The following is a 62,403-nucleotide window of genomic DNA, read 5'->3' as shown; positions in this document are numbered from 1 at the left end:
AACTATGTGGACTGTAAATACCTTCAAATACAGGATGGCACATTGGCTTTTCGTAAAAGCCACTCTTACTACTGGCAGGTGCAGGGTTGTTGATCACTGGCCTGCAATGGTGTGACTTTGTGATTTGTGCTCAGGAAGACATGCTGGTGCAGCGTATCCAGGTTGACCCGGAGGTAAAAGCAGTCATCAGAGAGAGGGGGGGACCAGTTTTACTTTAAAGTATACATGCAGAAGTACTTGTCTGTCTCCAAGAGATCTTACTAATCGATGCAGGATAATTCATGTGGGGGCCTTTGTATGAAGAAAAATGAAATTACCTGCAATAAACTTTTGTTATTGTGAGAAGCAGTGAGAGTAAATAACATTTCATGCCTTTCAGCTGAATTTGGAAAATGTATTGGCTTATTTCACTATTGTATTGTTATATTACATAACATATTCACCTGTTATTTGTGTAATTAATTATTTCATGCTTTGTTTAATTTTAAAGGCTTTGGGTCTTCATAACATACAGGGTGACCATACAGAACTACACATTAGCCACAGCATATGCATCACAAGTGTTTAAAGTAATTACACCACACACAGGTGCCATTTATTTAAAGGAGAATTCCGGCCAATTTTTACGTTAATCTTGATCGCTATAGCTACGCGAGTACTTTCGATAGAAAAAAACCCGACCCGATTCAGTGCAGGTAACACTGAGAAGCTGCAGCTACGTACTACAAGCGTCCCCTGAGCTAAAACGGCAGTGCTCGGGGCAAGTTTTAGAGTGCCTTTGTGCCTCTTAACAGACACAAAATGCAATTAATATGTCTGTGCCACAAGAACAGTCCCCTTACGTGTCAACAAGATGTGTTTTCAACTCAGACATTGTTTAAATTCACCTACCCTGGTCCCTGTCTCGATCCTGCCAGTAGCTAGCTTGCCCTGCTAGCTGATAGCCGTTAGCTGCTAGCTGCCGTTTGGTGAGTGTATTCAGACAGGCTTCTGTGATAATCATCCCACAAACAATCCACGGAGCGGTGGTGGTGTGTCCTCCAGAGGACAGGTCATGTAATGTCTTGAAGTGTATTCCCCCCTAAAAAAAAACAATAGTGCGGTAGTAGCTGTTAGCTGCTAGCTGCCCTCCGGTGAGTGTGTACAGCCAGATAGCTGTTAGCCGTTAGCTGCTAGCTGCCGTCCGGAGAGTGTATTCAGCCAGGCATCTGTGATAATCATCCCAATAAAAATCCACGGAGCGCCCGGTGGGTTGGTGGATATCCTGCATAGGACAGATCATGCCTTTGCAGCGAAAGGTTTAGATTATTTCCCCCTCAAAATAGGTAATTGAGCACTGTAGTGGTTATGACCATATCAGTGACTATGTAACTACATGGAAACGGGATAAACGATGTCTGTGGCTTGCACAGTAATAGCGTTACTGAAGCCTAGCTGTTGCATCGCGCGGTCTCCTGGGAATTCAGTTGTAGCAGAAAAAGGTAAACAGTAATTTGCAGATTGGAGCGTAGTGTGTGTGAAGAGTGAAAAGCGGAGTTGTTTATAACGGAAGAAGCTTGGAGTATGAAGAATATAGCAGATATGCAACACACGGAAGAGCCTTTTGCGTTTGATGGTCATCCTTATTTATTCGAACCAGAGTATACAGACGAAGAATTAGCCTCAAGAGTTGGAAAGAACGAGACTGACAGACAGAGGGGAAACAGGCAGATGAACTTGCTGCTCCAAGCACAAGCTAAAGGTAGCCTTCAGTAACTGGGGGACATAGCCACACCACCGGGCGCTCCGTGGATTTTTATTGGGATGATTATCACAGATGCCTGGCTGAATACACTCACCGGACGGCAGCTAGCTGCTAACGGCTAACAGCTATCTGGCTGTACACACTCACCGGAGGGCAGCTAGCAGCTAACAGCTACTACAGCACTATTGTTTTTTTTAGGGGGGAATACACTTCAAGACGTGACATGACCTGTCCTCTGGAGGACATAGCCACACCACCACCGCTCCGTGGATTGTTATTGGGATGATTATCACAGAAGCCTGTCGGAATACACTCACCAAACGGCAGCTAACGGCTATCAGCTAGCAGGGCAAGCTAGCTACTGGCAGGATCGAGACAGGGACCAGGGTAGGTGAATTTAAACAATGTCTGAGTTGAAAACGCATCTTGTTGACACGTAAGGGCCCTGTTCATGTGGCACAGACATATTAATTGCATATTGTGTCTGTTAAGAGGCACAAAGGAACTCTAAAACTTGCCCCGAGCACTGCCGTTTTAGCTCAGGGGACGCTTGTAGTACGTAGCTGCAGCTTCTCCGTGTTACCTGCACTGATTTGGGTCGGGGTTTTTTCTATCAAAAGTACTCGCGTAGCTATAGCGATAAAGATTAACGTAAAAATTGGCCGGAATTCTCCTTTAATGTTGTCTATATCTTGAAATGTGATTCAGATTTTTCAAGCAAGGCATAACGATGTCGCGCAGGTCTACACGGCGCTATATCTACTTATCATACACCAGCAGCACAACACACAGCATCACCTGCAACAACTCGTTAGTAAAGTTTCTTTTTTTGGTGTCAGTCCGAGCAGAGAGACAGCAACAGAGACCACACGTACATCACTAGTAACAAGCAAAGAGAGGCACCACCGTGTGGCACTACTAAGCATTGCAGTTATAACTCTGACAAGGAGCTTTAGTTTATTCCTGAAAGAGGAGCGTTTTGAGCGAGATACAGATTGTAAAAAGTGGGAGATATACTGTTCATTTTTGCAATTCCCATACTACAATTAGACTCAGTATATGTCCCACTCCCAACACATAGTGTAATGTCGGGGTACCGGGGCTACTGTGGGCCGTAGCCAACGCCAAAAACGCCAATTAAAATGTCAACTCTAGCAGAACTGTGTCCACACTTTTTACTTTTTGGCTAACGTTCTATAAAATATGTGTTTAAATACGAATATAATACATAAATACCATGACCAAATTGAGTGGTTGTTGTTCAGATTTAATATATAAGTTGGCTACTTTTGTTTCTAAAACATGGCAAAGAAGACAAGAAGGTTTATTTGTTTAAGTGATGTTGCTATTTTGGTATCTGGTCCTTTTGTCATAGGTAATAGTGTCTTGTAAGTCCGTTTGGGTGGCCTGGGCAGTGGGCATGACACAATAATACAATTATTAATTGATTCATAAATAAATATCGTAATGTTCTCACGCGGAAGCTACAGGGACCACCAACGAGGAATCTACAGCGGTTGCAAAAACCGAACTATACATGCGTTTTTTTAGTGGATACCTCTAAAAAAAACACTAAGATTTTGAGAAAACAAGCCCTTTTCACAGAAATGTAAACATAAACATGCTAAATGGACTCAAGTTGATTTCCTGTTGCAGTTTATGTGACTGGCATCAATTGACAGGAAGTTAACAAGGGGCCATGCAGGCTGTTGCTCTCTTAATGCCATAGGTTAATACGTTTATATACTGTCTATGGTTAATACCTATGGTTAATACATCCATGGGCTGTTGCCTTGCAATGGAATTCCATTGAAAAGGTCTGCGGTAGGTGGCGGTAAAGGTGCGCCCGGGGTGCAATTTGAATTTACTAATAAACAGAAGAAGAGTTATTTCCGGTCGGTGTGCATAACGGCTGTGCGCGATTTATGATTATCCGAAAGTAGAGCCATAATAGTGATAGTAGTCTTTCTCTATCACTCTGCGTAAAGTGATAGAGACTACTAAAGTAGTAAGAGGCGCCTCACAAGTGAGCATACAAGTGAGTACTTAAAGTAACGTTACGAAGTGTAGCTACATGTGAGCGTACTCGCGGACAGAGTTATAACCGCGGCGCTTAGTACTGCCTCCCTCGTTTGTTACCATGGTGATGTACTAGTGTGCAGCCAGTGCTGCTGCGGACTTTTCTCCTCGGACCTTTGACATATATAAAAGCCTCGGACCGACACACAGAAGAGACTTCCTAAGGATTTGGTGTAACGTTAGGTTATGACAGGTGTATGATAAGTAGATATATAGCGCCGTGGAGACCTGGCATTGTATGGTCTAGCTACATTGTAGAACAAAGTATCAGCTACGTTATCGTTAGCTAATAGCTAATCGGTTATCTCGGAGCTCCGGCTAACTGTTAGCTAGCTAGCTCTCTCCACCTGCAGCACCAGACGCGTTACGTGTGCACGAGCTGACTGGGCGCATTCACTGCACAAACAGTTAAGAACTCAGGAGGTGAAATGGCGCAGAAAGGACTTGAGCTGGACCGAGAAACTTTCTCTTGTTCCATCTGTCTGGATCTACTGAAGGATCCAGTGACTACTCCCTGCGGACACAGCTACTGCATGAGCTGTATTAAAAGCCACTGGGATGTAGAGGATCTTAAGAAAACCCACAGCTGTCCTCAGTGCAGACAGCGCTTCACACCGAGGCCTGTCCTGCTGAAAAACACCATGTTGGCAGTTTTAGTGGAGGAGCTGAAGAAGACTGGACTCCAAGCTGCTCCTGCTGATCACTGCTATGCTGGAGCTGGAGACGTGGCCTGTGATATCTGCTCTGGGAGAAAACTGAAAGCACACAAGTCCTGTCTGATCTGTCTGGTCTCTTACTGCGAGAAACACCTCCAGCCTCATTATGATGTCGCTCCATTAAAGAAACACAAGCTGGTGGAGCCGTCCAAGAATCTCCAGGTGAACGTCTGCTCTCGTCACGATGAGGTGATGAAGATGTTCTGCCGTACTGATCGGCAGCTTATCTGTTATCTCTGCTCTGTGGAGGAACATAAAGGCCACGACACAGTCTCAGCTGCAGCAGAGAGAGCTGAGAGGCAGAGAGAGCTCGAGGGGAGTCGACAAAACATCCAGCAGAGAATCCAGGACAGAGAGAAAGATGTGAAGCTGCTTCAACAGCAGGCGGAGGCCATCAGTCTCTCTGCTGATAAAGCAGTGGAGGACAGCGAGAAGATCTTCACCGAGCTGATCCGTCTCCTGGAGAAAAGAAGCTCTGATGTGAAGCAGCAGGTCAGATCCCAGCAGAAAAGAGAAGAGAGTCGAGTCAGAGAGCTTCAGGAGAAGCTGGAGCAGGAGATCACTGAGCTGAAGAGGAAAGACGCTGAGCTGAAGAAGCTCTCGCACACAGAGGATCACACCCAGTTTCTACACAACTACCCCTCACTGTCTCCTCTCAGCCAATCAGCATCCAGCATCCATATCTGTCCTCTGAGCTGCTTTGAGGACGTGACAGCAGCCGTGTCCGAAGTCAGAGAAAAACTACAGGACGTCCTGAGAGAGAAGAGGACAAACGTCTCACTGACAGGGACTGAAGTGGACGTGTTGCTGCCACCACCAGAACCAGAACCAGAGCCTAAGACTAGAGCTGGGTTCTTAAAATATTCACGTAAAATCGCACTGGATCCAAACACAGCACACACAATGCTGTTATTATCTGAGGGGAACAGAAAGGCAACATTCATGTACCATCAACAGTCTTATCCTAGTCACCCAGACAGATTCACTGACTGGTCTCAGGTCCTGAGCAGAGAGAGTCTGACTGGACGACGTTACTGGGAGGTGAAGAGGAGAGGAGGAGGAGTTTCTGTAGCAGTCGCATACAAGAACGTCAGCAGAACTGGCGCGTCGAATGAATCTGTATTCGGACGAAATGACAAATCTTGGGCGTTGGATTGTTTCCAGAACGGTTCTACATTTTGGTGCGACAAAGTCCACACTCCCGTCTCGGGTCCTGTGTCCTCCAGAGTAGGAGTGTACCTGGATCACAGTGCAGGTATTCTGTCCTTCTACAGCGTCTCGGACTCCATGACTCTCCTCCACAGAGTCCCGACCACGTTCACTCAGCCGCTCTACGCCGGACTTCGGTTTTATGACTGCTTTCCTTTCTCTTCTCCTGGAGCCACTGCTGAGCTGTGTAAACTGAAATAGACAGAAGTCATTTAAGTGATTGAACAACTTTATTTTATCTCCACGCTTGTTGCCGAGAGCAGATTGTCGTGGCGTTTCTTCACCGCACAGAGATCAGCGGTCCAGCAAACATTACGGGCTGTACTACGAGTATGTCCCGGTTCCTTAAATTGCATCCACGTTATCTTCACTTGCTTCCCTTCCTCCCGTCTTAGCCCGCCCCACCAAGGAAGCATGGGAGAGACGCGAGGAGAGAGGAAAACAAAGTGACGTGTTTTCCTCCTGAAGCGTCACGTGAATACGTCAGCTGTATGGGCGGAGTTGGCAATGGCTTTCAGCTTCTGGGAAGGCTGCTCTTGTATTTCCTCGCTCCTCCATCCTCGGCAGTCCTAAGAGCTTTGAGACGGGAGGGGCCAGAAGGAATTGCAGTTCGAGGAGATATCAAATAAGAGACTCGAGAAGCAGACAGCGTACCTCCAGATGTGCAAATGTTTGAGTTTCACTCTTGCCGGGAGCAGGCGGAGATTAGAAGGGCTGATTTTAAATGAGGAATGAGGAGTAGGGTGTAGGAGTCAGGAGACAGTGTGAGGGCATCTGGTGGACGGATGGGAAATGACAAGTCTGAAGAGTTGCTATGAGAATGCATGTTGTACTGACTGCTACTTATAATGAAGTAAAAGACCTGAGTACTTCTTCCACCACTGCCAGGAACACACTACACACATGTTCTATAGCTAGAAACCCCTGTATGTCACAGATATAGTTTTATCCATGATAATAAACTTAACCATGTGACTAAACCAAAGTTGGGGGGCTTCTACAAAACATGAAGGGAAACTGCTTCAACACAGTCCTCAGTCCTCCCCGTGCAAGATCATGTACAAAGAATGGACATGTGATATAAATAAATAAAATAAATGGTTCTTTGTTGCTGTTAAATTGTCTTTTCCGTGGCCTTATTCCTCTGCGTTCTCTCTCTTCTTCCTAAATGTGGTTAAGCTCTGAGCTCAGGTCAGCTTCGTTGTAGCTCGTCCCTCCCAAGAGACAAACAGGTTCAAGGTAAACTAGCACTGGTCCCAGTTCAGTGACTCTTTGACTCTTTTTCAAATCAAATTGCCCAAAAGTAACACGGCTGCTTCCATGAAACGCTATTCACAAGTAGAATTGACCTATCGGTGTTTTTATTTATTTAATTTTTTTCATTCAATTTGATAGCATTATTCTGACTGAACTTTTTTTTTTTTAACTCAAACATTAAGATATCATTTCATAAAGGCAAAGAAGGTGAATTGAAGGGTTAATTAAAATAACTGAAAAGACATAGTAACGTCTGAAGTCAAACAAGTGAAATATAAAGTAGATTGAGTAATGAACATTTGTACACCCATTCAAATAAGAAGTAGCTCAATCAGGTGTCAAACTGTTATTTTGGGACAGAGCCTAATACTAGTTGTTTCCCCGTTTTCAGTCTTTATGCTAAGCTAAGCTAAGCACCTCCCCGATGTACCTTTGAATCTAACTGGCAGATGCGGGAGTGGTGTCACTCTTCTCATCTGACGCTCTGCAAGAAAGCGAAGATGTGCGTTTGCCAAAATGTCTAACAACTTCTTTAAGCCCTTTTTTTTTTTTTAAACTTATTTTATATATATATAAAAGGCCAACATTTTGGACACACCTTCTCATTCAATGAGTTTCCTTTTATTTTCATGACTATTTACATTGTAGATTCTCACTGAAGGCATCAAAACTATGAATGAACACATATGGAATTATGTAAAAAGTGTGAAATAACTGAAAATGTCTTATATTTTAGATTCTTCAAAGTAGTCACACTTTGCTTTTTTATTAATAAGGGAACAAATTCCACTAATAACCCTGACAAGGCACACCTGTGAAGGTAAAACCATTTCAGGTGACTACCTCATGAAGCTCATTGAGAGAACACCAAGGGTTTGCAGAGTTATCAAAAAAAGCAAAGGGTGGCTACTTTGAGGAATCTAAAATATAAGACATGTTTTCAGTTATTTCACACTTTTTTGTTAAGTACATAATTCCATATGTGTTCATTCATAGTTTTGATGCCTTCAGTGAGAATCTAAAATGTAAATAGTCATGAAAATAAAGAAACACATTGAATGAGAAGGTGTGTCCAAACTTTTGGCCTGTACTGTATATGATAAAGTAAAACACATTTACATTTTGACCTTTCTAACGGTAGCATTGTGTTACGTGTGAAATGTTTTCATGTGAGCCTTTTTCTTAAACATGTTAGGTTTCAGATTATTCCTTTATTGTTTTTAAATGAACTAATGGAATACTTATAATAAAACATTTTGGGGCATAATAGATCTTTGCTGTCGTAGCGTTGAATACATCTTAATGCTGGGGAGTAGAGATTGATCGATCTACCCCCCCACCACCCATCTGCAGACATCTGAGGAGGGAGCAGTTAACCACAGTCCTCATGATGGTCCTCATAAATCCACCGGATTTAAAATTCCAGCGGAAGGAAACAGAACACGCATGCATCCGGCGGTATTTCCTGCAGCGCTGGAGCGATCCCGAAGTGGAACGCGAAGGATATAGACCACCTTTGAAGCAACAGGAGACATTTAACTCTCGTATGCAAATATGTAAGTCACACACAGACAAAGACACCGTCTTAATGAGGCGGGAGCCGCCATTTATTGTTATTGAGGAAGTTAACATGGTTAACTGCATTGAAAGTCATACGATGAACCTCTTAAGCTGTGTGAGAGGTCCCTTCCTGTGTCACAGAGAGAAAGCTGTAGGAATATACATACAGTATATCTTATTGGCAAGTAGATATGTTTTAGTAAGTACATTCTCCTCTACCAGGTACTCATGTACAATATACATGTTAAAAAATATAGTTTGTGTGCGATCACCGTATTTTTTTTATTTATTTTTTTTCCCTTCCTTTTTTTGTTCAGGATGAAAAGGAATCGCATTTAAGTGTTAAAGGTTCTTGAATGGCGGTGGAACTGATGAGCACAGCGGTTTGTTTTTTTATAGCTATCACATACACTTAGGCATATGCATAGAAGGCACGTCTATGCATCTAAAATTGCTTACATGATAATAAATGGAGAGCAGTTTTATCATCAGGGAAGAAAAACAAACGTATCCAAGAACATATAGGCTGATAGGCCACACACACACACACACACACACACACACACACACACACACACACACACACACACACACACACACACACACACACACACACACACACACACACACACACACACACACACACACACACACACACACACACACACACACACACACACACACACACACAGGTTTTGACGATAAAACTGCATACAGTACACCACGCTGCAGGAGATCTGAGTCAGGAGATGGTGTTTACCCGGGAGGAGAGGAATCATTTCAAAGAAACGCTTGCTGTGAAGTCAGGCGTTAGAGAGAGAGTGGGAGGAAGCAGACCCCCCCCCACCCCGAAAAACAAACAAACAAACAAACACTGATTTCATGATTTTTAAATTGTTACAGAAAGAAAGCTGATGAGTCCTGGATCAGTGGTTGTTGACAACTGTCCCTCAAGGCAAAGAGGAGAGCCGCGTAGGTCCTTTTTTTCTCAAATGGAGAGATTTGGAGTCAGCGCTGTTACGGTTCAGTCGCAAGACCGCAGTTCGTCAAGGCGTAGTGATGGGAAGGCGGAGACAAAAAGAAAACACTTAAGCGTTACACTGACCGCACGGCCTATCGGTTAAATTTTCTAAGCACAAACGGTAATTTGGAAAAACAGAAAAATGGGTTCAGATATCCAATTTTTTTATTTTTTTCCGCCTTGACAAATTAAAACATTGGATATTTAAACTGTTTTTCCAATTTTCTGTTTTTATTCAGAGGATCAGAAATTTAGAAAATTACAAAATTGCGTCTGGGCTCCAATTATTCAAAACGGCAATGGTATTCTCTCCCTCTACTTTGCGGAATATGCAGGTCAATTGTTACATGTTCCATGTATCCAATTGTTTAATTTGTCAAGGTGGTTTTTCGAAATGTCCGTTTTTGCTTAGAGAATTGAACTGATAAGCGTTACACGGACCCTGTGCGTGTGCTATGAGCATTGTAGATTCTCACAGAATAATGCAGAAATAAAAAACACTGGACTTCCCTAAATACTGCCGGTGATTGTGACGGTAACGTTAAAAAAGGAGTTTTGACATTTTGAGAAATACACTTGCTTGTTATATGAAAAAGATCAATACCTCGCTCTCGTATCTGTACGCCAAAAATGAAGCTAGGGCTAGCGGGTAATAGCTTAGCTTAGCATAAAGACAGGCAGGGAACCGGGAAACCGCTGGCCTGGCTCTGTCTGAAGGTGGAACAACATTTGGACCTTAACTTCTGATTGACTTGTCATTTTAACACTGTTTTTTTATGTAGATTAAACTGTGGTAATTCTTTTAGCTTTAGAGATGCTGGTATCTTTGGAGAGAGCTAGGCTAGCGGTTTTCACCTGTTAGCTGTCTATGTGCTAAGCTAAGCTAAACAGCTGCTGACTGTAGCTTCCTATTTAGCGTACAGACATCAGAGGAATTAACCTTCTACATGTTACTAGGATTAACTTTAACAGAAAGACAAGATAGAAAGAAAAGTGTATGCATGCGCGTGTGTGTGTGTTTGTGTGTACTACTGAATCCAGCGGACTGTCACAGGGCCAACAATCTATACTTTATAACCACAACGATGAGTATCTATAGTGCCAAAGCTGAGAGATCTGTGAATGCTTCTTTAAACAGTGACTGTTAAAATTAAGTACATGTGGTGCTCAACATAGGCAATGGTACACAAAAGGCATTTCTCTTAAAAAAAAAAAAGCAAGAATGAAAAAAAAAAAGTAATATGCACTTAAAAAAAAACGTTTTTTTGGCAGCCGTGCGTCTGTGGCAATGCCTGCAACAGAGATACTCGACAGACTCCCCTGAAATCTTATTATATGTCCTCACGCTGACGTTAACATAGAAATGCAGGCGTGGAGAAACTCCTCTTTAAAGCCCGCATTACATTAGTTATGAAATCCACCGGGTGAATCAAGGCTCGACTGTAACGGTTATGCTGCTAAATAAAAGTGCAGCAATAAGGGCTTTCGGCTTGAGCTCAGGAATGGTTAACTAACAGACACGGTGTATCCCAAATACAAAAAGCACATTTAACCCATGTGGACGACAACAGTTAATTCACACTCCGAACAGCCTGAAATAAAGTTTCTCTTCGAGGCAGTTCTGGCGCAAAAAGAAATAAAAAGGAATTCATTTTTAGAAATCAGTGGATTAAATATCAACAGTAAATATGGTATTACACTACAATGCCAATAGTTCTTCATTCAGAAACATTAATCTATATAACACAGTGAAAACGAGACAACTATCACTGGAAAATTTGCCCAGACTTTTGTCCACATATAAGGCCTCGTCTCCCAACGCGTCAAAAGGCTGAACGGGCCGAATAGAGACTTCTAATTGGCTGAGAAATGTGGATTAAACCTTTTGTGGTTTTGGCACAGGCCTTTTCAGGAAACTCCTCCCTTCCATCTCCAAACAAACAATCTACATAACCTTCCTTTGGTTATTAAACAAAAAACAAAAAGGTAAAACAGAAAAATAAAGATGAGCAAAGGTTAGCTAGGTTTTTCCCCCTCTGAGGAGAGTGCTCGCTGTTTGCAGCCCTTGTTGGGGTGAGATTTACGAAGGCTTAACCCAAAACTGTTGTTTAGTAGTAGGATTTAGCATGTTAGGCTTCTCAAAAGGCTCTTCGGATGATCATCACAGTGGTTTAGAATTCAACTAGAGGGCAAATGTTCATGTAAGATGAGCGAGAACAGGAGGACCCTGGCGTCAGGGTCTCTCTCACGTTTTTTTGTGTGTTTCCATTGTTCCATGTCATTACGGTCAAGTCTCAGGCGTCATGGTGTGGCTGGCGAAAAAACTGTCAGGTATCAAGATCCTGAAGGAGACAGAAAGAGAAAAACGGGGGTGGTCAATCACACGTTTGATCGCGGTAGCCATATTATATTGATTATTTGGTCAACGATACAATGATCTCTGATACATATGGTGATCACAAAGAAGAGGACTGCATTGGGATTGGGATCCCGCGGGTCCCAACATAAATATCGCCGGAGTGGGCTTTTTTTTTTTTACCAGGCTGCGGCTGAGAGCGGGCGATCCAAAAATAGACGGCGGATCCTGGGATTAAGGTGCGCTGCTCCTGATCAGGGCTGTAACCGACTGTTAGGTCACTAGGTTTCATCAGAAAATCAGCAACACACACGGAGCATCCTGTTAAACACCAGCCAAACGCGTTATTAATAGGGCTGGGCGATACGGAGACAATCAAATATCACGATATTTTTTACCAAATACCTCGATATCAATACCGCGACGATATTGTAGTGTTGACTATATTCACAAAATATTTACAAAAATGAGATTTTTGATAAATAATCATCAGTAATGTGGATATAATGACTAAGTGGGTAAAGGCAAATAATAGAACAGCAACAACAGTCTGATAAGTTCAGAAAATGACATAACTTCACTGTAATGCAGCCTTTAAACCAGTAAAAGACACTTATGCCATGTTACGATATCACAATATCCAAAATCTAAGACCATATCTAGTCTCACATCACAATATATCGATATAATAACGATATATTGCCCAGCTCTATTTATTAACACTCTTCTACTCCCTCTCTCGGACTTCTTTCCGGGGGCACTGTGCCCCGCCCCTTTCTCTTACGGCGACCTGAGGGATCCAATCAGCAGGGACTTTAACATGAAAACGGTTAGAGAGTGCGTTAAAAAAACGGGGAAATGAAAGGAAATAAAATAACCTGATCAAAACAAACCACAGCCAACAACACGTTCTAAAATAAGTGAAATGAATATAATGTCACTTTGCCCTTATATTGCACTAGAATAACTTATTATTACACTTGAATGCAATTATTGCACTACAATGTAATTTCGCTACTTATTACTGACAGATATGCATGTTTATTAATAATAAAAAGTAAAATAACTAGTTTCCCTGCGAGGAGGAGAGAAGACAAAATCAATGGTCAATCTATTGACCATCAGTCTAATGTTTGCCGTGCGGGGGCGGGACTCAACACGCACGCTGCGGCAGCGGGCAACAATGGTCAGAAATCCCAAAAAACTGTCCAGGTCTCTATCACAAAGTCTGCCACGAATCGATTCAGGGGCCTGCGATACATGGACCCATTTAACACAACCACTTACATTTATAAACATTTACAAAAAGCAACTCAAATATGATTAGTCAATTTAAATACTAAGCTCTTCCAGACATTTAAATAAAAAAACTTTCAAAATAAAGCTGCGTCTTAAAGCTCACGATCTGTCTGGATATTTTCACTTTGTATGATTAATAGGGCTGTCAAAATAACGCGTTAATTTTGATTAATTAATCTGAGAAAAAAATAACGCAGATTAATCCATTCCATATTGACGTTTGACCCGGAGCCGTTCTAGCCACCATTCGAGTGTAAAATGAAGGATGGAGACGAGAATGTGCTGCCTGGATCATTGATTGGAACATTTAGCTACTTGTTACTTCTTCCTGCCAACCCTGGCTACCGAAATCTGGTGCCCTGATATGTCTGCTCTTCTCTCTGATGCTCTGAGACGGACGATACAGGCAACACAAACACCGCTGCACGGGACGCTAGCTAGTTAACACTATACTCGACAGCAGCTAACGTTAGCCTACTGCTAGCTAGTAGCTGGATTAAACACTGTTAAAATGCTGACAGCTAACGCTAAACGGTGTAAAGTTTGACTGTGTTTTACTGTAGAAGATTCAACGCCGGTATGTAACAGTCTGCTAGCCTGACCAGCCAGCTGCCACTAGGGTGCGTCTAGATTTCTAGGCTAACAATCTGCAGCTGCCGTCGGAAAAACCACACAGACGGTGTGTTCAATGAAACTGGTAAACTACAGTCTCGTGGTGCATTTGAAGTTATTGTAAATGTCCTTTTCCCATCTGGTGGTTGTTTTTGTCGTTCAACAGCAATTTACTAGTGAAATAAGTTATTATTGTTATAGATTATTATGAAATAATAATTATGTTGGTTAATGTTGCTCGGGAAAGGGAAGTTTGGGGTCCCCTGCTGGAGCTGCTCCCCCCGCGACCCGACACCGGATAAGCGGACGAAGATGGATGGATGGATTATTATGAAATCATTTAATTTTGACCATATGGCCTTAGCAATAAACAAGCCCTTCTTTAATGTCACCGACTGTTGTTTAGTATCCTTCTTTTTTTACTTTCTTAAAAAGTATCGGTTCAGGCACCGTTAATTATGTATGCGATTCATTTCGATTAATTAATCACAGAGTATGTAATTAATTCGATAACATTTTTTAATCGATTGACAGCCCTAATGATTAATATTCGATGGTTGAGAATTTCAACGATAAATCAATCCAGATCGATGCATCGTTACACCGCTAAAAGAGAACATTTGGAAATGTGATATAGGAAGGAAGTGTTGAGTTTACATTGTTTTCTCGAGAAAACGCAGAATAATGAACATTACTACAACAACACAGTCACACCAGACTTGCCAATCTATTGCTTTGAGTTTACCTTTTAAGAGAAATACAGTTTTTGACATTGAGTTCATTCATTTAATCGCTTTCACTTTGCCATTTTATCCAGTTGGAGTTAAGCTGCATACTATAGTTTTTTTTTTTTTTTTTTTTTTTTTTTTTTATAGATTATTTTTGGGCATTCTTCGGCCTTTATTTACAGGACAGCTGAAGACATGAAAAGGGAGAGAGATGAGATGTTTTTTTTGTGAAAACACAAAATCTAACATAGAATCACCATGTGGGGCGGTGATGGTGCAGTGGATATGACCCATGCCTTTGGTGTGGGAGACCCGGGTTTGATTCCCACTGCGATACATCAACCAACCTGTCCCTGAGCAATTTTCACCGGCTGCGGAGTCAATAGGTTTCCATTAAAGTCAATGTGTGTATTTTCACTGACTGCAGAATGTGTGCGTTCCGACTCCGTCCCAGCTCCGGCGATACTCAGAGCTTCTATTTTTGCCACAATTCAGCACACAGCAGACAGTGCGGAACAGGAAGTCGAGCACAGAAGCGAAATAAAACAAGCGGTTAATTTTCTAAATAAAATACACCGTGCTCACAGCGGATCATATTTCCGGTCAGTCATGCATACCTGCAAACTAGTCGCTTTTTGACAAAAAAATCGCCGTTTTGAATGGGAAAATGTCATCCACTTGAATCGTGTAGATCCGAAGAGTTGGGGTGTCACCTTTTAAAATGTGTCACCTTTTTCAGCCCTTCTGAGTTTGCAGGTCATGGCCGCAGCCGTACCGCAACAAATCCGGACCTGGTGGGTACTGAAGGACGGCGAAGCACGGAGCCGACACGCAGTGCAGCCGTTGCGCAGTTGGTGGAATTTCGGGGTTAACCCCCCTAGTTACTTCAGAGGCATGTAACCTCTGAGATATATACCAAGTTTAAGTCGCTTCATATAAAAGCGTCAGCTAAATGACATGTAATGTAATGTAACCATATAGTTAAAAGTTATGGTGAACCAGTTAGCAAACAGGAATGATAGGAGTGTGGTAGATATAAACATTATGCTAAATTTAAACTCCCTAAATGCTTTTTATCAATGTCCAGCCTTTGTTTTTCCCCAGCCAGCTAAATTTTTCCTTGAGAATTTAGTCTCATATGGTTTTTCTGTATGAGCGGTTATATTTCATTTACCCGGAACTGAAAGAGAACTGGGGTCAAAGGTGAATCTCATCTGTAGCTCTTCTGCTGCTGCATCAGGCCCACGTTCTCATACACTCTGGAGCTGTCCTCCCTCATCCTGCCAACACATACACACACATACTTGCATGAGAAACTACCGGCGAGGCTTTCTTGACAAGTGGTTTTTAATGCAACATGAGTTACAACTGCAGCGATGTACTCACTCTGTGCAGGTGGGAGTAGGAATGGGAGTGCAAGGAGGCAGAGGGCTCTGCTCTCCTCCAGTCAGGTCAGACAAAGAGTACTTGATGTTGGTGTACTCGCGCCCTTTAATCTTACTTTTCTGCAGAGTGAAAAAAAAAAAGAAATGTTAAAAACGTGAGCAGGAAAAAAATAAAATGGAAAAAGTGAGGTGTTATCTGCTGCACACCTGTTCCTCCTCTATGCGTCTCTGCAACGTTTCTATGTAGTGCTGTACAGCCATGTAGATGAATCTGTACTGCGCCTCGGTCTGCACCATCCCAGAGCGCTGGGATCGGACCATCTGGATGGTCTTTGGCACATCGATGTCGCAGTCCACCCCTGCAGCATGGAAACAAGAGCTTACATTGAGAACATCTTAAGCATTGGTGACAAAAACAAACCTGGCATTACAAGTCTGTAACATACAGCGGCCTGACTGAGAGCCTGTGAAGAGTATATAACGCTTGTCTCGCTGGTCGTTCCTAAATGCGATTCATCCATGAGTTATGTCAACTTTACACAGACCGATCACTAGATTAGTCAAATTTAACAACTTTAATTTACACATTATTTTTTTAGCGTAGGACAGCGCGATGTTCCCGCCAGATGACTGACAACTTGTTCGGCTCATTCTAACGTTATCTGTAACCAGTGTCGGGTGGAGTTAGCAAGCTGACTTCGTGTCAAAGCGAGCTGACGGAGTATGTCCGGTTCAGCTGAAGCATGCGCAGACGCTCAACCCGATCATACCCCGGTTAAGGTGTATACTTGCGGGGATACCCCGGTTACTGAAGGAGTTCTCCCTTGAGGGATGGGTTAAATGCAGAGAATGAATTTCGCTACATGTACGTGTATGTGACAAATAAAGTACCTTACCTTACCTTATCTACCTCTGTTAACCGGGTTATGAGAACTCCGATTTTAACCGGTGTTTACATGGCGTTTGAGAAATCAGGGTAATGCCTTAATACGAATATAATCGTTGTTTTTTTTAACTGCATGTAAACGCACTGACAGATAACCTCCTGTTGTGTGCTACACGTGTGAAAGGGAAACTCAGGACTATGGGGGAGGGGCCCGATTCGTTGGACATTGTCCAGGCTCAAATGTGAAAACGGCAAGAGTAAACGGAAGTGTCCTAACCCTTGTGTTGTGTTGTGGACATTTGTGTCGCTTTTTCTATGCTATGGCCGCTTTTTAACCCTTTTTTTTAATTCATGGTCAATAAACCTTATTTAAATGACATTATACCTAATTTTTGAGTTTAAAAAAGCTGATATTATGAATTATTTTGACTAATAGTTGATATCAGAGGATGTTGAGTGAATCACAGACTGGTTTCAGGATTCTGTTTTGAAACCATTTAAAAAATGTTTTTCAAATGCTATGAAATTAAATAAATCAACCAAAATTCAGTGGATGTAATCATTAATTTTACCTGCGAAGAACATGGATGTATATGTTTGTCTGGGATCCATACAACGTACATGCATGTACCCATGTTATTTTGGGGCAATTTGGTTGTAAGAAACCCATATTTCTGATATTAAAAGACTTTGAAAACGGGTCAAATTTGACCCGAGGACATCACAAGGGTTAAATATCATCTAAATTTTATCAGGATACAAGAGACTTGATTTGACATGTGTACATTTGCAGGACTTAGGCCTGTAACAATTTTTTTTTTTTTTTTTTTTTTTTTTATTTTTATTTTTTTAAATTGGACTGAAAGAGACAATTATATAGTTAATCGCAATCATTTCTGAGACAATTAATTGTACGGTAAGATTAAGAATTGTTACAGCTCTAGCAGGACTCACCTTTTTCTCTGATCACATCTATCAGGATGTCAATCACTATAAATGTTCCTGTCCGCCCGATCCCTGCACTGAAAAACATGAGAGAACGTCTTTGGGTTAACAGGTTTCCTCCATACGCATTCATGGTGTGTGTTACCGAGGATTCTGGGCTCATTAGTTGAAGTGATGTGTGTACCTGCAGTGTACCGCTATAGGCCCAGCGTCCAGTATGCTCTCCTGCTTCAGGTTGACCTCCTCTAGGAAGTCGAGTACGCCGCCTGGGTCTGTGGGGACTCCGTGGTCCGGCCACGCTCTGAAGTGGTACTGCCAGACTGTACGTTCTGTGTTGCCCTAAAAAAAAAAAAAAAACATGCAAGTGGAGAGGTAATTTCAACAGACAAGATAGATTCAAAACAGTTTAGTTTATTATAATCAATCAGAGGTTTGAGACTGAAACGTTACGATATTTGTTGTTGTGATAAAAAAAACGTTGTCTCGCAATATCAGTACAAGAGTGCAGAATTACGTCGGTACTACTGAGGACCGCGGGTTCGACTCCGCCCCGCGGCCCTTTGCTGCATGTCATTCCCCCCCTCTCTCCTCTTTCATGTCTTCAGCTGTCCTGTCAAAATAAAGGCCTAAAAAAATAAATAATCCTACATTATATTTATTGTTATGTAGCTCTGTGACCTTTCCCCCCTCCCTCAAATTAATACTGTGAAATGTTTGTGGATAAATATTTGTCACATACAGTACAGGCCAAAAGTTTGGACACACCTTCTCATTCAATGCGTTTCCTTTTTATTTTCATGACTATTTACATTGTAGATTCTCACTGAAGGCATCAAAACTATGAATGAACACATATGGAATTATGTACTTAACAAAAAAGTGAGAAATAACTGAAAACGTGTCTTATATTTTAGATTCTTCAAAGTAGCCACCCTTTGCTTTTTTTATTAATAAGGGGAAAACATTCACTAATTAACCCTGACAAAGCACACCTGTGAAGGTAAAACCATTTCAGGTGACTAACTCATGAAGCTCATTGAGAGAACACCAAGGGTTTGCAGAGTTATCAAAAAAAGCAAAGGGTGGCTACTTTGAAGAATCTAAAATATAAGACATGTTTTCAGTTATTTCACACTTTTTTGTTAAGTACATAATTCCATATGTGTTCATTCATAGTTTTGATGCCTTCAGTGAGAATCTACAATGTAAATAGTCATGAAAATAAAGAAAATGCATTGAATGAGAAGGTGTGTCCAAACTTTTGGCCTGTACTGTATATGTATGTATTTTTTTGGGCTGTATTTCAATTTGTTGACTTTGTAGGCACACATAGAGTCCATCTTAGAGTGGATTCATTTAACAAGGTTTAAAGTCTGTTTTCAGTACTACACACATTTCCTAAAACAAGATATTTCGAGGAGCACATGCTGCATCAATGTTAGACTTGGACTGCTCCATAAGAATCGGTTCAGTGCTGCTGGTAAACAGCAGCACGATGACGCCCACTAGTGCCATCTAATGAAACGGCATCTAACGTCTTTCCCTCCCATTTAGGAATTAGGAAAAATCTACCTGAATACATTTCATTTGTTTCTAACGCACAAAACACAACTTACCTGTCCGACTTTGGACAGTTTGAGTTCTCTTAAGATGTAGTCGTGTGCAGACGTCTCTCTGACGTTGCGAACACGCATCGCGCCGTACTCCTTCAGAGCCGACATGTCCGGCCAGTACTTCACACATTTACTCTGTGGAGACACAATAACATTCGCTTTGACGTGTTTTCTCTGATGCTGCTGTCAAATGAGCAGTGGTGGAAGAAGTACTCACATCTGTAACCTAAGTAAAAGTAGCAATACCAAAGTGTAGAAATGCTATATTATATCAAAGGAAAAGATCGGAGTACTTCTTCCACCACTGGGGACTGACACAAAAACCTGATATTGATAAACTGTAGCTGCATTGGAAATATATTGATGCAATCATGTCATTGCTTAGCTAGTATTCAGGAATAACAACAGTACACCATACACAGTAGTGGTGGTTTTTAGAGTGGACTGACATTAAGTCACGGTTCAGTACGTAATCGGTTTTGCTCACCTTTCCTCGCTCCACCTCTTTGGTGGTCATGACGATGACTCGAGAGTTCACCTGAAACACCATCCTCCAGAAGTCACTGATGGTGGTCTGCAGACAGCCCTGAGTGGCGATGTAGCTCTTCTTCGCCTTTGTACTGTTACACTTCGGGTCCAGCTCCGGCTGCGCGCACGCACACACGCGCACACACACACGTGCACACACACACGCGCACACACACAACGAGACACACAGACAGCTGAATACTGAAAATGAACACAAATACAGCACATGCACTCCAAACACGAGCACAAACTGACTGAAACACAAGCAGGCCAAGGGCACAAGAAATGATGTGTGTATGTGTGTGTGTGTGTGTGTGTGTGTGTGTGTATATGTCCCTGAGAATGAAGTGAGTTTACCACGACAGCAGATGCTACCTCGATGAGATTGGCGTTGATGTAGTCAGAGCCCGGTTCATTTGGGTCCCTGTCATTCAGCACCACACGTGTGTGGTCGACTGGAAACAGAAACAAAGAAGGTTGTTTTTAAAAAAAAAAAAAAAAAAAAAAAAAAAAAACTTGGGTGAAAGTGAAAGGTTGTTATAGAATGAAAGAGCAGTCAGGGATTTCTCACAAGGCAGAATGTTCTTGTATCTGTTCTTGTTTTTGTTCTCTGCTCTCTGGCCTTCTTTGCGACTGTAGAGCAGCTTGCACTCTTGCTGCTGCAACGTCTGGATGGGAAAAAAAAAGAAGGGATTTTTAACAGCTGTATACTGCTGACCCTGTATTGATGCGAGAGGATTGCTGGCTTAGGTTAAACCCTTTGCAAAACATAGCACACTCTTTTATTATCTAGTTAGACAGTCAGTAATAACGAAAAAATAACAGAATATACTACTTTTAAGTATTTTTTCGGGGCTAAATTACCCAATTAAAAAGGGTATTGGATCGGTGCATAGACCTGCTTATACTGATATCAGCATTTTAGGTTGTATCAGGTATCGGAAAAATTCTACGGATAAGTTGCTAAATGGTTTGTGTATGCTGTCAATAGTCAATAGATGTTTTTTAGAAAGTCAGAATCGTCCAAGAAATTTGCAATCGGTGCATCTCGACAAAAAATGAGCACAAACTAGGGCAGCATGAAGCAACGACAGGGCTGCACAATAGGTCGTTCTTTTCTATCGTCATGGCAATATCAACTTGCGCAATATACACGTCGCAAAAGACTGCAACACGCGATAGACACTCAGATTTTTTTGTGTAAGTTGAAAGAAAATATCAGCAGAAAACTGCACATTAAAATGTAACTGTCATTCTTTTTTTAGTATTGCATTTTATATTCAGTTCAATGTTTAATTTATTCAATAAAAGAACATTGAAAATTATTTGTTTTGAAATCAGCAAGCAAATTGTTGCATTTCAGCAGAATATTGAAAGCAGTAGAACTGAGTATACTTTAAGCAATATATATATATATATATATATATATATATATATATATATATATATATATATATATATATATATATAAAATGTAATATTATATTGCGATTATACAACGGTTACCAACTAAATGCTTAAGTTAGCCAGTCAACTTAAGCTAAAGTTAGCATTATAGAGATTGTAGGGTTTCCCAAACTGAATAACTACCGCACATATAAACACCAAAGTGTGGTACTATCTTAATCTTGTTAGAACTAAGATATCTGCTGAAAAAAGTAAATTTTCCATCGACCGATATAGCTAGCTCCTTTACGTTCGCGTAAATTTTCAAGATAATGCCTTCGCCGGCACAGCTGATCCAAAACCTTTCCGATGAGATGAATCACTTTATACATACTAGTTGGAGAGCTTGTATAGTTGGAGAGTTTGTTCCACTGTGGTTCCTGAATTACGTTAACATTACATTAATACAAATGTTTTGAAACAGTTTTTTTTTTTTTATTTCAACTCCGTATGTTGACACAAAACTTGCAGAGTGATATTTTAAGTGATGCGCCAGGTGTGCTCAAATGGCTCTGGGCGTGCTGTCATTTGAGCACGTTCTTAATGCCCACTTCACCAATCAGATCTACTTGGTTTATAATATCCGTTTATTTATTAAGCATTATTGTTATTGCGATATTCAACAACTTTATCACATATTTTCCTAATATCGTGCAGCCCTACACAACAACAGAACCACTCACCTCAAATTCTTCCCAGAAGCCCTGTTTGACCTTGTCTGTGGCCTCCGCTAGTTTGCTCAGCTCCCTAACTCGACTTTCAATCTCTGCAGCGTTAATACGAGTAGTGTTCAGGGGCTGGGGAGGAGAGCAGGGGTCAGCGCCAGAAATTACAATCAGGGAAAAAGCGGCCTTAGCTTACAGTGAACACATCTGAAACAGACATTAGAGGTACCTGTTTGAGCTGAAGCACAGTGCCCAGAGTTTCCACCATGGGGTTCTTTTTGTAGTGCTCTACCAAGTCGGTGAGGGAGTCAAACTTCTCCCCTCCGCCCACGTCGTACTTCAGGTCATGCTAAAGAAGGAGCCACAGCCACATCAGTCAATCAATCCTACCTTATTTAAATAGTAAAATCACTATTAAACATGGTCTCAGTGCACTTTACAATTAAAAAAGGAACACAAAAATAACAGAGAACAACAAAACAATTGAACAGCATTAAAGGGGTGCTATGCAGTTTTGTCCTAGCCTCGTGAGACCTCCCTGATCTGGCGAGCTCCAGTTTTCTACTCCCAAATCAGTCTGGCATCTGGAGATAGAGAAAATTTGGAGCCGTTCGCCAAACGACCGACCAATCAGCGTTGGTTATGAGGCGGGTTTAGGTGTGACGCCACGAGAAGCGACTGTTCAGTCTGAACAACGTGGCAGCTTCCACGGATGAGATGAGCGTAGCTATCGCAGCAAGTTTTATCCGAATTAGAAAGTATTCCTTCATTGAAAGAAGAGCAAAAGATGTTTTTGCTCTTCTCCCGACTGTTTTCGGAGAAGAAGTTTTTTCCTGCTCACAGGCGCTAAAGGGGGAAGCGAGACGACCACCATTCAACTCGATAAAGTCGTATAACCATTCCAATGACTCCGAAGCTGTTCAGTTAAGGTAAATTAAGCATAGCTCCCCTTTAAAGCAGTAATAATAAACAATACAAAACCAGCAACATAAGAGAACAAGTGATAAAGTATGGTTTGTGCAGGAACCAGAAAGGATGGTGTGTTATGGGTGGCTATAATATAATGAGTACAGGTGGGTTTTCAATCTAAATTTAAAAGATCTCAACTGAGTGAGCTTCTTTAACAAGTAGTGGGAGGCCATCCCACAGAGGAGGAGCACGGTAGGAGAAGGCTCTATAACAAACACATTTTTTGTTTACTAGGGGGAATGACCAGGAGACCAGCATCAAGGGAGCGGAGAGTGTGTGAAGGTGTATATAAGTGTTGCTGTCACGGGCAACACCCTGACTTGTCATGTATATGCTCCCCAAGAAAACAAATCTTTAAATCATGGATTTAACCGGATATCTTTGTGCAATCGCTCATTAATAATCTAGTATGTATGACTGAGTAAGGCTCAACCTGCTTCAGCTGAGGCCCGGCATTCTTTATCAAGGAACATTTTAAACTTCATATCACAGAGGAGCTGAAAAACACGGACCTCCTTAGGCGTCTTTCAATTAATATTGCCCTTCTGCTTGTGTTGTAACACATTTTCTTTTGGTTAAATGTAGGAAGGCAGGACAACACGGAGGTGATGAGGAGTGTGTTTACCTGGCAGCGGATCATGACATGAGTGACTTTGGGTTTGCTGTCGCTGCTGTCCGTCTTGTCATCTCCCGTCCGGACAGACAGAACAAAATCCCCGGGGTGGCTCTGGCTCTCCCTCACCAGGAAGCTGCCGTTCTTCCCTTTCTCCGTCAGCAGTTTCTCGGCCTCCCGGCCCGACAAGTGACCGTGGAACCATCTGGCAGACAGACAGACAGACAGACAGACAGACAGACAGACAGACAGACAGACAGACACACACACACAAGGGTAAAACGTGTTTCCACTGGACTTTAACTCAACAAAAAAAACTCACAATCTTTAAACTTTTTCTTTTTTTTATAGGTTCAACTCAAGTCAAACTTATTTGTCCCCAGAAGGGAAGTTGGTTTTGCTTCTTTAAAGCTGTTTTACAGTAGCCACAGCTGAGTTCGCACGAACGCATGTGACGTCAAAAAGTTCTTCAAAGTTCTTTGTCAAAGAGCTCTTTTATGGTGAATGAAAGGCTTGATCCGACGAAGTAGGTCATCGAATCAAATCGAAGACACTGACGTCAATGCTGCTGCCAGTTCTGCCGTTGTTTACCTTTTTCTTCTTCTTCTAGTCCGTAGAAATAGCAAAGTCGGTAGCCTTTCCTCATTAGCGCCACCGCTCTTTAGGAGAAGACTGCAACTAGTGTCCAGACCACCACGCGCGAGTACAAACAGTTACGGCGCTCCCATGACGTCACATTTGCACGCGCCAGCTCGGGAACGGCGAGTGTACAGAACGTTTAACACTCTGGAGAAAAGAGCCATGTACAATTTCTTATCTTAAGTATGGAGAAGAGTAAATATGAAATCTGCATATCAATACCTCAGAGAATGTGCACTAAATGGAGCTGCTTTTAATGTCAAAATGTAGCTACAAAATTGTTTTGCTGTGAGTTGCATCCGCCGCTTCCTCACTGCTGCAACTAAATGTTGCCGAGGCAGACTCTTACTAATAGTATTATTAGTATTAATAGGTCTTTGTCTGTAAATTAACATAACGACAATATTATAAAAATGTTTTGTTTTCAGGCCCCAAACACAGCTAATCTTGAGGTAAAAATTGCAGCTAAAGACACGTTGAAGCTTTAACATCTAAATTTCAATGGCAACCCCTGTCTGCTTGACACAAACACCTTCTATTTTTATTATGCTTTGTTGCAATTCCTTCAAACTGACCATCACACAAATCTGTAATTAATAAATCAAACTCATAAAACAGCAAACATCCAAGCAAAAACTACAACATCCAGCGCCATCGCTCACCTCTCGGATGTGGGGTCCGCACAGTTGAGTGGGTACTTGAGCTCAATAACGTCTCCGTTTTTCTCTTTCAGTTGGCCGTGATGCTCCATGTAATACTGCACCAGCTCGGCCAGAGTGGCAAACTTCTCCCCGCCATAAAGGTCATAGTAGTCTCCTGTGTTCTGGATCTTAATGTGGGTGACCGCTCCATTTCGCCTGCAGAAAAAAAAACACGAAATGATCATTTAGAGAAAAGCTGCTGTAAGGGGGCAACAATATTATCGTCACCACCAGGGTCACAAACCTACGGCTGTGAAATCAATCGATTTTGATCGCGAAAAAAACAATGTCATCCAAAAATATTACTATTTTGCACATGACATTTTGCAAGTAAACTCTTATTTTGTCTTGTGTTCTGAATTTCTTTTCTTAGAAGAAGTTAAAACAGGAAAAGTATGAAGGGAAATTTCACAGTTCAAGGTGTTTTCACTGTTAATTTGTTTAACTGTTTCCCTCATTTTTTAACTTCAATAAATGCCACATCTTTCCAAAAGTCAATGAGTAATTGTGTTAAATAATCAGGACTTGGATATTGACCAAAATAATTGTGATTAGGATTAGACTCCATCAGGAAGCTAGATTATCAAGCCACTAACGTATCTTCTCATTGAGATCCTGGCCTGTGCTTGTAATTATCTGTGTTTGGGATGTTTCTGGGTGTCAGCCTTTAGAGCACTGGGTGTGTAGACCCCACACATGCACAAGCACCAAGAGGAAGCTACAAAAAATGACAGACAGCACCGGAAAAAATGCGAAATACAGCAAGGGCGAACCGACAAAGATATCTCATTCAGTGTGGAAGACTATAAATATATCAGTACTGCAGTCACAGTGACCTGATATTTTGACAGGAAATTACTAAAAACATCTCAGTTGGCTTGTTCAACATAAAACTGCATCTCGTAATGAAACGATTTGTTGATAGAGATTCTCTGCAACTACTTCATAATAGATTGTTAAATTTTTCAAGCACACATGCCAAACATTACAAAGCTCCTCAAATATGAGGATTTGCTTCTTTTCTTTTTCCAATGAGGAGAGTTTAAACTAAATACATTTGTCAGCCATTTTTCACATTACTTCATGACAGAATATCGAACGATTAATCAAGAAAATAATCCTTAGCCACGGCCCTAATTGCATCATTATGCTGCAGCCCTTCAGATGCAGAGTGCGTGTATTATGATTAAAGTGAACAAAGTTATAAATTGTTTAACACAGAGTCACAGGCACCACATGGCTGACATCTCTGTTATTTGCAGAAGATAAGCGACTAAAAATATATATTTTTTAAATATTCATAAGGCACTTAGATGCAATTTCATGAAAAGGAAACCCCAGGGTTTGTAAGACACAAACCAGATACAGACGGCATAAACTGTGTTGAGTCATTGTAGGTGATCACCAGTATCTCGGAAAAAAGAAAAAGGAGAACTTGTGGCAGGTCTGAAACGCAGCAGCATGTAAGCCTGAATGACTTCTGGTTAAGCCTGGCTGAATGAGCCCAAAAAGACACAAGAGACGTGTGCTGGTTTGAACTAGCAGTGACGAGTCTCCCTTCTGGAAAGGTCTGCCTTTCCATCGGAGGAGCGTAACTTTCATTTCCATATGAAGTAAATATGGCGAGATGAGACACTGTGCAACTAAAATGAGACTTGAGACAAAAATAGCAGTGGTTACATCAGCTAAACTGAGTTAATGATACGTCATCTTAAAAATGTATGACTCGACAGGCCCTGAGATCAAACCACAGACCTTCTTTGGATGAAGCTGGTTTCACACTTTCAGGGTTTTCCCTCGGTTTGTGGAAGATTTATGCACGTATTTGGTGAGAGTTTAGGGGGTCCTCCCTCAAGAAAATGTTACGTTTTTCAATAAACTGGATTGATGAGGACCATTCATGAGAACTATGGTTAACTGCTCCTCAGATCTCTGCAGGGTAAATCCAGACAGCTAGCTAGACTATCTGTCCAATCTGAGTTTTCTGTTGCACGACTAAAACTACTTCTGAATGTACATGTTCCACCAAAACAAGTTCCTTCCAGAGGATATTTTGCAGATCCACCGTGGCTCCGTCTGGCGTTTAGCACCGCCCAAGACGATTGCGATTGGTTTAAAGAAATGCCAATAAACCAGAGCACGTTGTTCTCCCATTCTGGAATGCTGTGTGGATTAGCCAGACCCTCCTCTGCAGCGCTGTGGAGGAAGGTCTGGCAAAGCAAGACTAATTGTAAAGTGTGTCTAATGCAGGAAAACCAAAACAACAATCTCAAATAGATATACAGTACTGTGTACAGATATACTGTAGTTTTAGGCAGGTATGAAAAAACGCTGTAAACTAAGAATGCTTTCAAAAATGGAAGTGTTAATAGTTTATTTTCATCAATTAAGAAAACACAGTGAATGAACAGAAGAGAAATCTAAAACAATTCAGTATTTGGTGTGACCACCCTTTGCCTTCAAGACCGCATCAATTCTTCTGGGTACACTTGCACACAGTTTTTGAAGGAACTCAGCTGGTAGGTTATTCCAAACATCTTGGAGAACTAACCACAGATCTTCTGCGGATGTAGGCTTCCTCAAATCCTTCAGTCTCTTCATGTTATCCCAGACAGACTCGATGATGCTGAGATCAGGGCTGTGGGGGCCATGCCATCACCTCCAGGACTTCTTGTTCTTCTTTACGCTGAAGATAGTTCTTAATGACCTCGGCTGTATGTTTGGGGTCATTGTCCTGCTGCAGAATAAATTTGGGGCCAATCATACGCCTCCCTGATGGTATTGCATGATGGATAAGTATCTGCCTGTATTTCTCAGCATTGAGGACACCATTAATCCTGACCAAATCTCCAACTCCATTTGCAGAAATGCAGCCCGAACTTGCAAGGGACCTCCACCATGCTTCACTGTAGCCTGCAGACACTCATTATTGTACCGCTCTCCAGCCCTTTGGCGAACAACCTGCATTATGCTCCAGCTAAATATTTCAAATTTTGACTCATCAGTCCAGAGCACCTGCTGCCATTTTTCTGCACCCCAGTTCCTATGTTTTCGTGCACAGTTGAGTCGCTTGGCCTTGTTTCTATGTTGCAGGTATGGCTTTTTGACTGCTACTCTTCCATGAAGACCACTTCTGGCCAGACTTTTCCAGACAGTAGATGGGTGTACCTGGGTCCCACTGGTTTCTGCCGGTTCTGAGCTGATGAGTGCCATCATCTGGACATCTTCCGATTTTGAAGGGAAATAAGCTTGATGCGTTTTTATAGACCCTCAACGTTGCCCGTTTCTTTGTGCTTTTTAAAAAGAGCTTGAACAGCACATCTTGAAACACCAGTCTGCTTTGAAATATTTGTCTGGGTGAGACCTTGCTGATGCAGTATAACTACGTATATACCATAATTGGTTGATCATACACATGACTACAATCCTACAAAATCCCTGACTTTTTGCAACCTATAAGAACTGATGCTGGTTTGAAGGCAAAGGGTAGTAACACCAAATATTGATTTGATTTTAGATTTTTCTTTTGTTCGCTCACTTCGCATTTTGTAAATTGATAAAAATAATCATTATTTATATTTTTGAAAGCATTCTTAGTTCACAGCATGTTTTCACACCTGCCTAAGACTTTTGCACAGTACTGTATTCTCAGCCGAGCTGAAGGGAAGTGCAGAGTTGGTGATAACTCGCTGTGGGTTTGGCACTACCAGTCGCCCCTTTCAAATTATACATAGTAATTTGATCCTTTGTTATTATAAAAATATGTATTAGCGCAACATTAAGTAAGATAGCGATAAGACTGGTCTCCTAAAAGCAAATAAGATATAATTTAACATGAGGTCATAACGTTGCTTACACCAACACTTTCCTATCTTTCCCTACGGATGCTTTTTGTCTTGTTGCTGGCTGTTAGTGCACAATCACTGTTGCTTAAAGTATAGTAATAGTAGCAGTAGAATAGTAATAAATGAGATGGATTAGAAATTCATTTCGTCTGGTCCTCAGCTCATCAGAACAACATCAGCCAGTTTGCTGAAATACTAACAAACATTATGGATCTAAAACAAATAATTTTGTCCAGAGTTAGTGCCTGTTTTATCACTCTTTTGTTTACATTTGCATCACAAACCAGTCTGCAGATTTTCATTCTGGATCCCTGCTGAAACCTCCAAATTCTGTTTGTGTCTGCTTTTAAAAGGCTTGGTTTAAAAAATACTATTGAATAAACTCTAAACCGTGGTACAACAAAAACCATGAAATAACAGCCTCGTTTATTCAAAGCCTTTCTACGTGTACACAAGCAGAGGCAACAAGAATACTTAAAAAATAAGAAAACCCAACATTAAAACACGAGGCTAACACGAATATCTGTGGTGGTGAGCTTTCATTTTAACTGGCCCCACGCACTAGAAAGTTTACTGAAATTGTTGACATACACAGTGCCATGTTGTATCCCGTAATGTATCCTAGGCCTTTTACAATTATTACAGAATTGTCTAAACGCAATATTTTTTACATAATCGCCGTTTCGTTGTTTAACCGCAATTAATTGCTAACATTAGCTACAAAAAATTTAAAAAAACATTTTCATTTAAGAAAAGAAATACAATGTTTTATGATAATAAAGAGGCAACATTTATTTCAAAGGCTGTGTATTTGTGTTACTACATTATCTGGGTCATATGACCGTGATATAACCAAAAGGTGTAATCTGTGATTCATTCAAAACTATTTGTTTGAAAAAGCAAAACAATTATGTTGTTAATCGCAATTATTTCTGTGACAATTGAATGTGGATTTGTTACGGCTCTAGTGTATGCTGCATGGTACGCTCATGAATGCCATCACTTACCGTACTGAGAGGGTGAAGTCTCCTGGATTACTCTTACTGGGTCTGGCTAAAAAGCTCCCGTCCACTCCACGAGTCAGCAGGAGGTTTTCAGCCTCCACTCCTGTGATGTTGGGGTGAAACCACCTGAAAGAGGAGTACAGCAACGATCAGCCTCAGTGTGGAGAGCAAGTCTGTGTCCACAATCTGTTCTGTATTCACTCTCTTTCTTAAAATGTTGACTAAGAAAGCATCGTGTGTGGCATGTACACTACTTTTTCCTCAAAAAAATAAACAATTCATAGATGCAAAAACTGAAGTTGCACTATAACTACACGTTTCAAATGTTTAATGTTCCAGGAGGGAAATTTGTCTTGTAGGTAAAACCCAAAACACACAGAGACTGTATCATACCCCCCCTCCTTCCCCCCAACAAGACTGTCCGTAGTTTGGGTTAATTTCTGTGCTTCAGCCAAGCTGACACTCAGCCAGTCTTTGTTCATAACGGTCCTTACACTGCATGTTGTCTCCCTCTTTGTGAATACAGTACCCTTTAGTGTTTAGTGGAGAAAATCAAATTTCAGGATATTTTTGACCAAATACCTCGATATCGATACAGCAACGATATTGTAGCGTTGACTTTCACAAAATATTTACACAATGATATTTTTGATAAATAATCATCAGTAATGCGGATCTAATGACTAAGTGGGTAAAGGCAAATAATACAACAGTCTGGTAAGTTCAGAAAAGTACATCACGTTACTGTAATGCAGCCTTTAAAACCAGGAAAAGACAACACGCATGCCATATTACGATATCCAAAATCTAAGACGATGTATAGACTCATATCACGATATCGATATAATATTGATATATTGCCCAGCTCTAGTCTTCAGTACTTGTTTTAAATCTGTATTTTTCTCTTTTTATGTTCTTCAATGTGCACCAAAACACAAAAGTACAAAAGTGTTAGCATCTAAATATATTTAGTAAAAGTACTCATTATGCTAAAAGGGTTCATTTCAAAATTTTGGTCCTGAGGCTATTTTGATGTCCTTCACTTAAAATAAGTGTTTATTGTGATTTATTTGCCTAATATTGTCATTATGCCCCTCCATATTGTAGTTCTACTACTGTACTTTCTACTGTGTGTATATATGACAGATAGTAACAGTGTTTACTAACCTAAACATCCTCTGACTGGGCTCTAACGTTTAGTTGCCGGTGTATGCTAAATGAAGCGCTCTTTAGCTAACTAGCTATTCAGTTTTTCTCCAGAAACGTCGACACACTGAGCTTGTTTACGCACACACACACAAACATCCAAACAGCTGAGTTTAGTTCAAAGTTAGCTCGCTTAGCTTAACACAATCAGCAGACACTGTTTTCCAGACTTAACGTTACCTCCGAGATGTCATTTTCGTCGTTCCTCACTTCCTCGCTGGCAGTTAGCAGTAGCTACAATTAGCTGGCTAACGTTTCGGACCGTTTCCGCTTCAATCACAGAATAAAGTGCTTCATCGGTTCACACCCGGTCAAAGCGGGCACCGAAATATAGGCATCGAAACAAAAATTGTATGCGTTACAAAAAAAAAAAGTCTCTAGGCCTGGGCCCCGGAGACTTCACAGCAAATCGATTATTGGACGTCACAAAACATGCGACAAAACAGAGTGTGCGCGGATTATGCTACATTCATGGGGCGCCTGAATAACCGGAAAAGTGACTTCCAAATGGGAAGATTCACGCAAAAGTCGGTGAAAGAGAGGTTTATCGAAACAAAAATCGTCTCAATTGCCGTCTTATTTTTTTAAGGTCTCCTATAGTTACCATATCAATGTAGTTATTGATGAAAATGTCAAAACATTTATTTGGAAGAATGCCTTTCCAACTCGGGAGAGGGAACATCCGAGGAGAACGTAAATACAGCATTATTTCACACTGGGCGGCCGTTCTTCGCAGAGAAATATAATACATAAAGAGAGTTTTGTCCGTTCAACAAACAGTTTGACATAAATTATAGTCCTATTACTTTCTCTTCGCGCATGCTCATTGATAGCGTATTTTATATTTATGGTTATGGTACTGTCTCCTCTTATTTCTTTTCTCTTACTATGTTTATTGATATGCACCAAAATAACAATAAACCTGATTCTGATGCTAATTATCCAAGAAGTCGCCATTTCATTTCTGTTGATCGTCTAATAATTACTTTACTGATTTATACTTCTTATTTAGTTTAAAACGTATTCCGGCTATATTAATTGAAACATTTCATTTTGTTTTTCAGCAGTTTTTTTTTGGCAAACTCAGGACAGCTCAATTACCTATATATTCAATTGATGAATTCATAATCCAAAAACATCATAATTAATAGTAAAACACTGACAGGGAATATTTAACTGCACAATCAATACATTTTTGCAGATACAGACTTAACTTCAGTGAGATTTTTTGAATGCAGAACTTTTCCTTGTACTGAGTACTTTTACTGAATAAAGGGTCTGAATTCTAGGGCTGCTCCCTCTTAGTCGACTAATCGGTCGTTTTGGTCTTAGTCAACTTAGATTTCTTTAGTCCATTAGTCATGTTTGATGCTTTTTTTCATCCTGAATGACTTATTTCCAAGAAACGTACAAGCACATCTCTGGTAAACACAAGAATTAAAGTGGTGCTTTTGCATGACTCTTTGCAGAGAAACTCAGATTTACAGATCTGTCGATTAAATCAACTAATCGATTAGTCGATCCAATTGAATGAGCGTTATATAGTCGACTAAGAATTTCTTCAATCGAGAACAGCCCTACTGAATACTTACTCCACCAAAGACAGAGGTTGGTGTGATGCTCTGCTCAGAACAAGTAAAGGGTCACTTTTGGCTTCATTTTGACAGCATTGTGCTTCGCAGTCTACTAAATTTGGCCCTCGACGGCTGCCGTTTAAGCCTGTACGTGGCATTCAGAGACTAACGTTACACACAGCAGCCGAGGCTGGTGCGGCTCCGCTCCTGCAACAACTCACTCATACAGACAGATATCCTGCACTCCTACAGGAGACACTGAAGCAAGGACGCTCTTTATATCACCAGACTTGTTGTGACGCCTGCAATAAAGCATTTAGAAACATGTTTACCGTGTCGGAGCTGGTTGTCTTGCTGGCCGTCCTGTCCGCCACTGCATCCGGCTATTTCGTTAGCATAGACGCCCATGCCGATGAGTGCTTCTACGAGCGGGTCAACTCCGGCACAAAGATGGGCCTCATGTTTGAGGTTGCCGAAGGAGGCTTCCTGGACATCGATGTCGAGGTGAGATACTTCACTGAGATAATAAAACATGCCACCTAATATGGAGAAATATGTTTGTTTTTTCCTCTAATGTGCGAGAGTGATACACAAGGCCTGTGCTAGCTAACGTTAGCTGCCGACGTCTCTGCGTAACGTCAACTGAAACTAACGTTAGTTGATGGTCATCAACTGATTTTAATTTAAACATTTGAATGTCTGCATCAAATTATCATTCGACCAGCTTTTTGTTATTAAGTGCGTGAACATGTTAATTTAATTATTCATAAGGATACAGGAAGTGCAGCGTTAGCATTATGTACGGGCTAAACTGTGCCATCAAACTATGTAGCTACGTTAACGTTAGCCAATATGGTGTTTTAGCATCACCTAAGAAAACATCACCTCCTTGTGACTTGTTTTCTGTGGAAACGTTGCTGTATTTTAGCGTGCAACGGAGTGTTTTGTGTACACAGATGTTGCTGCCATATGTTACAACAGTGCCATCAATTAACCATGTCAGATGTTGCCATACATTCGTGTTAAACAATGTAAACATATAAATATATGTCAAATATACGCTGGATATACTGTCATAACCACCAACCTCATATTTATTCCAGCACCATTTGTACTTTTGCATTGCCCTGTTGCCTTACCGTTTACAATCCTCATAGGGCTGTTAGTCTGCATTTATGTATTTTTATATACAGACATATCTGTTAATTTTTTGTGAAAAATGTTTGTTTACATAGTTCAGCTTCTTGTTTGTTTTTGGCCATAGTCTATAACTCTGTGGATGTACTTTGAGAGCAACAAAAAGCCTGAGTCAAACCCTTACTTGGCCATTATAGTGGATTCTGATAAATGCATTTTTTTGTCGTGCCCTCATGCAGCAGTGGTCTTTACTCATATTAGTTTTCTTTTGTTCTTCCCAGATAACAGGGCCTGATGGTAAGCAGATTTACAAAGGTGACCGAGAGTCCAGCGGGAAATACTCGGTGGCAGCACACATGGACGGCACCTACAAGTTCTGCTTCAGCAACAAGATGTCGACCATGACGCCCAAGATCGTCATGTTCACGATTGATATTGGAGAGGCCCCCAAAGGCCAGGACATGGAGACAGAAGGTACATACGTGTGTGGGTTTATGCATATGTCTGTGTACAGAGAGAAAAATAAATTTCACATCAATATATTGTCAGCCAGCCTTTACAGATAGATCATGCAGATAGCAAACCGGTTGCTCTGTCTGTTTTCTGCTGATCTTGTTAACTGTTTGTGATAGTTTCTTTGCCTTTTTGACTTTGTTTTGGGCACTCTGTTCATCTTTGTAGGTGGTGACAGCTGGGATGGTAGGGCACAGGGCAAAACTGCTGTTGTGAAATAGTTTTGAGTTTGCAATGCACTGCTAGTTTCCTCTAACCAGTGTTGTTTCCATAGTATTAATATTGTGCATTTCTACAATACATAGGAAGTTGTATTGTTTGTGAATGGCTTGACTATTGGCACAGTGAGAACATGGGGATCTATAAATGTCGCTGGTGATGGGGCGGCATCACCTGCGACATAAGCCACAATTACAAAACTGTTATGCATGTATTGCATATCTCCACGCATGTTTCATTTTTTGCACCTCACCTGTGTTGTGGCTTATTACCGATGGTTACTTTCACCCGTTTCAGCCCACCAAAACAAGCTGGAGGAGATGATCAACGAGCTGGCAGTTGCTATGACAGCTGTAAAGCATGAACAGGAGTACATGGAGGTTCGTGAGAGGATACACAGAGCAAGTGAGTCCAGAGCCAATAAGAAGAATGTGCACAAAGAACCAGTTTGTCTTTTTGAAATTGTTTGAATGGAAATTAAAAATACCATGTCTCTTTCTTTCTATCTAGTCAACGACAACACAAACAGCAGAGTGGTGCTGTGGTCGTTCTTTGAAGCTCTGGTTCTGGTGGCAATGACTCTTGGACAGATTTACTACCTGAAGAGATTTTTTGAAGTACGGCGAGTGGTTTAGTGCGATTTCAATGATCCCTCTGTGTCCTCCACTGATTTTCTCCGCAACACCAAGACAGTTATTTACACTCTGGAAATGAGACTGGCAGATTTTTGAGTAAAGCCTGATTGGATTTCAGATGTTTTGTTCTCCTGTTAACCTATTTGGTTCCTCCTTTATAAATGTAATTAGTGTTTTGTTTGGAACAAATGGCCAAAAGATTCTGGGATAGATGTCAGTTAAGTTTATTAGTTCCTTTTTTATGTTTAACAGATTGATTTCTTTCTCTCTTTTTTTGTCCAATATTGTTAATTACAGTTAGTACAAATAACTTGCCAGTACAGTTTTACCTGTGTGAATGACTGTAAGGCTCATAATTTTAAGTAAAGGTCAGAAGAGTTAGAAACACACATATGGATCGTCATGTGTGGAGTACCCACAGGACAATGAAGATTTAAAATGGGACCCTTTTCAAATGGTAAAAAAGACAAACATGAAAGCAGTGCATTTGGTTGTTTTTTTTTTATCTGAGATGCAGGGGGTTGTGTGTCTTGGTCTAAGCCAGGTCGGACAATGTACTCCCAAATATGTGATATCTGTACATTGCGTTTATGCTCCCAAACAACAAATTGCACTCCTGATAAATGCATCTAAATACCTGAAGGATTTACACTGCAGCTGATTTTCAAGGGAAAATATACGGCTTCTAGCTATGTGTTGATTCTTAGCGATCTGTGCTGCAGGGGACGGGGGCTTCAGTGGACATCTTTTGCAGGGAAACTATGTAGTTCAGAAAATGGCAACAGGCAAATGGTTTCTTGGCCTAAGAGTTCACAAGTTAATTTCATTTTTACACTTATTTGAAAACTTCCAACGTCACTTTAGCAGTAAGACCTTGAAGAGCTGAGGCAGGGTTGGATTTTAAACTGAACTACTTGGAGCGGAACTCCAAAGCCAAGTGTCGAGAAATCCTGAAATACATGTTGATTGAGGCTGGCTGGGGGTGGGGGGGTGTGACACCTAATGACTGCTGTGTGCTTTAGTTGCTTCTACTATAGCTCTTTTGTTGGGGTTAGGGATTTTAAATTATATAATTGTATACAAATTTGAACCGTTTTTTTTTTTTCATGGAGCATATCCTGTGACATGCAACTGTTTAAATGAAGCTTTTCAAATTAATCTTTTACCCGTTTCTTTCCACATCAAGGTAAAAAATACATAAAGTACGTCCAAGGCAGCAGCTTGACATCTAGCACACAGCTGCAACATCGCATGTCACTGAATATGCTCCCGTTTTGTATTAAAAACAATCTTTGGTGAGCTCTGGCAGGTGCTCTGTACACAGTCTCTCCTTTTTGTGATTACAAACGACTAAATCTGGTAAATGGAACTGTACAACTGTAGAATGGTTGTCTGTGGAAAAAGCCCCAGGTTTCATAATAAAGCCAATATTCTGTACAATTACTTGGATGTCTTTTTAAAACGGGTGGTGATGTCTTATCAAGAAAGTTTGACAGCAAATCATCTAACTTAATGGTTTTCAAACTGGGTGGAGTTTATGACCAGGGGGAAAACATGAAATTAAAGTTGACAGTTTTCACAGCTGGCAGCCATGTTAACAAATTAAATTGCTGCATTGCCTGTAATGTTGCAGTAATAGCTGGACCTGAGCCGGTGTTAATTTAAATTGTTTAAAATTTTTCCTGCTATAAAAGAGTCAAAATGTTTTCTAAATGATCATAGAATCTGACTCAACATGTTGAGTGCTGTGATGACATGTGTTGAAGTAATATAGCAACAACACACAAGCTTCTCTTCAACCTGTAAAAATTAAATATAAAATCTTAAGATTTTGAATGCAGGACTTGTAATAGCATTTTTAACAATGCCCTATTGCCACTGTAACAAAAAGGACTGTTTTGGCAGAAACTTATTAAAAATAGTTCCTACGTGAAACCGCTCCCAATCAGGTCTGTAGATCAACTCTAACTATCATGATTTCTGGAAAGAGACATTGCTGTTGAGTTTTACTAAAAAAAAATGTGGCACTTCGAGCACCGCAAGCCGCCGGGGCCATCTAGTTACATTAGACATCTACGGCCGCTATCTCCAACACTGGGCAGCTCACACCAAAAACATCTTGATTGATAAACCACTACAGGTAAGAGGGGAAATATGAATTTGGGATTTTGGGGTGAACGGTCCTTCCTTTCAAGTAACATTTTTAAAAGGCAGGATTTATACTTGTAGCAGAGTATTTTTACAGCGTGGTATTAGTACTTTTACTTGAGTAAGTGATGTGAACACTACTTCCAACGCAATTACAATACAAAAATAAAATATAAATGTTAAAAAAAAGCAGTAACTTGCACTTTCTTGAAATGGCCTGAATGTTTCTTCCATATTTGTTGTATCTAGCAGTAATAAGAAATAAATAAAAATACAAAAAAAAAAAAAAAACGAAAAATAAAAATCATTGGACGCGGAACGATACTCGTGTCAGCGCTTCAGTTCCGACCGGCTCGTAAACATCAGCGCACCCGGAAAACGAGCAGCGTGGACAGTCAGCCCAACGGTGGCTAACAACTTTATCATAAAACTGTGCTTAATGTCACACTTCCAACATGGATAACACGACAGAAGGCAGGTGGGACAGTTTACCTGTTAAACTCAACGACGCAATTTTACAAACGCTCGACGAACTGAAGTTCACGCACATGACACCTGTACAGGTAAACACGAGCACGTTAACCCTGGCTCTGCTTACTGCAGTAAACACATCAGAGGATTTACTATGGTTGTTTGTTTCTAGGCTGCATGTATTCCGCTGTTCATGAGTAACAAAGATGTGGCTGCTGAGGCGGTAAGTATAACTAAAGTACATTTACTCAAGTAACGTTACTGTACTTAAGTACAATTTTTAAGCACTTGTACTTCAATTGAGTAATTTTATTGTATGCCACTTTAAAATTTGGAAGCCAATATTGTACTTTTTACTCAACGTTACTTTGCAGATGTCAGATTATTAATACAAAATATAAAATCAATAAATATTGATGTATTATTAAAGATTAAACTATCTAGCAGTATATACAAATGAGTTGGCGTCACGTTTAACAGCTGCAACATTAAAGTGATGAACACAATGCATCAATAAATAAACAGTTAAACCTATCAGACAGGCTGGTACCACTTTACTTTCTAATAAATATGAAAGGTTTATGAGCTATCACATATGGCTAATAAATCATGTATTAATGATCTTTAGATATGAGAACTTAAATCAAGTCCAAGACTAGATCCAGTCAAGACAGAGTAAATAGAGTCCTGTTTAAAACCGTTTCCAATGCTAATATAGTGATTTAAGGAGTTAAGATGGATCTATAAACAAGAATTATCTATATACAATAATGATCTAAATACAAGGATTGATCTATATACAAGAATGATCTGTCTTCTGATAAACTAATCAATGCATAGAATTTAGGAAACGTTTTGTACAGCTGATCTCAAATCAGCAGCCAGGAAAAAAACTCAATAGTCGAGTCTAACAAAGAGACCGAGACAAGTGCAAGACTTCAAAAAAAAACCTTGAGTCTGGACTTTAATAAGTTAACAAAAAATGAATAAGTAGTTTTGAGTTGCCAGGTTGTGGGAAATCCTCCTCCAGCATGACTGGTATTTTAGCCAGCACTACAACTAATAATTTTCGTTATCGATTAATCCAACAACCTTTTTCTTGATGCATAATACTGACTATAAAATGACAACACAAAAAAAGTACAGAAATGGCTGTTAAGATTTCCTGCAGCCCAATGTGAGATTGTTTTAAACAACCTAAAGTGCAAAACCCAAATATATTCTGATAAATAATTTAGAACCAGCAAATGTTTAACAATTATCTTTTGGTTACCTTTTGCGAAATCCTTCCAAGACATCTGGAGCTTTTTTTCTTTAGTATTTCCTGTGCAGCTCACCGAGTGTCGTGTCATTGTAGGTGACTGGGAGCGGAAAGACGCTTGCTTTTGTTATTCCTATTGTAGAGCTGCTCCTGAAGAGAGAGGAAAAGCTGAAGAAGATGCAGGTGAGAAGCCCAGCTGTACGTTTGCTGTCAAACAAGTGGTGGATGTTGATCGTTTGGTGAGGCTTTAGATCTGGTCTTTCTGCAGGTTGGTGCCCTGGTGGTCACGCCCACGAGGGAACTGGCTCTTCAGATCAGCGAAGTGATGGCGCACTTCATTCAGAAATTTCCACAGTTTACGTAAGTCACTGAAAAAGATATATAGATCCAAAAAGACAAAAAAAAAAAAAGTTCATCTTTGACCTTTTGAATAGGAGTTAATTTCCTTGTTTTTTTCCCCCCCTGCATTGTTGAAATCATTTAAATATTGGTTACATTGCAGCTTGGTTCGCACCAGCCCATCATTGCGTTCTCGGTCAATACTGGACCAGTTTCAAAGATTTTTGGTCACATCAGTCTGATAAACAAATGCATGAGGAAATGGGGTCCAGGTTGAAGGAAAAAAAACATTTACCCTTTTAAATACTCTTAAAATGTTCTGAAGTGTGTTTGTAGGAGCTACTTCTCCATAGTCCGTGTGTTAGCTACAGTAGATGGAGGTCAGCACAACAGTTTTTGAAGCCGACAGGAGTACCGACACGGAAGATAAGCAACACCTGAAAACATCTCTATTAGTTATTTAGAGTATTTTCAGCGCTTTAACTTGCTGAAGCAGTTATCTCTGCGCTCTTCAAAGCCACCAGACTCCTTTGACAAAAAGGTCATTCAACAGCGCAGTCAGAGTCTCCGTGTTCTGTGAGGTAAAATCACTGTTTTTGTCAAAAGGAGTCTGGAGGATTTGAACCTTCCTGTACCTCATACAACCCCACTTAAACAAATATGAACCATCCCTTTAACTCAAACTCTTAATTTCAATAACATAATAATAAGGGGACTACCGATGAAAATTAGCACTTTGAGCTAACTCGGGTACATTAACATTGTTTTAATGTTGATTAATGTTCACTGTCCCCTTTCAAATAAAGAAATTGAAAGACTTAGCGTTGGCAACATTACTTTACACAATATTTGTGCTTAAAAAACAGTCCCCTGCCATTTTGTGTCAGTCATGTTGATCTTTTGTGTTGTGAATTCATTTTATAATATTAAAATGCTTGGTGTTGGGCGCCCGGATAGCTCAGTTGGTAGACCGGGCGCACATATATAGAGGTTTACTCCTCGACGCAGCGGGCCACGGTTTGACTCTGACCCGGGGCCCTATGCTGCATGTCCTTCCTTCCTCTACAAAAAATAATCTTAAAAGTGTGGTGTGTTTGTTTTCTAGGCAGATTTTGCTGATTGGTGGCACCAACCCAATAGATGATGTGGAGAAGTTCAAAGATCAGGGGTACGTACCAGATATAATGGGTTAATTAGTTTACTTTTGGAAAGAGCCAGGCTAGCTGTTTCCAATAAAGTGCTATCTATCTATCTATCTATCTAAAACCACTGGGCTGCAACTAGCTTCATTTTTGATTAATCTGTTGATTATTTTTCTGGATTAATGGATGAATTGTTTGGACTATAAAATGTGGATCAGTGTTTCCCAAAGCTGAAGAAACAAGAAAAGATACACATTCAAGAAGCTGGAATCAAAATTTTTACTTTCTTTTTTTTCCACACAAAGTTACTCAAATCGATAGCGATTAATTGAATAGTTCACAACTAATCTATTCATCTTTGCAGCTCTATTACATTTTGTCTGTGTGTGTTTCAGCGCAAACATTGTGATTGCGACACCGGGCCGCCTGGAGGATATGTTCAGGAGGAAGGCAGACGGTCTGGACCTGGCCGGCTCCGTCAGGAGTCTGGATGTGCTGGTTCTCGATGAGGCCGACAGACTCCTGGACATGGGTTTCGAGACCAGGTGCTGAATAAAACGTTTGTCGTACTCATGGGAGAAGAAAAGAGTCCTATAACGCTTCCTGAGAGAGAGCTTTTTGTTGTTAGGTCTTTGTGCAGCTAACCGAGCTCGTGTGTTTCCGTGTCCAGTCTGAATACCATTTTAGGCTACCTGCCTAAGCAGAGGCGCACCGGCTTGTTTTCGGCCACTCAGACTCAGGAGCTGGAGAAGCTGGTGAGGGCCGGCCTCAGGAACCCAGTACGCATCACTGTCAAAGAGAAGGGCGTGGCAGCCAGCGCCAGCCAGAAAACGCCCTCCAGACTCTCCAACTACTACACCGTGAGTCCCACGCCAACGCTGACCACATCAATCGGAGCCAAAATGAGAATGTACTCGCACAAAGATGCTTATGTTGTTATTTCAGATATGCAGATCAGAAGACAAGTTCAACAACCTGGTGGCGTTTCTAAGGCAACACAAGCACGAGAAGAATTTGGTCTTCTTCAGGTATGTTAAGATGGGCAGCCGTTAACACGTGCACACTGCACAGTTTAATCGGCCTTTCTGCATAGCCAAAACATACCGTAATGTAAACCCCCAATTGGCTTTGTCCAATAAAGTTAATACAAATTAACTTATTAATTAATGTTAATTATATTAACAATGTTACGATGAACGGAAAGTAAGATGGCTGTTTTTTCTGCAGTAAAGTTAAGGTTTGCCTGCAGTGTTAGCCACATGCAAAATACTTCTACTACTACAACTACTACTACTACAACTACTACTACTACTACATTAAAACACGCTCACAACAGTTTATAACGGAACTTTTGAGAGCAGCTTTGAGGGAAATCAGTCCGTAAAATCCAAACGGTTGTCAACAGCCGGATCGTTAATAGTTCAGGCAAATAAATCAGCTGTGAAAGCTTTTAACCGGTGCTCATGGAAGGGAATACAATTCACAAAATGGAAGAAGAATTATGACTATTTATTTATTAAAGGCCTTTTTATGACTTTTTGACTTGTTCTTGTCTCCTCATCAGTACGTGTGCGTGCGTGGAGTACTACGGGCGAGCTCTGGAGACTCTGGTCAAGAAGGTCACGGTCCACTGCATCCACGGCAAGATGAAGAACAAACGCAACAAGATCTTTGCAGACTTTCGAGCCCTGAAAAGGTGAAACAGTGTGTACCGGAAAAAATATATCTGGTTGTGTGTAACCGGCACTTTATGACTTGTATTTCATTTTTTTGTGTTTTTTGTTGCAGTGGCATCTTGGTGTGTACGGATGTGATGGCCAGAGGTATCGATATCCCCGATGTTAACTGGGTGCTGCAGTATGATCCTCCCAGCAGTGCCAGGTGAGTGAGCAGAGTTTAGTCTCTGAAACTGTCAGGATTGGGTCTAATTATGTTGCTATATTACTGTTTTTGTTATGATAAAACTGACATCTTTTCATTAATGTATTTAAAATAGGTCACAAATATATAGCTTATGTTTTTAGAGGCTCAGTCATTTCCTAACAGCTGGGTACTGTGGTTTTTAATCAACATTTTCTTAAACTGGAGAAAATGGTGCATTTGTTTGGGACTATTTTCAGCAGCGGACTGATCTTTAATTTTAAGAGGTTTCACAATTACAAATTTAAAAATGGTCAGCTATAATTTCCTTTTTGCTGTCTTTGTCTCGTCCACCCCAGTGCGTTTGTACATCGATGTGGACGTACAGCACGTATCGGCAATCAGGGCAATGCCCTCGTCTTCCTGCTGCCAATGGAGGAGTCCTATGTCAAATTTTTGTCCATCAACCAGAAAGTGAGTTCTTTTCCATCACTTTTTATTCCTGTTCTACCTCCAGTTAGGTCCGTATACATACAGTATGAGTACTATAAAGACAGGGGAATGTTAGCCACATAGGTTTTAAGATCATTTGAAGTGGACACATATTTGTCTTTTGTCATTTCCTCAGTGCCCGCTGCAGAAGATGCTCCTCACAGGTGATGTTGTGGATGTGCTGCCCAAAGTGAAGGCCATGGCTCTGGCCGACCGAGCCATGTTCGACAGAGGCATGAGAGCCTTCGTCTCGTTTGTCCAGGCCTACGCCAAACACGAATGCAGTCTCATCTTCAGGATCAAAGGTGAAAACCGCCACTTTTCCATCTTAGACCCAATTCTGCAGTATGCATAAAGTACAAAGGTAACCCTTTGTGCTGCATTTCTTTGTCTAGATGTGGACTTTGCCGCCTTGGCCCGCGGCTTCGCCCTCCTCCGCCTGCCGAAGATGCCCGAGCTGAGGGGGAAACATTTTCCAGATTTCCCCGCGACGACGGTAGACACCGAGACCATCCGCTACAAGGACAAGCACCGGGAGAAGCAGAGGCAGAAGATGCTCGCTGAGCTGAGAGAGAAAGACGACACCCCCTTTCAAAAAAAGAACTTCATCAAGAATAAGGCCTGGTCGAAACAGAAGACCAGGAAGGAACGCAAGAAAAAGAGATCGGCCAAGAGGAAGCACAATGAGGTATTTGCTAGAGCTTACACTCGATTTAATCAACAGATCTGTAGAACTGAGTTTCTCCACAAAGAATCATGCAACAGCCCCACTTTAAATCTTGTGTTTACCAGAGATGTGCTCATAAGTTTCTTGGAAATAAGTAATTCAGCATTAATATAAGCCCAAAACATGACTAATCTTAGTCAACTAAGACCAAGACGACCGATTAAGTATTTTTATTTCAAATATTTTGATAAGAACCATCCGAGGGCTGGATTTATTGTATTTATTACTTTTCCGTGTCTGCAGGGCTCTGACGTGGACGACGAAGACATGGCGGAGCTTTTAAATGACACTCGCATCCTCAAGAAACTAAAGAAAGGGCAAATCAGCGAGGAGGACTTTGAGAAACAGATAACAAGTGGAACGAAGTCCAAACACAAAACGGAAGAACCGTCGCTCCTCGACGGCTCCGGGGATGAGGATGTGTGATCGGCTGTATTCAACTTGTAGAAAGCAGAATTTAATTAAACATTTGACCTTTTGTTTACCTTTTGATAAATGGATTTTATTGGAGGACTTTCAGTTATAAATAAAGCTTGATGAGTTCGTCGCTGACAGCAGACGGGGTGAGGACTCCCAGGTCGGTGAAGAGGAGGGTGATGAGGGAGGGGGGGGTGTAATCGATCATCGGATGCTCTTCCGACAGGTTCTTTACAGTCTTCAGGGTATCAGCTTTGTACTGTGGGGGCGAGAAGAAGACTTGTAAAAGACATAGAACACAACATAAGTCTAGATGGGATTTTCTTTGCCACCGTACCTTGAATTTATCGGGCACGTCCTGTTGGTTGAGCGGATAGAGGCGGACAAATTTGAAACTCTCTGCCACGACGTAGAAGGGCTTGTTGTGAGCTTTAGAGCACACGGCCGTCTGATAAGTGCCAATCTGCATCAGCAGAGGTCAAACATTTAGGTCTCCGTATCACAGGCAGCACTGGAAAGTAACTTAAGTCTTCTTTTATTACACAAACACGTTTGTAACACCGACGCTCACCTTGTTGATGATCCCTCCGCTCTCAACGACTCCCTCTGCACCAACAATAACTAGGTCGACTTTCTCCAAGACGTACCTGTGGAAAATGACAAATAAGTTTATGGCGACGACGTATAACACACTTTCTCGGCGCGTTCCTTTAAAACTCGATAATAACGTTAATAATTTTTTACCCGACCGCTGCATCCAGAACTACTGTTACTGGAACATTGAGCTTTCTCAGGGCGTCTGCCATCTGTCGCCTGAACGAAGAAAGAAATAAAATCTGATTCAATGATTCTGTGTGTCCTACCCTCTCAGAATAAAACTAACTTTACTGACGCTATTCGCTCACCCGGCTGAGTCAGGCTGCGATTCGGTCACATAGACGGAGAAGCGTTTCTTCTCAGCTGCAGCTTTTTCCAGAACCCGGAGGACGACTCTGGAGTATGAATGAGTCAGGATTTTCTGGGGGAGGAACATTTTAAAGACGTCAGGCAGGGAGGGGGATTCCTTAATAACGTGTGTACAAACTGTGTGCTGTATGTCTGCATATTTCTAAGCTGTAGTGGCTAAAATCCTAGTTTATATCATTGATGTTCCACTTCCGGGATTGCTCCTTTGCCGCTGGAAAATCTGCCGGATTTCACTCATTTAGGCCGGATATCTGTTACCTTGGATTTCCTTTGTGTTGGCGTTCTAACCTCCGGCTGATTTGTGAGGACTATGGTTAACTGCTCCTCAGATCTCTGCAGGGTAAATCCAGACAGCTAGCTAGACTATCTGTCCAATCTGAGTTTTCTGTTGCACGACTAAAACAACTTTTAAACGTACACATGTTCCACCAAAACAAGTTCCTTCCAGAGGCTAGTTTGCAGAGGCACCATGGCTCCGCTCGGCGCTTAGCACCGCCCAAGACGATTGTGATTCGTTTTAAGAAATGCCAATAAACCAGAGCACGTTTTCCTCCCATCCCCGAATGCTGTGTGGACTAGCCAGACTCTTTCCGGACGTTAACAAGGACCTTCAGTCACAACAGTCAAGTTTTAGACCTGCTCATAGTACAAGTTCAAGTTCTTTGTTGTCATGTGCACAACTATTACAGTGAAGCAGTAGTTGGCAATGACATTCTTAGTTCTTTTTTCCCCCACTAACGAGCTGTTCACTAGTCGAGCCAAGGCTGCTTTATTTATATAGCACATTTCAGCAACGAGGCAATTCAAAGTGCTTTACATTAAACATTAAAGAGCAATTAAAAAAGAATTAAAAACATCCGTTAAAGGGAATATAAAAGAAACTGATAAGATGGGTATATAATACAAGAATAAAAGTTACAGTGCGGTGTAAGAAATGAATAATAAGAAAAGTCTCCAGCCTTGATTTTTTTTTTTTAAAGCAGACCTGCAGCTTTCTGGGAGTTTGTTGCATAAAAAATGAACGCTGCCTCTCCGTGTGTAGTTCTGACACCGGGGACAGAACGCAGACGTGACACAGACTACCTGAGAGGTCTGGGTGGGTCATTACCTAAACCGTTAACTCCTGAAATCAACTGCAAAACAAACTGAACTTCGATACACTAGTTCCTCTGAGGGACTACTTCTTTATACATTCATACTTGTATGTGGATTAATACTTGTGATTGGTCTACTCTGTGTGTTTTTCTCTTGATTCCACGACACGTTCTGGATTCATAAAACTGAACCAACAGTATACATCGTGTAAAACAAATACTTACAGCGCCGTCTTTGATGAAGGTGTGACAGAGCTTTGCGACTTTGGTCCTGGACATGGAGATCTTCTCTAGGAACAGTTCTCCTCTCTCCTCCATCACCTTCTTACAGCGAGACAGATCCTGACGGACAGAGTTAACAAAAGTTAAGAGTTTTTCCTCACATATTTAAAATCACTTATTTTAGAAGCAGAAACAAATTAATATTCTCATTGGTTCTCCGGTCACCGAGGAGACCTGATCATTTGATCAAATAGGAGGAAGCCTGGGTGGAGCAAAGTTAGGACAAAGCCAGTAGTAACTTCTCAAGGCTGATCGCAAACCTTATGTTTTGTAATATTTTTTGCAACGATTTTTTAAATTGATTCTTTTCCCCAGAACCGTTTTTAAATTTTTTGTACCAATGATTCACCTTAATATGTTTCTGTTTATATGGTACCGCTGATGGCGACTACATCATAACCACTTACAGCAAAACTTTATGTACTTCTTTACAAATGTCTCATGATAAATTGCCTCTAGAAGAGTATCATTTAACTTTTGTTTTTGTTTAAGAAAGAAAAGGAAATCGCAATACCTAATACTATCAAGTCGCAATACCTCTCGAATCGCAATAAAAGAAAATCGCAACACAAACCGACTGGCCACCCATGTATCGTGAAAGAAGCGAACCGGGACAAAAGCATATCGTGCCCTATAAAATATGAATGTGATGTTACGATACAATACAACTTTATTGTCAGCCAGGGCTGAAATTCTTTTTGCATCCCTGGGTAGCTCAGAGGACAGACATACATACAGACATACATAAGATGAATAACACCAAAAGACAGATAAAACATTACCACAAATGACAAAGCATACATGTATAACAACAGAAAATGACATGAACATACACACAGACAAGGTCTTGGCGACTTGTAACCCTGAATAAATATTGCGCTGGATTTAACATAGCTGGTGTAACAATAGGATAGATTGATGTTACCGGCCCGGTCAGACACCGCCTTCCAAGAGTCTGGGTCTACCGAGGTTTCTTCCTAAAAGGGAGTTTTTCCTCGCCACTGTTGCACCGTCGCGCTATGCTAGCTGTTGGGGGTATTACTAGAATTATTGGGACTTTATAAATTGTAGTGTGGTCTAGACCTACTCTATCTGTAAAGTGTCTCGAGATAACTCTGGTTATGATTTGAGACTATAAATAAAATTGAATTGAAATGTATGAAAGAGTTTTTAAGTCTGATGCGATTGAAAGAATGAACTCTAAAGCGTCTGTTTGAAGGCAGAAGCAGATATTCTCTGTGCAAAACATGGGAGGAGTCATCTGAAATATTCCTGGCCAGTCTGAGCAGTTGGTTATGTAATATCTTTGTTTGGATGCATGGCCGCGTCCCAGCCAGGCCACCCACCTGATGCTCCAGTGATGTGAGACTTATGAAGCGCAGGAAGAGCTCTCCTCCGGAGGACACGGCCACAGAGGAGTCCACTCCCGTCAGACAGTCTGTGGCCCACGTCAAGCTCTCCCTCAGGCCCAGGATCGTTTCACCTTGTTAGAGAAATTTTGATTTACAAACTTTCTCTCTTGTTGTTATTTAAACTGCATCGAATGCCACATCATAATGATTACACACTCACAAGATACCACGGAGCCATCGTCTGTCCTTGTGAAAGGCACAGGATGTCTCTGAGAGCAGAGCAGGCCGAGGAGATGCCCAGCTTGAGATAACTGACGATATCAACTCTTTATTATGACTATAGACTTTCATCACTTTCTACGTTGTAGTACAAAAGCTGTTGTAGAAAGCTTATTCGTTGGTCATTTTCTGTACTCGTGCTGCGAGTACTGTAACTGCATCCTTGTTGGGTTCTCAAGTAAAATGAACTTTAATATAACTGCAGTGGTTCGGTCTATTATTTGATAATGAAATTATTCTAAACACACCTGAAGGGGCAGCGACAGCTTCTCAACACAGGCTGTGGTTCACTAGAAACACAGAACACTTGTACTCCTCTACATCTCAGAGGTACATTTTGTACTCCGCTACATTTGTCTGACAGCTTTAGTTACTTTTCAGATGACAGTTTTTCCTCCCCTTCCTGTCCAGTGAAAACCACGTATCTCCAGATGTGTTGATGTTGAATGTTTGTGATAAACTGAAGGATGAAGTCTTCCTTTATGCGTTGAGAAAAACGCTCCTCCTTCTTAACCCTTGTGTTGTCTCCCATTCAACCACGCACTTGTCGTCCTCCCGTGTCAAAATCAACACATTTTTGTCTCTTTTTTTCAACACTAACACCAATTTATTACCACTAGTTTTACACTTATTTTTGAAATGCATTGTCCAAACCTCATTTATAGGAAATTATACCTAATCCATGAGTTAAAAAAGCTGAAATTGTGAATTATTTAGACTAATATTAAAGGAAAGTTAATCACAGTTATATGTCAACATTCTGTCGGGATGTTTTTTTTTCGAATGCTAAAAAACTGAATAAAACGCCCAAACTTCAATAAAAGTGGAGATCAGATCTTTTGTTGTACTTGCGAACCGCGTTGTATGGAATCTTCCGTGTTATTTTTTGGGTAAATACAATGAGGTAGTTAAAAAGAAACCCAGATTTCTGATATAGAAATTTTGAAAACAGGTCAAATTTGACCAGAAGACAACACAAGGGTCAAGCTAAATAACGTCTTTAAAAAGCCTCTGGGATCAGCTGGGAAATGCATCGCCACAAAGCTGAAAGCAGGGCTGTTTTTCTAACGCTGTGAAAAGTTTAAAAACTTTTTAGAGATATATCGCTGTAGATTAAACTATTATAACAGTATATAAAAGGAGTTAAAATGAGCACAACCTTAAACATCTACAGCAGTAAAATGCAACACAAACATTAATGCAGCAGGAATATTAATCCAGAAACATCAGATAGAAGAAGAGATAAACACTGACAGGGAACATTTCACTGCAGCATACATAATGTTACTATTACTTAAGTAAGGTTTTGAATGCAGGACTTTTACTTGTAGTTGAGTACTTTTTAGAGGTGTTGAAATTAATCAAATAATTGATGCATCGAATCGTAGACGTGGATAATCGGCATGCTCATAATCGATTATTTCTGTTTACAATGTAATGTAGGCCTTACAACATTTCTGTTTACATATTCTGGTATGTTTTGCACATTCAGGAAGTGCCATGTGCTCAGTGCTGTATAGTTTTATGTATCCACTTTATTTGGTATTAGAGCACTGCAGAATGTTGTTTTAGAAGACATGGCTTTAATAGAAAAATGTATTTGATGCATCGTGATGCATCGAGATATCAAATTGAATTGAATCGCTGACATGATAATCGAATCGAAAGTTCAGTGAAGATTCACACCTCTAGTACTTTTACTGAAGTAAAGGATCTGAATACTTCTCCCACCACTGCATAACAGGTAAAAATGATGCTGGGAATGAACACACACCTTTGTCTCTCTTCAGGAATTCCAGCAGGGTGCGGATAGCAGCTACGGCAGAGGCCATGTCCGGGTCTTTCCTCATCTGAGCCCTGAAATACTCCACCAGTTCTGATCCAGGGACACAGTGAAGAAGCACAGTTAGCATAAGCGAATACACCCATGCTAAAGTTGACTAAAAAGAGGAATAAACAAAAATCATCTTTTGGAAATTGATCTTAATGCCTTAATTAAAAAAATCCAACTTTTAAGGACACCAATTTTCTTTGTGAATGAATAATGTATCGTAAATAAATAAATGTTCTTCCTTAAAATACAGGGGGCATAAGTCAGTCCACCCCTATGTTAAATTCCCATAAAGGCAGGCTGATTTTTATTTTTAAAGGCCAGTTATTTCATGGATTCACGATACTATGCATCCTGATAAAGTTCCCTTGGCCTTTGGAATTAAAATAGCCCCCCACATGATCACATACCCTTCACCATAACCCCCACATCATCACATACCCTTCACCATACCCCCCACATCATCACATACCCTTCACCATACCCCCACATCATCACATCATCACATACCCTTCACCATACCCCCCACATCATCACATACCCTTCACCATACCCCCACATCATCACATACCCTTCACCATACCCCCACATCATCACATACCCTTCACCATACCCCCACATCATCACATACCCTTCACCATACCCCCACATCATCACATACCCTTCACCATACCCCCACATCATCACATACCCTTCACCATACCCCCACATCATCACATACCCTTCACCATACCTAGAGATTGGCATGGGGTACTTTCCATAAGATCATCTCTCAATGCAACTCAAACCAGCTATTAGGCTAACTGAAATAAAACCATGCCAGTCTCTAGGTATGGTGAAGGCTATGTGTGCTTATGCTAAGCACCGTGTATGCTGTATAATGCTACTAAACGTGACATGTGAGAGGAAAGGGGAAACGTGAAGCCACCTACCTTCTTCATTCATCCTGACACCCACAACAGAGAGCCTAAAAGCTGGAACTGTTAGTCTTTAAACAAATGACTGGGACTGTTTGGTTCTGTGAATTAAAGTCTGCCCCCAAAAATGTTGACACATGCAGCTGCTGACTCCGCGCCGCTGCAGCTTCCGTTCAAATCAAATTATACACAACATAAAATTAAAAATAACAGATTCTAATCAACCCTTTCACCTACACTTCTCAGAATGCTGCCATAAAAACAGCTTTGAGTCACTGTGGGAAGTTTTATTATTGATATTCGCCGACTGTCACTGCGTTCAGCTAAGAAATCAAGAAATGCGTGTTGACGTGTCGCAGAGAGATGACGTATCACTTTTTTTTTGCCCCAAACGTCGTGCCCTCTTTAGGTACTGTCGTAAATATTGCTACAAATTTGAGCTGTGATGGATTTTGATGGGAAGATTAGGCCTACAACAGTGTATACTTGTGATTGATTGATTATGATTTTTTTTTTTTTTTTTTTTCATATTCCTTACACTTATTTATTTCGCAAGTTTTACGCAACTATCAATAAGAAAATGGATATAAAGGAGTTAGAATGAGCACAACCTTTAATATATACTGCACTTAAATGCAACATACACATTTTTACTACAATTTAAATAAATAAATCAATAAATGTCTGTATATATATCAGTGTAACCCTGTCTGATATTTTGGCCTTTTGAGGAAAAGCCCAGAGACCGTTTTTACCCTAGTTAGCATGAACGTCCTTATACATCAGAAGAATCAGATCTATTTATTGGCCAAGTATACTTACATACACAAGGAATTTGACTTTGGTAGGTGTTAACTCTCTATACATTCAACAAATAGTAATATAGACACATACTGTACAATAGAGACAACAATCTACATATAGGCACATATCAACATAAGATACAAATATACAAATAAGACATAATATCAAGACAAGTACACATGGAGTGGGATGTAAAGTGCAAAAAGTAATAGTGCAAAGTAGTGTGCAAGATGCATATTGGAATGATAAGTATGTAATGTGTAGAGAAGTGGGTGAGTGGCCAAAGTGGGGATGACCCCTCTTATCCATAGTTCAGTACACTGAACTACATTTTAATATTTTGTTGTGGACAACTGTGAGATTTGGTCACGTTGGCAGTCGATAGAAAGGCCAGGGGTCACCATGAATGTTAGGGTTCATCCTCTGAGAACCTTGAATATTTAAACGAATGTTTATTTGACTGAAATCTGGCTGTTTTTGTAGAGATAAGAACCTCGTAATTGACATGTGCTGTTCAAGGGAAGACTTTGACTGTGGTGCATTACAAATAATCATACCGACATTTAAAGAGAGGCAGAAACCTTTTTATTTGTTTATAAAACTATGTTTGGATTACATGTTTCCAGCAGTGGAATGTAACCAAGTACATTTACTCATGAACTGTATTTAAGTACATTTAAAGGTACTTGTACTTTACTGGAGCCTTTTCTTTTCATGCCACTTTCTACTTCTACTCCGCTACATCTCAGAGAGAAATATTGTACTTTTTACTCCACTACATTCATCTGTTACAGCTTGCGTTACTTTACAAATTCAGATTTGCACACAAAACACATAGTAGTTTATAAAATATGATGTTTTATTATAAATTAAACTACCCAAAAATATATTGGCCTTCAAGTCCAGCTGAAATGATTAGACACTTAGTTGATTGACACAACTGTTTACATCGTTTCTGTTTTCTAAAATGTGAGGATTTCTCTGCATTGAGTACTTTTAATACTTGAAGTACATATTCCTGATACTTACATACTTTTACTTAAGTAGTATTTTCAATGCAAGACTTTTACTTGTTACAGAGTATTTTTACAGTGTGGTATTTGTACTTTTACTGAAGTAAAGGATCTGAATACTTCGTCCACTACTGCATGTTTCCCATCCCGTAATTCATTTAGCAAATTCTACAATTCCTCTTGTGATCTCCTTCAAGGTTATACGGGGAAATACTGCACACTTTTACTCCACTACATTTAGTTAGGCCTCCTACTTTTCAGAACTACTTTAAGATTTCTTCATACAAAACATATGAAGAACTTATAAAATATGATATATTGTTATGAATTAAACTACCCAACAATCATTAGTACCTGAAACGCCTTTTGATATTTTTATTAATTGTAATTTCAAGGTTTCACTTTGGACTCTGGGCCATTTTTCTCTATTTTTTCAAACCAAACGATCAATTGATTAATGGAGAAAATAATCAGCGGATTAATCCAGAATGAAAAGAAATCACCAGATAATAGTTAAAAATGAGCTCCAGCTCAACCAACTCAAACAGTAAAGTCCTGTTCTTACATGAATAATAATAATCTAATGATATAATATACAATAGAACAGTCCCTACAGAACAAATACTATTCTAAACCTATTATACTTATACATACATTTAAATAAATTACATTTACAATGAAGAACTTTTTACTTTTTACAATGTGGTATGCCTATGAGTACTTTTACTTAAGTAAAATATCTGAATACTTCCTCCGCCACTGCAGGACTTTTACTTCATACAGCATTTTCCACAGTAGGCCTAGTATTGCATCTTAAGTATTTAGATCGGAGTACTTCCTCCACCACTGCAGGACTTTTACTTCTTACAGTATTTAGATCGGAGTACTTCCTCCACCACTTCTCTACATCAGCTGACAGATCCCCAAGTTTAAAGCCAAACTTCTAGTAGTTTTGAGTTCTTTTAGTTGGCGGCAGCCTCTTTGTTCTCCCGCGCGCGCGCGCGCGCACACACACACGCGCACACACACACACACACACACACACACACACACACACACACACACACACACACACACACACACACACACAGCAGGGAGACAGATCTGTCTTCATAGTGCAGCTGCAGCCAGCAACCCCCCTTCCCTTCCCCTCTCTCTCTCGCTCTCTCTGCTCTATCAGCCCGCGCATGCGCAGTAGCTTCTCTGTGCGCTCTACTGTTTGCATTGTGTCTGAACTGCCGGCGAGCTTTAAAAATATTATACCCACCGCGGCAATGTCGGGCAGGTCAGTCCGAGCTGAGACCCGGAGCAGGGCGAAAGATGACATCAAAAGGGTTATGGCCGCTATTGAGAAAGTACGAAAATGGTAAGAGGGAAAAGGAAGGGGGAAAAAAAGCGTGCTTCGTTATCTAACACGAGAAAGGCTTCGGCTTGTTGGGGGAGGAGAGGGAAGGAGACGGAGTGAGTGATGAAATTGAAAGAAAAGGGATGATTTTTGAACGGGGATTCACGGCAGATGTACTTGCAGCTCAGGTGCACCGGGGCGCACTAGTGCCGTGCACCGCCTGCGCCCGTCCGTCGCCGTCTGGCTGCTTTTCTATCAGACATACAACATGTTCTCGTTTTCTCTTCACGGCAAACCCCAGAAGCCATTTCGATGCAGTCACATGAAGCCATTGCTGTTTGAGCTTGACGCTCCGGCTTGTGGTGTTTTTTTCGGACCGAAAACCTCCGATAACTGTTGACTTGGAAACAATTTGACGACGGCGCTCTTGAGTCGGAGTAGTTTAGTCCGTCTGGAGTTTTAAATTAAGCGCTTTGAGTCACCCTTTGGGTCTGGTAGAGAAGGAGGCACGGTGGGGGTTGGGAGAGGGAAGTAGGCTAACAGCAGTGCATGGCTGAACACGTAGTGGCTCAGTCCAAACGTTTACACAAGGACACTTTTATTCACACATAACTGTTCAAATATACATGCATTTATGTCGGGAGTGTATTGGTTTTGTGTCATTTAGATGTGTAACCCCGCCCGGTGGCAGAATTGATGTGGTGTGTGTGGTTTTTTTTCTTTTCTTTTATTGAGGTAGTTTAATCAAACGTCCCCAGGTCGAAGTAGTAGAAGTTGGTGGTTTCAAAATCACGTTAATTTAACGGGTTTCTTTTCATCTTTTTTTTTATTATTAAAAAGAAAACCTATTGTGATACTGAATATTAAACTACAAATGTACCATTTAAAAAAAAATAATAATTTTAATTATTTATTTCGGGTGTTTTTGTTTTCTGTTGCTGTAACAGAAAGTTACTTCATGTTACACGGACTTGTACATTGTTACTCAAGTACTGTCAGTTTTAAAATAATTTTACTTTTCTTGAGTATTTCCGTTTCATACTACTTTATACCTAAACTTCATTTTTCAGAGCAAAATGTTGTAATCTTTACTCTACTACATTTAACAGCTGTAACGTTAGTTTCTTTTCAGATTACACAAATACATTGAAAAATATAAATATTTAATGAATAACGTTATATATGAAATATAAAGTGTTTTTTGCCTTATCCCAACCGACTAAATGCTACTTTCACACTGATATAGCAGTGATACAATATTATATTCAAGAGGATTTCACTGATTCATGAATACTTTTGATACTTAAAATACACTTAGATAATATTTAACTTTAACTTAAACTTAAGTAACAGAATACTTACCTTTCCTAAATTCTATTGACCAAACAATTGATCAATCAGTTGAGCAGTAAGTTGATTCATTGATTATTAGATCAACATAAAAAATTATAATCGGCAACTATGTGATAGTGAAGCCAAAATACCAGGACAAAATAAGACAAACCTGTTAAATTAAGCTTTGGGAAATCGTGACTGACATTTCTTTACAAATTTCTAACATGTAATAGGGCTGCAGCTAACAATTATTTTCATAATCATATAATGCCCCTATGATCTACTCAATTACTCAATTTGGTTTTTAACCTGTCAGGAAACATTCCTAAAGCCCAAGATGAGGTCTTTAAACGTATTGGCTCTGCTGCAGTGTGATTGTATTGAGAGACATAACGAGCCTTTGGGATTCAGTAGTGATTTTTGTCTTTATTTATTTATTTTTTACTGTTGACATCATATGTTCCCTGCTGTGTTAATAACAATATTTCCATTCACACGCAGATATTAAGTCATTTATTTAGCAGAATTGCCAATTTCTTAGCTGCTCCAGCCTCTAAAATAAGGATAATTTGCAGTTCTTCTGTTTAAAAAATAAAATAATTTAAAACTTTTAATATCTTTGGGCTGTTTGTCGGGTGGGGGGGAAGAAACGGTTAATTTCACGCTGTAATAATTGGCTCTGGGAAATTGAGATGGCAATTTTTAACTATTGTCTGACATTCTTAAGACTAAATAGTAAATTGGTTGCAGTACCCTTTTCAAACTTGTATAGCTTTAATAGCCTTGTTTTTTTCTTAGTATTTAGACAGCATCATTCATAGAATTACTACAGTTGTTTGTGCCAGGGAGCTGCTTCACAGTGTCTACGCTGTTTGGGGACTCTGAGCCGTTGAGTCAGCTTGTTTTTTCGCTCCTTCACAGGGAGAAGAAATGGGTGACTGTTGGAGACACGTCCCTTCGCATCTACAAGTGGGTGCCAGTGACGGAGCCCAAATCAGACGACGTGAGTTCAGCCTCTTTAAGTTAAATGTTAACAGTAAACCCCAAAAACACACCATGTAACCTAATGTTTTTTTAACAGGTGCTTTATATAGAGCTGGGCAATATATGGATATTATATCGATATCGTGATATGAGACCAGATATCGTCTTAGATTTTGGATATCGTAATATGACATAAGTGTTGTATTATCCTGGTTTTAAAGGCTGCGTTACAGTAAAGTGATGTAATGCTCTGAACTTACCAGACTGTTGTAGCTGTTCTATTATTTGCCTTTACCCACTTAGTCATTATATCCACATTACTGATGCTTATTTATCAAAAATCTCATTGTGTAAATATTTTGTGAAAGCACCAATAGTCAACCCTACAATATTGTTGCTGTATTGATATCGAGGTATTTGGTCTAAAATATCGTGATTTTTGATTTTCTCCATATCGCCCAGCCCTAGCTTTATATGAAATGCTGAAGACAAAAAGAAACGCTCTGGCCTTTAATTTCAAAGGCAAACTAATCTTTCTTTTTTTTTCCCCCCCATGACACTTTCTACACTCCACCGTTTTTGATTTTGTCGGTTCGTACATCCCAGCATTACATGTTAAACGTTTTGTTTGAACGTTGTACTTTTTCCTCTCATTGTAGAAGAACAAAAATAAGAAGAAGGGTAAAGATGAGAAATACGGCTCCGAGTTGACGACTCCAGAGAACAGCTCCTCTCCAGGGATGATGGACATGCATGGTGCGTACCAAGAGCCTCAAAGGACACGACGGGCGATGTTATGTATATTTCCTAATGTCAAATCGACTCTTTCGGACCTCTCTACTCTTTCTGAGACTCTCCGCCACAAGCCCATTGGTTCCTACTGAAGACATACATCTTTTAAAAACACAAATTTATAGTTGTGTATATTTTAAGGCTCAGTTATTGCTGATTTCAGTCATTAGTTTCTATCAAACTAATAGTAGTAAATAGACATCTGGCTGTGAAACACACACACCCTCACACACACAATCACATAATCACGCGCACACACACACACACACACACACAAACACTCGCACACGCACTCACACTCACTACTTGTTATAAGATACATTCACTGGTCTTTGGTCTTTTCGTGGGATTTGTTGACAGTGAGGAAGGTATAGAATAACACCAGACTTGTATTTTAGACCATCTACAGGGAGAGGAATCATTCAGGGAAGGTAATAATTAGGGCTGTGCTCGATTTTGAAGAAGTTGTTAGTCGACTAACACTCATTCAATTGTATCGATTAGTTGATTTAATCGACAGATCTGTAAATCTGAGTTTCTCCGCAAAGAGTCATGCAAAAGCACCACATCCTTCATTAAGAAATACCGTAAGATGTTGCATTTAAAAGTGTTAAATGTGGATTTCTGAAACCTGCAGAGACCCTGTTATCACCCAACAGGGAATATACATTTTTGAGGAATTTGTACCCAGACGTGAGGGTTTTTATGCGTCTTCTATGAAAAATTCCGCACTAATGTCCCACAAACTCATGTAATGGAATACAAAACGATTTAAAAACAGAGGTTTGTTTTGTGTATGAGATCAATGTTTGACAATCCCACAATGACAAAAAAACCAACTGAACTCCTTCTCTAGACGACAACAGCAACCAGAGCTCCATCGCTGACTCGTCCCCGGTGAAACAGGAAAACAGTTGTAGCACCAGCCCGGCCCCAGAGCCCGCCGCCACGTCTCACCGCGAGAGCAGCGAGGCCAAGAGCGACCAGAGCCCGGACAGCAAGAGGGGTCAGACACACACACACACACACACACACACAGACACAGCATCACCAAAGCTCTCCTCCCTGTTGTCCTCTCTAAAGGTGCGTTCTTTTTGTCTTGTAATGGCGACTAGTAGCTCGAGTGTGACGTCACATCCATGTCGAAAAACGAATAACCGCGGGGTTGTTGTTTTCTTTTTGTCACACGATACTACGAGTCGGAGAAAAGATGGATTTTTGTAACATTTTTAGTAACGTTTAGGATTCTATTCACCCAGTTATTGACATATTACACAAATATCAGTTTGATACATGAAAATCACGTTTTGATTAACGTTAACGTTAGGCTACTGCTCTGCTTTCTGCTCAAGACTCGGCTTAAAGCCATTGTGGTCATATAGCAACCGAGTGTCTCTAGTCAATTTCAGCTGCACAAGCTACAAAATAACTAATCAGGCGATATTTAACTCCTAATAAGACTGTAGCAACATGTCTATAGGTAGCAGTATACAGCACTATGTTTAACTCCTAATAAGACTGTAGCAACATGTCTATAGGTAGCAGTATACAGCACTATGTTTAACTCCTAATAAGACTGTAGAGACATGTCTATAGGTAGCAGTATACAGCACTATGTTTAACTCCTAATAAGACTGTAGAGACATGCCTATAGGTAGCAGTATACAGCACTATGTGTACCACTTCTTCATTTGGTTACAACAAGGACAAAAGTGCTTAAAATTGTAGAAAACCACAATGTTTACTACGTGTGATGCACGACGTAGCCATCTTTGAAAGTGAACTCGGGGTCCTCTGAGTTCAGACGACTTGACGAGTCGTATATATACGACTCGGGGCGCGTTCTTTTTGCAACTTCCGGTTCGTAACTCCGGAAAACGACTCGTAAAATTGACTTCGGTGGACAAAAGAACGCACCATAACTCAGCGGACAGCTCGCTGATCAGATAGAGCCATTTCCTGTTTTAGTTTTTCCCGCCCTAATCTTGTCTCTGTCTTGTAACGTCAGAACCACCGACATCACACAAAGAAGAGAGGAAAAAAAACAAAGACTGCTTCCTCATAGTTAAATACAACTTCAACAGCTTCTCTGTCTTCCCTCAAAAGCCCCTTTCAGACGTGGAGCTCTTTTTTATTAATCTGTCCCATGTCTGGATAGGCAGCAGTCTTACTGGCTTGGAATCTGCCAACATTTCCGTAACACTTGTAACGTGGCACGAGCCCGAACCGAATGCTGTCAAATTAACGTAAAGGCTCAATTATCGTCTCTTGTGCGTTAAAATAGTAAACACAGTATAACAAATAAATCATGAAACAAGTTTTTAAGGTAGATTGTCAATTCTCAGATTGTTTTTAAGTACTAATTGCTTCAGGATCGGAGTTGAAATTGTATTTGTATCCAGTTTGATCTTTTGATTTAGTTTCTTTCTTAAGGCCGATTTTATGCTTCTGCGATAAATCGGACGCCGTGGGTACGTCTGTACGTAGGTACGTGGGGACAAGGCGACCCTACGCCGTAGCCTGACGTGCACCTCTCGAGAAATTTAACTTTAGCCGTGGCTTGGTAGTTTTGCATGTACCCCCGACTCATTTCCTCATTCTTTTTCTCCATAAACAACATGAAATCAAGGAGAATCAATAACTGGCTACACATTTCCGACCATGGTCAGAAAGCACAGGGGAGACACTTGACACTAATCACAGTCACTCCCTCACTCGCTCTACCACACGCTCCCCACGCACACACACACACACACACATGCTGGCCATGATATTAAAGCGACGGACACACACACACCAACGCACAATTATAAACTTCAGGCCACTTACGTAGGCTTCGGTGAAAGCTCTGCGTGGAGCCTTCGCAGAGCCATAAATCAGCCTTTAGTTAGTTCCTTCATTGGTTAAGCTAAATTTACAGTTCTGCGGAGGCTCCACGCAGAGCTTTCGCCGTAGCCTGTGTGTGTTAGAGCGAGGAAGAAAGTGAGAGAGAGAAGGTGATTATCTTCGGAGCGAGTAGCGACTCTAGAGTCCTAGTGAGAGGAACAAAGAGTCTCCCCTGTTCTTTCTGACCACGGTGGGAGATCTGGAGCAGGAGAAGTTGAACCTCTCCTTGATCTCATGTTGTTTATGGAGAAGGAGAACCAGGACATGAGTCGGGGGGGGAAATGCAACGCTACCAAGCCACGGCTGAATGACGTGTAGTTACAGACCAGAGAGGTGCACATCGTAGATTTTACACACAAGCACAAATCACGCTTTACACTGAAGTCTGAGCTGGGTGAAATAACTGCAGTTCCTTCCCACCGCCACACGGTGTCATTAAAGGGTCAGAAAACAAAAGTCTGTCAGCGGCGACAGCACATTGTCTGTCGTGGTCACAGTTCGGTCCTCCTCTGTGTTTACTGCCAGGTGAAGAAATGTGCTCCTGTTCTGATTTGGTGATGTCTTATTGTCCTCAGGTAAGACCACACCTTCGTCAGAGACCTCCGAGAGAGGACAAAGTGCCAAGAGAGACAGCCTGTCCTCAGGGGACAAGGACTCCACAGACAGCAAAGCCACTCAGGTAGGATCGCGCCTCGGAACGAGACCCACGACCGATTAGTTTTGGTTGTCCAAGTTGTGAATATTTAACCGATAACGATCAGTTCAGCCAATTCACAGGGGGGGAACCTTAAGGGGGGGTTGTAACCTTAAATGTTATTAAAAGGTCTTCGTTTGGTTCAGAAAAACATTAGAATTAAAATCACGCAGTATCAGTGGAACAAGAAATGGCAACAAACTCAAACAGTGAAATACAACCCCAAAAAACTAAATGACATCTATGTTGTCATCTAAGTTGTCGTTAACTTAAAAAAAAAAATCGGCATATGTTGAACAATATCACAGTTAATGTGTATTCAAATTGGATTTTATGTGGGATTAAAAAGGTGTTTTTAAAAAGTCTTAAATTGAACTTGATGAACTCGGCAGATAATTTGTGTTGAAAATCTCAACATCCTTGTTAGCTTTTAAAAGTTTAAAAGCTTCTACATACCGCTCACTCGTTTTCCACATAAATGAAGTGCATGTGATTTGTAAAGACTATTTCCCATGTGTTAATGTTTCCTTGCAGGACCTAGAGGAGGAGGCCCCGCCCAGCAAGAAAAGCAAATCGGAGTCCTCGTCTCAGGACTTTGAAGAGAGTTAAATGTTTGGGGCTGAGTCATTCCTCTCCTCCCTTCCCCTCCCTCCCTCCCTCCATTAACTCTAGATAATGTAGGGCTAATGGATGCACCGGCTCTCCTCTCACTACCCCCCACCTCCCTTCTCAATACCAAAGGGAGGATGGACGCCCCCCCCCCCCAGTTTGCCACCTTTGCCCTAACACTCCTCTGCCACAGAGGGAGAATGGATATTACCTCTATTCACTGGTCCCCTCTGTGCTTCCTTCCAGTTCTTACACTTTTTTTCACGAATGCCAAGAGAAGCTCTGAACCCGGGCTGCAATCCCCCTCCGTGACCAGGGGTGGCGCCGTCCGCCGAGGCCCCCCCCCCCCCACCCACCGCCAGGCGACAAACACTGACCTGCATCTGTGACTAAAAAGAGTTAACACTGGGGATCTGAGATTAGGACGAGGTTGATCACCGGGCGCTGCTCTGAGACTGTTTTACTGCTAACGGTTTAGCTCGAAAGAGGCTAACCTGGTCTCAGACCAGCGGCCGCTGGGGGGGGGGGACCTCCACCCTAAGACCACGTCACTTCAATCCTCCCGATCCGCCTCCTGTTAGACTAATGTTCTATATTTGTTTAGGAAACGTTTAGGGTTTTTTTCTCAGGAGGGTCAATGCACTGTTATGGTATGTCACAATCGATCACAGATAGATTTGCTGCTGTAGTGAAGTCTTTTTTCTCTATCCATGAAAAGTTCTCCATTCACATGTTGTTGTCGTTTTTTTATTTTTATTTTAAAGTGAGTTAGTTTGTGGTTTTGTAGACTAAGAAGAAGATGGTACTGGTCAAGATGAACTCTTGGATAAGTAGTGAAGACGGGGGCGTAGCTAGCGTAGATCATGAAGGTGTGCCTTGAGTTGCCACGATTAAATACACGTTTTTAGGTCAAGCCGGTTTTGGATTACAATTTTGGTGCCATGTTATTATTTTTTTTTTTTTTTATTGTTTTTTTTTATGCCTTATAATCATCACTAATTAGTCTTTTTCCAATATGTATATTCAACTACAACACTTGTTTTTATTCGAAGGAATTGTTTGACATTTTGGGAACTATTTACTCTCTTAACGAGAGTTAGCTGAGCGGATGGATCTCGTGTCTGTACGTTGAATACGAAGCTGGAGCCAGGAGACGGTTAGCTTAATTTAGCATAGCATAAAGACATAAAACGGCTACTAATTGTTTTTAGACTTCTGTTTGTATACGGATTAGATTTAATATTGTACAGGTTTTGGTA

The 62,403-nt window shown here is 40.8% G+C and overlaps 6 protein-coding genes across 9 annotated transcripts; 4 read left to right on the top strand and 2 right to left on the bottom strand.

Moving 5' to 3' along the window:
• The first annotated feature begins 3,662 nt into the window (after positions 1-3,662).
• On the top strand, positions 3,663-6,598 carry LOC114570678 (tripartite motif-containing protein 16-like). The gene has a single exon (XM_028601108.1). It carries the CDS (start codon positions 4,252-4,254, stop codon positions 5,947-5,949), a length of 1,698 nt encoding a protein of 565 aa, XP_028456909.1. The 5' UTR covers positions 3,663-4,251; the 3' UTR covers positions 5,950-6,598.
• A 4,192-nt stretch (positions 6,599-10,790) lies between these two features.
• ptpn11a (protein tyrosine phosphatase non-receptor type 11a) lies at positions 10,791-31,490 on the bottom strand. 2 transcript variants are annotated; one of them, XM_028601106.1, is made up of 16 exons: positions 31,207-31,490; positions 29,824-29,946; positions 24,933-25,127; positions 23,644-23,836; positions 22,279-22,398; positions 22,068-22,181; positions 20,510-20,606; positions 20,296-20,393; positions 19,898-20,056; positions 19,414-19,545; positions 17,982-18,136; positions 17,807-17,874; positions 16,174-16,325; positions 15,968-16,086; positions 15,756-15,861; positions 10,791-11,928 (listed from the first exon to the last, which is right to left on the bottom strand). In XM_028601106.1, exons 1-15 carry the CDS (start codon positions 31,218-31,220, stop codon positions 15,792-15,794), a joined length of 1,809 nt encoding a protein of 602 aa, XP_028456907.1. In that variant the 5' UTR covers positions 31,221-31,490; the 3' UTR covers positions 10,791-11,928; positions 15,756-15,791. The 2 variants fall into 2 exon arrangements, with proteins under 2 accessions (XP_028456907.1, XP_028456908.1); XM_028601107.1 differs by having other exon boundaries at positions 20,314-20,393.
• A 1,143-nt stretch (positions 31,491-32,633) lies between these two features.
• On the top strand, positions 32,634-36,547 carry tmed2 (transmembrane p24 trafficking protein 2). Of its 2 annotated transcripts, XM_028602526.1 has the most exons (5): positions 32,634-33,104; positions 34,019-34,211; positions 34,419-34,436; positions 34,767-34,874; positions 34,980-36,547. In XM_028602526.1, the coding sequence occupies exons 1-5, from the start codon at positions 32,925-32,927 to the stop codon at positions 35,102-35,104; spliced, it is 624 nt and encodes a 207-aa protein (XP_028458327.1). In that variant the 5' UTR covers positions 32,634-32,924; the 3' UTR covers positions 35,105-36,547. The 2 variants fall into 2 exon arrangements, with proteins under 2 accessions (XP_028458327.1, XP_028458328.1); XM_028602527.1 differs by lacking the exon at positions 34,419-34,436 and having other exon boundaries at positions 32,783-33,104; positions 34,980-35,223.
• Positions 36,548-37,582: 1,035 nt separating this feature from the next.
• ddx55 (DEAD (Asp-Glu-Ala-Asp) box polypeptide 55) lies at positions 37,583-44,033 on the top strand. The gene is made up of 14 exons (XM_028601396.1): positions 37,583-37,815; positions 37,896-37,946; positions 39,081-39,167; positions 39,253-39,344; positions 40,429-40,491; positions 40,861-41,010; positions 41,136-41,325; positions 41,411-41,493; positions 42,030-42,161; positions 42,254-42,346; positions 42,685-42,799; positions 42,954-43,122; positions 43,213-43,505; positions 43,788-44,033. The coding sequence occupies exons 1-14, from the start codon at positions 37,708-37,710 to the stop codon at positions 43,968-43,970; spliced, it is 1,809 nt and encodes a 602-aa protein (XP_028457197.1). The 5' UTR covers positions 37,583-37,707; the 3' UTR covers positions 43,971-44,033.
• eif2b1 (eukaryotic translation initiation factor 2B, subunit 1 alpha) lies at positions 38,710-51,058 on the bottom strand. Of its 2 annotated transcripts, XM_028601399.1 has the most exons (10): positions 50,698-51,058; positions 49,709-49,810; positions 47,650-47,786; positions 46,247-46,363; positions 44,867-44,979; positions 44,706-44,774; positions 44,533-44,608; positions 44,299-44,424; positions 44,030-44,220; positions 38,710-39,352 (listed from the first exon to the last, which is right to left on the bottom strand). In XM_028601399.1, the coding sequence occupies exons 1-9, from the start codon at positions 50,708-50,710 to the stop codon at positions 44,065-44,067; spliced, it is 909 nt and encodes a 302-aa protein (XP_028457200.1). In that variant the 5' UTR covers positions 50,711-51,058; the 3' UTR covers positions 38,710-39,352; positions 44,030-44,064. The 2 variants fall into 2 exon arrangements, with proteins under 2 accessions (XP_028457200.1, XP_028457199.1); XM_028601398.1 differs by lacking the exon at positions 38,710-39,352 and having other exon boundaries at positions 41,623-44,220.
• A 2,599-nt stretch (positions 51,059-53,657) lies between these two features.
• Positions 53,658-61,294, top strand: bcl7a (BAF chromatin remodeling complex subunit BCL7A). The gene is made up of 6 exons (XM_028601546.1): positions 53,658-53,865; positions 56,101-56,182; positions 56,823-56,919; positions 57,812-57,961; positions 60,417-60,520; positions 61,070-61,294. Exons 1-6 carry the CDS (start codon positions 53,687-53,689, stop codon positions 61,142-61,144), a joined length of 687 nt encoding a protein of 228 aa, XP_028457347.1. The 5' UTR covers positions 53,658-53,686; the 3' UTR covers positions 61,145-61,294.
• The last annotated feature ends 1,109 nt before the right edge of the window (positions 61,295-62,403 follow it).

This window comes from Perca flavescens, chromosome 16 (assembly GCF_004354835.1).
Source record: "Perca flavescens isolate YP-PL-M2 chromosome 16, PFLA_1.0, whole genome shotgun sequence".
In the NCBI taxonomy this organism is placed as follows: domain Eukaryota; kingdom Metazoa; phylum Chordata; class Actinopteri; order Perciformes; family Percidae; genus Perca; species Perca flavescens.
The sequence above is the reverse complement of the archived record's forward strand: the minus strand, read 5'-3'. Positions and strand labels throughout refer to the sequence as shown.

Excerpts from the sequence above, each read along its gene's own strand:
- ddx55 (XM_028601396.1), top strand. The coding sequence starts at position 37,708 with ATGGATAACACGACAGAAGGCAGGTGGGACAGTTTACCTGTTAAACTC. Across the intron at positions 39,168-39,252 it reads AAAAGCTGAAGAAGATGCAG|GTTGGTGCCCTGGTGGTCAC; the intron begins GTGAGAAGCCCA and ends GTCTTTCTGCAG. Across the intron at positions 42,800-42,953 it reads TTTTGTCCATCAACCAGAAA|TGCCCGCTGCAGAAGATGCT; the intron begins GTGAGTTCTTTT and ends TCATTTCCTCAG.
- bcl7a (XM_028601546.1), top strand. The coding sequence starts at position 53,687 with ATGCGCAGTAGCTTCTCTGTGCGCTCTACTGTTTGCATTGTGTCTGAA. Across the intron at positions 53,866-56,100 it reads ATTGAGAAAGTACGAAAATG|GGAGAAGAAATGGGTGACTG; the intron begins GTAAGAGGGAAA and ends GCTCCTTCACAG. Across the intron at positions 60,521-61,069 it reads CAGACAGCAAAGCCACTCAG|GACCTAGAGGAGGAGGCCCC; the intron begins GTAGGATCGCGC and ends GTTTCCTTGCAG.
- eif2b1 (XM_028601399.1), bottom strand. Across the intron at positions 44,980-46,246 it reads CCTTCATCAAAGACGGCGCT|AAAATCCTGACTCATTCATA; the intron begins GTAAGTATTTGT and ends TTCCTCCCCCAG. Across the intron at positions 44,221-44,298 it reads ACGTGCCCGATAAATTCAAG|TACAAAGCTGATACCCTGAA; the intron begins GTACGGTGGCAA and ends TCGCCCCCACAG.
- tmed2 (XM_028602526.1), top strand. The coding sequence starts at position 32,925 with ATGTTTACCGTGTCGGAGCTGGTTGTCTTGCTGGCCGTCCTGTCCGCC. Across the intron at positions 33,105-34,018 it reads TCCTGGACATCGATGTCGAG|ATAACAGGGCCTGATGGTAA; the intron begins GTGAGATACTTC and ends TGTTCTTCCCAG. Across the intron at positions 34,875-34,979 it reads TGAGAGGATACACAGAGCAA|TCAACGACAACACAAACAGC; the intron begins GTGAGTCCAGAG and ends CTTTCTATCTAG.
- LOC114570678 (XM_028601108.1), top strand. The coding sequence starts at position 4,252 with ATGGCGCAGAAAGGACTTGAGCTGGACCGAGAAACTTTCTCTTGTTCC.
- ptpn11a (XM_028601106.1), bottom strand. Across the intron at positions 25,128-29,823 it reads GACTTCACCCTCTCAGTACG|GCGAAATGGAGCGGTCACCC; the intron begins GTAAGTGATGGC and ends TTTTTTCTGCAG. Across the intron at positions 18,137-19,413 it reads AACTGTCCAAAGTCGGACAG|GGCAACACAGAACGTACAGT; the intron begins GTAAGTTGTGTT and ends TTTTTTTTTTAG.